The sequence below is a fragment of the Protopterus annectens genome, chromosome 13.part0 (genome assembly GCF_019279795.1).
Source record: "Protopterus annectens isolate FY-2018-M chromosome 13.part0, PAN1.0, whole genome shotgun sequence".
Lineage (NCBI taxonomy): Eukaryota > Metazoa > Chordata > Ceratodontiformes > Protopteridae > Protopterus > Protopterus annectens.
Genome location: NC_056747.1, coordinates 434,497,643 through 434,569,731, shown reverse-complemented (window position 1 = coordinate 434,569,731; position 72,089 = coordinate 434,497,643).

The window sequence follows — 72,089 nt, the reverse complement described above, 5'->3', positions numbered from 1 at the left end:
TACCTCAAAAGATCTCAAAATAAGACAGAGATATACTAAGTCAATCCTTTCCAAACAACAGATCTCCTAGATCCCACAGTGTCTTTGTCTTTTTCCTTAAACAATGCTATTATATTACTATATCCCATAAAATATATCATGTTTAATTATTTCCTAGCCAAGCAAATATTTCCAGATATGTGGAAACAGTAGTTGTCTTTCCCATACCCAAATGCACTAGACCAGCTAATTTCTCAGATTTTAGTCAAATTTCCATCTTTCCTCTCAAAGGTAAATTATTTGAAAAAGTGTATACAACCAACTTACTAGAATTCATATATATATATATATATATATATATATATATATATATATATATATATAATATTCTGTACATTTATCAACATATATTTGTAAAATAATGACACACACTAACAGCCTTATTCAGTTGTAGAGATGCATTGCTTACAAACACAAAGAGAAAGGTCCACATTGATGTTATATTTGCTGATATTATCAAAGTACTTGACTCAGTAAACCATCACCTAATTTTTCAGTTCCTGATAAAAACAAGAATACCATATTACTCCTATAGAAACCAATGTTATCCTCTCCAGTAAATTCATTAGTTTACACACATATCACATGCTGTCCATCCTTATTTTATGTGCCAATGACTCATTTTGCAACCACAGCACAATAATGTATAAACTCAAATTAATTCTCAACAAACTACACCCCAGGCTGATTTATAAGCAACTTACATTAAATGCCAAAACAACTTAAGTGACTTGGTTTGGTTTGGAACTCCCCACAAGATCCAAAATGTAATCCTTTCGTCATCACCCTTTCCATATAGTCTCAAACTTTAACTACCTAGGTGTCAACCCAGACCCCAGCATAAATGTATCAGTGCAGACCACAAATGTAAAAGCTAAAATCAACTCCACCACATATTTGAAAGTCACAAGATTTCCAGTATCCTTATACCAGAAAGGAAGACTGCAGGAGGCAAACACATTTTCCAGCCACAGACTGAAATATCATTGCCCTGCCTGCTTACTCCGCTTCTGTAAGTGTTAAACACTGGCAGATTCAGTTCAAGAAAATCTGCTGTTTCATCCTCTTCTTACTAAATAAAATGAAGTCTGTTCTATTAATCTCCAACAAATCAACTGTCTCATTGTGTAAGAGTGCAGTAATTTCCTCATAGTGAATCTTATTCATAAAACTTTACACAGCAAATTTATGCATCCACTTAACCACTGTTTGGTTGTCACGTACTTCAGACTAACTTTATTGCCTGGCCAACAGCACCAGTTTTCTGGTTATGTGCTGCATGTTAACAATGTCATCTCTAAGAAGGCTGTGTGAAAGCTGCTGATTACTTATCAGTTTTGAAATGGTAAAGTTCTTTTTTTCTTTTTTTGGTCTTATTCTTTTTTGTAACTCCTGGTCTGTGGCTGAAATGTGTATGCTTGAATCAGTGTAGAGCTCTGATTAACAACAATAAAAGTAACCAAACAAATTCTGTCTACTTCATTTGAATCTTTCCTAATATTCTAAAACTGCTACTTCAGTCTGCATGCAGCACCATGCCTATCACTTTAATCCCTTGTTTAGGACTTGAGAGAAATTGTGCAAACTTACTGAAATCAAAAGACATGTTTGTTTAGTATTTATTTGTACTCCTGCATTTATGAAAAACATCACAAGAACCATTTCCTTTACAGTCGTTTTGTGAAATAAAGTTAGCAATAACAGCAGAACACCATTACATAACTCATTAAAAAGGTCACCCAAACATCTCCTCCTCAGGAATGAGTACTTAGGAAAATAAAAGTTATTTATTATTTATTTATTTATTGCATTTGTTAACCAGGGAAGTCTACTGGGCCTAGAAAGAGCCCATTTTCAGTGGAGGCCTGGGGAGAAAAGCTCCACATTAAATTACATACAAAAGTAAAATGTTAACACATAGAACAAAGTATTACGAGCAATACATTAACATTTAAAGAAATATAATAGCAACAACAGTGATAAAGTTTACAGTGAGGTATAAATATAGCATCAAAGTCTGTATGCATTCAAATAACACACAAGTATAAATATATCTGCAGTATTTTTAGTAGAGGAGGGTTGACTTTTGGGTAAAAGCAGGAGACAGCAGGGCTATAGGAAGAAGAGGGAAGTCAATGTGACAGCAAGGAGTCAGTATGGTAGCGAGAACGAGAGGAGATGTTTGTAGTTGAATGGTTAAAGGTGACACTTCAGAGAGAGAGAAGTCATGTGTAGGGGTTATTTGTTGCTGTACAGGAGCATAGCCAGTGAGAGGAGAGATGAAATTTGAGGGATTTTTTAAAGGAGGCAGGATTGCTGATAGTCCTGAGTGGAGGAGGGAGATTATTCCATAACTTGGAGACAACATTTCTCCAGCTGAGAGCATGGGTTTCTTGACAGACTGTAACATTTTTTTTTCAGACCTGAGGTTGCAATTAGGATGGTACATGGTCACTATGGAGGAGAAAGAAGAGCAGGTTTCTGGTCGCTAGATTAACTTGTGGGCTGTGGTTAGTTGATGCATAGAGGAGCAGTGGTGGGTAGAAAATGTTGCATTTGTAACAAATTTAGGAACTTTGTTATAGCAAGAGTCTAGTTTAGTTTTTAAGGAGGATTGTAGATTTGTGAGGATGGGAGCACTGTATAGTAGAGTTGGAAGCAGGAAGGATGAGGCCAGGGTCTTTTTAACGGAGAGGCTAAGAAAATAGTTGCACCTATAAAGGGCACCCAGCTTTTGATATTTTGTTTTATGTTATTGTAGATGTGAAGGCCAAAAAGTTAATTTGTCATCAATGATGATACCTAGCAATTTGGTACTAGGGACAACTTTGATGATAGTGTTTTGGGGATGATCAGTGAATAGTGACATGTTGACAGGGCTAGATTTTGTGGGGGTAAATATTAAGTGTTTTGTTTTATTTTGGTTAAGGGCGAGATGGTTCTGAGACATCCAGGTTTCAGTTGAGGTAAAGGTTTCTTGAGTAAGATGCTGTAATACAGTGGCAGATTTAGAAGAGCAGATGATAGTCGAGTCATCTGCATACTGCATGACAGTACAGTGGGTAAGAGTGTTATGTAAGTTACTGACAAATATACTGATTAGGAGGGGACTCAGAATCGAACCTTAGGGACCACCTGTAATTGTACTGATGAAAGGGGAGGAAAAGTTCTGCCATATAGTAGATTGCTGCCTATTACTGAGATAGTTAGTAAACTATTGTAGGATAGGGGGGGATAGGCCAAGGTCAGAGAGTTTAGTAAACAGTAGAGACCGGGAAATAGTGTCAAATCTTCTTCTTCTTTCAACTTTTCCCAGTTAGGGGTTGCCACAGTGGATCACCTGTCTGCTCATGACTGGCAGTGGAGTTTTACAGTATCAAGTTGCCAGCCCAGCGCCCAACCTTCCACAGAAGACACGCACACACACGCACGCATGCACACACTCACGTCAAGGGCCAATTTATAGTGTCCAATCCACCTACAGCATGTCTTTGGGTGTGGGAGGAAACTGGAGCACCCAGAGAAAACCCATACGGCCACAGGGAGGATATGCAGACTCTGCACAGAAGGCACCCCAGCCGAGGATCGAACTGGAGAACCTTTTGCTGTGAGGCGGCAATGCTAACTGCAGCATCACCATGGCCGCTCAGGAAATAGTGTCAAATGCTTTTGATAAATCAAGAAAGAGTGCAGAGACTAAGGAGCCAGCATCTCAAGCTGTATTTACTGTGTCTAAAAAGGAAACCAGGGCAGTGTTGGTGCTATGTCCGGGCCTAAAGCCATGTTGAGTGGGGGAAAGGATTTGGTGTTTTACCAGATGACTTAGGAGCTGGGTATGAATGCACTTCTCTAGTATTTTAGAGATGGGGAAAGATTGGTGATAGGACAGACGTTTGAGATGTCAGAGTTGCTGCTGCCTTTATGAAGAGGGAGGACAGATGCTTTTTTCCAGATATCAGATATACATGATTCCTGAATGGACATGTTGAGGAGAATACCGATAGGATATGCAATGGAGGAGGCAGATAAGTTCTAAGTATTCTGCAGGTAAGTTATCTGGAGCATTGGTACATGGTTTTAGTTTATGAAGAAGTTTTTGGATGGTGAATGTTGGAATGGATGATAGTGAGAAAATAGGTAGAGGATTTGAAGGGGTATATTCTGATGGTGTTACTTATCAGTCTGGGTTGATGGGTGGGAAGGTAGTAATAAGTTTGGTGATGGTGTCGATGAAGTATGTATTAAAGAGTGAGGCTAGCTCTGAGGGAGTTTTTTTCTAGGTTTGGGTATGGAATATTGTTAGTTCCTGGGTGGAGTATGGAGTTGATTGCTCCTCAGAATTTCTTTGCCTGATTGCGAAGTTGTTTGTATTGCATGAGGTTGGAAGGTTTTTTGTTTTTTTGCCAGGCTTTCCAGGCTTTGTCCCAGGAGGACATAACTTGCTATGTTACTTGTGGCTATATGTTAGACGTAAGACCCCTACCACCTATGTGAGCAGTTGCAGTTCCACATACACTATTAACTAATATGACTGATGCAAATTCACCATAACTTGGATAATGAAACAATTCTGTGACATCTCAGGAGATCAGATTTGATTTGTGCAATAGTTCCAGCACAACTCAGCATATTGTCATCTAAAATGTCTGCCTTGCAAGGCAAGCTTTTTGAATAAATCAGTTGACATTGCTGTACCTTATTTCTTTCCCATGTTGCTATGTGACATTAACAGATACCAATTATGACCCAGGATCACTCCTGGACATTGACATTTAAATAATGTTTACTTTGGGTCTATATTAAATTAGCGACTGCTTAGAAAAGTGAACACTAATTCATCAACACCTTTTAAGCGAAAGCTTAAAATCTCAAACACAAGAAACAGCAAATTTTTTCTCTGGGAAAAAATTTGTTGTTCTGAGAAACACACACATAACACAAGCACACAAAAAAAACAGCAATCCACACACATGCACTTAAAATCCTACATCTGTCCTACACTAAACTGTAGATACACTACTATATATTCACTTACCTTAACCCAAACCCTAAGGTCCGTCACTATCGCACACTCACCTGACCCGCACCCTAACCCTAACTCACCTAACCCGCTCCCTAACTCTAACATCTGCACAATCGCACACTTACCTTAACCTGACCCGTAACTTTCCACCACAGTGCTGAAAATAGCGAAGCCACAGAAACGGCCAACCAAATTCTTTCCCTAGGAAAAAATTAGGTGTTCTGCAGCTTCGCTATTTACAGCGTTCCCTGTTTTAGGTTCGATATTAGAACATTCGAAGTTTTAAAACTTCGATGTTCCAATATAGACCCGTTTACTTTAGCACAGAAAAAGAAGTATTCATATACTCAAGATAGACATATTTCAATGTGCTTGAACAAGCCCATGAACAATAAGGTATATTTCTTTTTATTTTCTATTATTTTCAGCATGAAATACATTTGGTTTTATTTATTTTTTAAGTTTGCTTACTAGGGTTATCAACTGACTTTAAACGACCTATTTCAGCCATTGTGTGGGGCTTAACTTCCTTCATGCTAACAGGAACATGCAGTTTCGGTCTAAAACCTCACTTTGCTCACATTTGGTATCACACCTTTGAATGTAAGCAGTAACCTAGACAGTGACAATATTAAAATGAGTAACATATATACTAAGAAGATAATACTCTGATTTAAAATTCTTTATAATGTGCTATGGATGCTCTGGTATGCAGACATGATTTCAGAAAAATCTTTTATACATGTTTTTGCCTCTCTCCTTACTTTAATAGAGGATACCATTTTGTCATTTTCTGGTAATACTACTGCAATTTATTTTTTAACATTTTTATGTTAATAAAAATGATTGCTGCCTGGAAGATGATATTTGGTATAAAAAAAACCTATACAGAACAGTAAACAATTTGCCACCAAGAAACACTTACTGTTAATTTGTTTATTCTGTGTTATCCAAATATGACATACTCAATACAGTGGTGTTGTGTTCCACAGTTTATCTTCAGTTTTCAACAATATTTCACTTTATTACAATATTAAGTAGCTCATAAATTATGCCACACAACGAACAATTCTGACTGGTCCACAGCTCATAATAAACATTCTGCTCATAAACTGTGACACACTAAAAGCTCCAAATTATTGGTTTCATTAAGTCAACTGTAATGGAATGCAGCCTACAAAATAAAATAATGCAAAATTCTGTTATTTAAATCACTTTGCATTCAGATATACATAAATAAAAATAATTTAAGAGAAATAAAAATAATTTAAGAGACCCTATACTAGCTGTGAGAACAAGAACTTCAAAAATGCCATTTAACATAAAATTATTTTAAAGCTGCGTTATTTATTGATTATTACACTGCCTTTTTATAGGCATAATGCATCAATGTCAAAACATCACATTAGCAATTTTTATGTTGCCTTCCTTTGTTGGCATGTTTTAAAGACACAGAGAAAGAGAGAGAAATGCGTGTAGTAACATTCTTAAACTGCAGTGTACAGTTTGTTAAAATAAGTATTCATGACTAGCAGATACATTCACTTCTTCATTCACTATTTACATGCAACGGGTGTTATCTGTCTTTCATTGTTAATGGCTATTCGTTTTTAAAACCATACTCCTCAAATGTTGTTATGGAGTTCATCACCTATTTCACCTTTACTACAGGAAGAAAACAACATTCCATGTTGTCCAATGACATTGAGAAACAGAAATCAAATACATAGTAATTTATGATGTTCGGTAGTTTGCAAATGTTACCAGCATCACTGGCTTTGATTTCACTATGGTTTGCACTTGCAGTTTCACGTTTATTATGTCTCACGTTAAGTTACCAGACAGTCTGCCACACATTTTAGTAAAGAAAGGTTGAGAAGTGAACACAGAGCTGTTTGCTGCAATGTAGATATGTCAGAGAAATAGTGATTATCCTGATGTAAATGTCAGAATGTAGTACTTATTTAAAAACACATCCATATGTTGATGTAGTTAGAGAATCATGAGCAGGTTGTACGGTGTACCATGATTTTGTCAAGTAATGAAGTTTTTTTTGTGTTCTGCTAAGAAACTGATTATTTGGTTTGTTGGTAGTGATAAACCACACTTCAGATATAGTCTGATAAATGTTTGTCTGTGGAAACAGTGACTGTAAGTTGAACCCTCGACCCTGAGCAGGGGTGGTGCAGCTGGGGTGGGTAATGTTACTGTAACTCTGAAGCTTTTCAGAACCTTAGTTCTTAGCACTGCACTAAAAGGGTAAATCCTGTTAAGGGATGGTGTCATCCTTGTGAGTATTCATGCAATTACCTCTAGGAAGAAATTATCAGATACACCTGTCAGATGAATGATATTTAACAAGAGCAAATAAAGAACTGAAGATAAAAGCAGTACACCTTTATTTATTACGCTGAAACTGGCACCTCAACAGCACAGTCTCCTTAGGTGGAACCAAGTACAGGATGACATATGGTTAACTTGTTAGAGATGCTACTCATGCCCTCCATGAAAAAGAGGTATGGCACATCATTAAAATCAACCATACACCCTAGAGGCAGGAATAATGAGGTGACAAGCAATTCTTTATTGGGATATGTTTTAGGGGTTTTACTTCATTATGTCAATGTACCATATTATCAAAACTCATTTTGTTGACACCATAACATCGAAAGCTGACTTAGTCGAACTCCTGGAACAGCTTCCAGGAATGTAACCACTGGGAATTCACTTCTGAATTTTATTGTTTTCCTATGATTGTTCCATTAAGTTCAAACTGAAATTCCTTCCAAAGATATTCACCTAATTCATTGTTTTTCCATCAACTCTAGTCCTGTCTCCTCAATAATTGAATAGTTGCTTTGTTGGAGAATTTCTCCTTTTCGTTAAATTTTATATAATTCCAGACAAACTGATGATTTTTTTTTACATCTGCTAGTTAAGCAAATATTTACAATTACAGCAGTGACTAGTATCGAACACAGACAAAGTTGACGTGCTGCACAATATTTACATACATTATATATTAATGGTAAAATGCATACATGCACATATTTCTGCATTCCTGAAATGACTCCATTAATTAAACTAGCAATCAGCACTAAATAAGAATGTAAACACAATAAAAGTAATTCTGATTTTATGGATAGATGTCATGTATTATAGGCATACAACAACATTTATACAAGGCAATGTTATTTTGAAATCTCATGGTTTCCCTTGATAATTCATAAACTGCACTTATGAGATTTTCTGTTACCATGGAAACTTCCACATTATGTAATTTCTACATCAGCTCAGAATCTAATGAGCTTCATGGAAAAGGTTGTCTGTTGCCAGAGAAACCTATTTTTCAGTCTCTCTTAGTATAACTATTCATGCAGAACTATTTGTGTTATGCAAAAACTATGATACTATATCACTGTGACAGCAGATATGAACTTCTCAGCATTATTAAATTGTTATAAAATATGAAGAAAATGTCATTGTTTTGCCACATTTTCAACTTTTTTTCACCACTGTCATACTGTTTCTTACATATTATCAGGTTTTGTCATCAGTGAATTCAAATTCTTCATCTTCTAAGGAGACAACAGATTATAGCACTATCTAACCTTTATAATAAATAATGGTAAGGGGCAATGTTTGGGATGAGAGGGGAGGTATGGGCCTCATTTAAAGAGTTGAAACGAGAGATCCTGAAAACGAAATGACCTACCAGTTTAATCCCTCTTCCAGAAAACAATCCTGATATCACTTCTGAAGGAAATAGTTCTGACATATCTAAAAGTCAGTGCAGTATGCAATACAAGGAAATATTTACTTTTAGTCATTTATCCTTTCTTTACCAGATTAGTCCCACTAAGCTACTGGCCTTGTTTCACGGGAGATCCTCAGTAGAATTTATATTAGGAAAATTTGGCCAGGGTATCTAGGAAGTTCTACTCTTTGGATAGCTGCCATGAAATCTTTTATATCCACCTGAGCTACCACCAACTCAAGCAGACAGGACTGTGGTTTAAGAATTATGATGGGCACAAAACTAATACAGTTCTTTAACTGGGTAATCAGGGTATAGATCAAAAAATTGCTACAAACATGGCCTGTTTAACTGACTTAACTTAGCATGCACTGTGGAAAATAAAATGTTTATTTCTACTTGGAGATAACATAAAAAGACACAAAACTTGCCTTTTTGAGGTGCATGCCCCGCACCTCACATCTCCATAGATCAAGTGTTAAAGGCCCTATCCAAGACAAAGAACACAGCATCCAAGGGACCTGATAGTATCCCAGGCTCTATTCTGCAACATCTCCAGCAAGAACTAGCTTTGCCATTGAGCAACCTATTCAACCACAGCCTAAGTACAGGCTTCATTCCAGCAGAGTGGAGAACTTCCATTGTTATCCCTTTGCACAAAGGTGGTGCCACTACTGACCCTGAAAACTATTGCCCCGTTAGCTTGAGAAGTCTGATCTGTAAGGCCTTGGAGTATATTATTATGGACCTCATAAACAAGGACATAGGCAATCTCCAAGCATTTGACTCCACCCAGTTCTGATTCGTCAAGGGCAGATCTTGCCTGTTGAACCTAGTTGACTTTTTTGAGACTGTCACAAAGGCACTGGATGAAGGAAAGTCAGTACACATAGCTTACCTTGACTTGGCCAAGGCCTTTGACACAATCCCCCACTCAGGCATCATCGAAAAGCTAACATAACTTGGTTTAAATCCCTATCTCATCATGTGGGTGGCCAACTGGCTCACTGATAGGACCCATAAGGTCAAAATAGGTGCCACTACATCCGATAGCAGACCTGTCACTAGTGGTGTCCCCCTGGGATCTATCCTGGGACCCTTATTGTTTTGCATCGACTTCTCAGAGGTCCAGGCAAAGACAAAAGCCTGTGGCTGACCAAATATGTGGACAACTGTAAGTTAGGGGCTGTCAGTGACTTCCCAAATGATGTTAACATACTTCAAGAGGGTCTCACAGCAACAAATGATGGTGCCAAAGTCATGGCCTTAAGTTAAATGCAATAAAATGCATTATTACACCATTTGGCAAAAACATGGCCCCTACTGATTACCACATTAGCGGCAACCCCCTAAGCACACAACCTGTGGTGAGAGACCTGGGTACTCAGGTTGACAACAGTCTTACATTCAGCCATCATGTAGTGGCAGTGGTCAGAAAAGCCTTTTATTTGGTTCATCTGATAAGTAAAGGGATTGCATCCAGAAAAAAGGAGGTTATTACCTCTCTGTGCTCCTCCCTCAGGCCAATAATTGAGTACAATGCCCCATTTGGTATGTACCTCTCCAAACACCTGCACCAACTGGAAAGGCCACAGAAATACCTCACAAAAAGAATCTATTGCCTCCAGCACCTCTCCTATGTGGATAGGTTCAAATCGCTATCACTCTACTCGGTATTGTACAGATTGCTCAGAGGTGATCTGTGTCTTGCCTACAAGGCAATCTTGGACCCTGCCCTACTAGAGATACTCCATATCCATAAGTCTAACTTTTTGTGTATTACCCGTTTGAAGGCCTGAATCTAATATGTGAGAACAAAACCTGCCGGAGAGACAAATTTGTTCCCAGAGGCTGCCCCATCTCTGGAATAGACTTTCCATGCATGTCAAATAGAGTACCTTGCTGACCCTCTTCAAGAGCAACCTTGATGAGTGGATGGGAAACCGCAAATTTGTCCCAGGGCTTCCAACTGTGTACCTCACTGACAGGGGTGACAGGTGCTGATTGAGGTTTCTTTTTGGGGATAAACTCTTGGCTAGACTTGTAAGGGTTGCAGGGCCATTCTCCTTTTAACCTCCTATGATCCTATGAACTTCCAATAAATAATATGATCTAAAGCAGGTTTAATATTATATCATGTTTTACTTACCAGAGTTTTCTCAGTGACAATCAGAAAAATGATACAACTGTTACTTTTCTGTTCCCACTACTGTGCAGATCAAGATGTGTGAACATTTTGGCTTTTGCAAGAAACACAGCAGATATAGCATTAGTGAACAAATTAGAAAGATTATGAATGTATTCCAGTTAGTGGCATGGATTACTCTTTCAAAAGTCTAAGACACCATCCTGCAGGTCCTAACACTTTCAAACATAAAAACACAATTAAAAAACAGGAAATTCTGAACCTTACTAAAGCCTGCTTCCTTTCACCCTGCCATTCCTACTGCTTGTATATACTGGTATAAGTGTACATCAGTGTAGGGGAACACACTGAAAAATGGCAACTTGAAATTTGTATGTTTTGCACCATACTTGCACTTAAAGTTTCACTATTCTGAGGACCAGAGCTCCAATCCTAAGAATCTCAACAAGCACTCAGATAAAGCATAGGCTAGACAACAGACTATAAAGGCTAACGGTATATAAAATTAACTAAGATGCATGTTACCCTACTGGTGGACACAGACTGAATGCTCAAGCTTTAGTTGCCCAAAGTTCAGCTCGCCAACAATTGGAGTACGTACACTGGAAATCACTATTAGCAAGTTGTGCCAACAGTGATTCCCTTATGGGGGGAATTTCCTCCTTTTTTGAGTTAGTGTGATCATAGAGTTGGCATATATAAGTTTGTGGGTGTGGAGAACTTGCCCCCATAGCTGATGGGGGAGCAGCTGGGCTGGCCCCCTGCAACAAACATTTAAAGAAGTGTTTTTCAATAGAATTTTTTCAGTGAATGCAGTTCAGGGATTCTGATCCTTAGTACATTCACTTTTGTCTATTCATAGTGGAAACCTTTGGGCGATGGTGATTCACAGATTTTATGTTGAAAATCTGAGCTCAAAATGTTAAGTTTTATCAAAGTTATGAATATTTGCTAAAACAAATGTTGAAAGGATACAATTTTTCACATGGTACTGTAATTCTAGGGGAGACATCTAAACATAGAAAGTACTTCCCTGGGGATGAATAAGCACACAGATTTTAGGGGTCATACTCACCACCCTGCTAAATCATACAGTACAATACAAAAGAGCAGTGCAACAGGTGAACAAAATACCTGTAAAGAGTAATTTTTACAATTGCAGAAAACTAAATATGTTTATAGTTCATTTGGTAAAAGTTTTTACTTCTGGATTTTCTTCTTTATTTTTTCAGACATTTTCTGTGTTCTTTTTCACAAAGATATAAAAAAGTTAACTGCAGCATCTTCTTTCACTGTAGGCCAGTGTGAGTGGTAGCAGAAACATATGGCCACTGAGATTCTAAAGTGTATGGCAGAAAATATCTGTGACTGAATGTGAGATCTAGGTGGTTTGAACTAATTTTCGTCCATGCATGGTACTAATTTGCAGCACAGGCAATTAGCAATCTGTTTACTTTTCCTTGTCCATATAATATACTTTTTACATAAAGGCAGATCTACATACAGAAACACAGACGCGCGCACACACACACACACACACACACACACACACACACACACACACACACACACACACAAACACCTATTCACAGAGCTTTAACTTTATAAAAGACATTGCTCTTGCATCAGAAATACTCAAAAGAAAAGCACTAGATCATAAAGGATTAGGAAACACCTACCGGAAACAAAACCTACACTCATGTTTTTACAAGAAGCATAAGCTCTCAGTAGCGTCCAGAAGTTGGAATTCCCCCCACACCCCATAACTTAATTTTTTTTGTGGGGAAAGGAGAAACACCCTAAATATTGAGTATATTGCATGCAAGAACTGTGAGACCAGTAAGTACAGTGAAGGAAATATGGAAAGAGGGTCAAGCATGAGTCCTCTTGAAGTTGCATGTTCCTCACATGAAGGAAAGCACTTGAAATGGCGAGTGCCGACCAGCGAAAAAAAAAAAAGACCGAAAACACAGGACAAAAAAGAGTTTCGAAAATCACTGGTCTCCTTAAAACTTCTTTTTGCAGGGGGCATAACCTATACACTCCCCATACTTATATATGCCATCTCTTAGATCACCATACCTCAGAGAAAAGGGAATATTCCAAAAAACGGTGTCTTGGACTTAGTATATGGAAATCCGATCTTTTGTTCACTCAGTCTCTGTATTTTGGGGGATTGCTCCAGCAGGTCCTGAAATTTCAGATTGTTATCATCAAAGGCTTTGATTGGTCATTTTGAATTTGCTCAAGGATGTTTGATTAATATATGGTTTCACCGTGTCTTTTTCCTCACAGTGTAGCATTTGTAAGCTGCAAAGTATTGAAAAAACTTAAGATTGTATGATGTGTAGCAGGACATCCTGAAAGCACATGGTTGAACAGCATTATAGCATATATGGGGAGATAGATAATAATACCTGGCTCCAGTAACTCTTATAACATGGATAAAGCACAGATCCTTTAGATCTAGCAAGGTGGCTACATAATGATGAGTAATAGTATCCTTTTGTGACAAGGCACCTACTTTATTAAGTGAAGAACGTGGATGTGGTACAAAACAGGATACGTAATACAATTAATATAAAAGCACACGCCTGTGTCAATATGAGTAATGAGAAGGTTAAACCAAGTTGTTTACCAGGTACCTCATTACAGCTTGCAATTTTAGTCATCAACCAATGTTGCCTGAAAATAATCATTTTTATTTATAAAAGTGCTTGAAACATTATATGCTATGTAACATAGGCTATTGACTATACATATTGCTAACAGTGTTATGTTATTATTTAGCCTTCCCACTAGCTGCATTACCAAGTGTGCTGTAAGAGTGTGGTTATGTAGAGAACATGAGCATGCATTGATTATCCCTGTACGTTCTACTCTCTTGGTGTATATATGAATATTGTGGCTTCACTATGTACTGATTACAACTGTATTCCTAAGGCTATACCAAAACTGCCATCTAACTGTATTATAATTTGTGTGCAAACACCCCCTGTTTTTCATTCTCTTTAGCTACGCTCATATTGCCTACACTTCCCCCTCCACTGGTTGCCCCCTTTAATGCCTACCACTCCAATCCAAACTATTTCTAGATGTTCTTATTAAAACTTACCCCTTCACTTGTACAGTAACACCAACAGAATCCTAACAGCTGGAAATTTAAATCTTAGAATATCTTCCCATATTCTGCACATTTATTCACATTCTAATTAGGGAAGAAGAACTATTCCTGATGGCGCCCTGATCTTATGAGCTGGTGAGGATATACATATTTTGAGTGAAACAAAAAGAAAAGCACCCCCATTTCTCATACAGCACTCTTCTGCTCCCACAAGACAAAAAGCAGGTTTTAAAATGTTCATCTTCACTACTATGAAAAAAAATCAGAGGACTTCCATTTCAATTTACACAAGAAATGCAAAGCATATAGTTCCATGTGTGATGTTATTCAGTAGTGCTGGGTGCCTTGTACTGTGTGACCTTCCCGTTTCTGCTTGTGGCAGTTTGCAAAAGTGAAATATGATGAGATAAATAGAAGCAGCTTCAGAATTCACAGTCTCTCATTATTGGCTTAAAAGTCCTGGCTAGGCCCAGAGAAAGAGCAGAATCACAGCCAAAGCATGTGGATTTGGCAGAAAATATAGGATTAATGTCGGACAGCATCCAGTCTTCTAGTAATAAGCCATAAGTGGGGAAACCATGACTGTCCATCAGCTTAACTGACATTTAACCAGCCCAATTAAAACAAGAACTAGAAGGCAGAATAAGATAACAAAAGGGAGAAAGAGGAATGGCTGGATGACAGTAAATAAAATGGTTGCATCCCAATCCCACCCCAATGTATATGCACCATTTAAAGAGGGGGGATTACACTGGGGAAACCCGAGGTACAACATGAGAAGCAGCAGTCTTGATTAGGTTTGGGTATCAAATAACACTTATTTAGAGGATTCCAGTGATTTTGATAAATACTGTTGGACAGATGGTGGTCTAAGAAATGGATAAGAGCCTGTGGAAATGTCTGTGAAGAGACAGAGGTGAAGGGAAACAAGATGAAGTCATATCCAGTACCAGATGTCATCCAGCAAAATTGTTGTAAATATTCTAAAGAACTAAATTTTGAGAGAAGACTGGCATGGGATAAAAGGCTATTGTCATCAACCAGAACCTTAATGCTTCACAATCAGTGGAAGGTACTGGAAAAAAAATTGACACACAAGTGTTACATAACCTTGTAATTAGTCACATTGCAACAAGGATTCTGGAGGGCATTGCCCTGTCCGTGGTGAATGTGGTCACAGACTCCCACAGTTGGCTTGCATCAGCTATGATTATCTAAACTGACTCATGTTATGTGATGTTTCTGGGCAGAAGTGAATTACGAGTTTTAAAATGTTGAGAGATAACATCAGCATGGCAAGCTTAAAAGAATAAGATTACATGCCCTGCAAAGAGGTGCTATAACTGGAATAAAATCCAATTATTTCTGGAATGGGCAGGACTTTACTCTTGCCATTAAGACTGCTAAGGCTGATTAGATGCATGCATTTCTTTGTTGTCAAGTTCTAGTAAGGATCATAGGTACTAGGCTATCGGCCCTGAGGCCTACATAAGCCTAGCCAAAAAGATTTCCTGGCTTTTGTCACCCAAGGAAATTATTTTCCTGTGCCCCTGTTGTCAAGCAGTGCCACAGAAGTGATCCTCGGGATAAATTTTGTATTTCCCATCCAGTCGTCAAGATTTTTCTTAAAGAGGGCCAATGAGGAGCTTTGCTTGACATGAATGGGTAGTTTGTTCCAGAGTATGGGAAGTCTCTGGGACAGGAATCTATCCCTCCAGCATGTTCTGTTTATTGTGGTGACAAGGTTTAGATCACTGTAGCATGTGGTTTGGAGAGATTGGGATTTCTTTAAGTGTAACATGTCCAACAGCTCTGGGTTTGACATAGCTTTGTATGTTGGGCAGTGATCGCCTCTGAGTCGGCGATATGCGACAGAGTAGAGCTGGAGTTTTTTGAGATGGTCTGTGTATGGCATTTGTTTGAGGCCATTAATCCTCTTAGTGAGGTATTTCTTTGGTCTTTCCAATTGTTGTAGGTGTCTTGTGAGCTACATGCCAAATGGGGCATTGTACTCTATAATGGGTCTGATGAGGGATGAGTAGAGAGGAACAATGACCTCCTTTTTCCTAGAGGAGAACCCTTCATATATTATCAGTTTATTCAATCAAATCTGTTGATACTTAAAATGCTAGAACATTGTTGTAGTGTAAGTGATTTTACTAAAATGTTCCAATTTCTTTTTAGGCAAATATATATTTTATTATTTCTGATGAAAGAAAAGGGGGTAATTTTTCATGATGCTTCCATAGCAACAGAGAGGAAGCAGGTAAAGGTAATGAGAAAACATCTGTTAGGAAGATGTTTTTATATTGCATGTGTAACACTATACAAAAGGCGGAAGAGCAAAGATACTCCTTCCAGAAGAAAGGGGGCATAAGGCTACAGGGTGAGAAGGGGAAGTATAAGCACCAAGAATGTGTTGGCTTTTGGGAGAGGGGGCAAAATAAGTTCTGCCAAAGTCTTCTTGGAGCAAATGGATATATGTTTAGAAGAATGGGTCTGTGTTCTGGGCTTTAGTTCAAATGGTGGTAGTTCAGCTTGGGATGGGGGGAGCTGGAGTATAAGAGAAGAAAGGATCGAGCATGGGGAATGGGGAATGAGGAAGGAGAGGGTATAAAATAAAAGGGGATGGATAAAATATTGTGAGCACCGCAAGTAGATGAGGTTTGCCGGTATTGTAGAAGGCAGTATGGGAAAATGGGAAATTGTTGTGGTGCAGGAAACCAAGGCTGAATGTTAAAGCAAAACTAAATTGCAGATTGCAAACTTTCCATTTGAGTTGGTAGACCATAAACTAGGAAAAAGCAAAAGAGGTATTTATAGTTCTATTGAAGAAAGGAATCTAGAAATTAAACAGGAAACCAGAAGAGTGGGGTGATGTTGTGGCTTATTTCAGTTGGTAGGATAAGGGAGAGTTACAGTTAAAGTAAACCATTCACATGATTAAACAGAAATGACAGAAATTCAGTAAGACCACTGCTGAGTCCTAAGCGCAAGCAGAAGGAAGGGGGTCCTCAGATGGGACTTACAGGGGAGGATTTCAATGTAACTTTAGATCTCTGTAGGGATGTGTTTAGGGAGAATGAATAACACACTAAGAAGTAAAAGAATTTAGAGATGATGATGGCTACAGGGGCTAGTTAAGATGTATGCAATTCAAGAGCCTCTAATCAAACTCAGGTTTCCTGAATATAATTTCACTGTTATCCCTCTGTGCCACAAGCACGGCCATTGTATACTCACATTTGTGACTCAAAGATCAAAAGGCTGTGGGTTCTTATTCTATGCCAGTTATTGATGAAGTATTTGTTGCATGGTTGGGAGGGGGGTTGATGGTGCAAGCTATACATGAACATGAATATATACAAATTCATATTTGCCAATTTCTTTTTTCAGCTCAATCGATACTTTTCAATGTCAGAAGCATTAAAATCATAGCAATGGCCTCTAAAAACAGATTTCAGAGGGTCAGAAAGAGGATCAATTTATTTTTCACAATAAAAGGTCTTAATATATTATACAAATACAATACATAGTTAGTGATATGGAATCATTGTAGAAACCTAGTTTATTAAATATGATATGTTTCATAAACAGATTAGAGTGAAGAATTGCTGCTAAAAGAATGTAAATAAATAAAATGAAAATAAATATAATTTTGCAGCTCTGCTCATTTTTGTCATGGTCCTAATAAACCACAAACACCCAAAGACATTTGACAACCTTTATAGTAATTGAATTGAATAACAAACATCAAACTTTATTAACGCATACAGAATCCAACATTGCAATGAATAAAATAATAAACATAAGGGCAGCGTACCCGCTCACCCTGAATAAGCAGCGCCCCACTTATCCTAGTAATCATAAAGGCAGCAGTCACGCTCACTTTAATATCATCATCAATTCCATATTTCCATTCCAAGTCATAGTAATCCTGAAGGCAGCATCCCCATTCACCTTAGTATCATCATCAATTCCATATTTCCAAATCACCATCTCAATTACAACCCTACTGAGGGGAACAGAAGAGGGTCAAGCCTGAATTACAACTTACTTGTATCCCCTACTTATTTACATAGAACATATATGTGACCAACGCCGACAACAATTATCCACATAGGTCCCCATAAAGTGTGCTAAGGGCTGTTTAACTCACATTTGCCATATGCAGTAGAAGACAAATTTTTCATACTGTCATGCAATTTAACTCACCAATGCAGTCTGTATCCAGCCTGCATGCAATCAGAAAACTCGTCTCCAAATCCTCTGCAGAATCCTTCATCCAGTCCTATACCCAAAACTTAATGCCCCACTCCCATGCCCTGAAAAAAAAAATGACCCAACTTATATTTCCATAAATCCACCCTTTATAACCACCCCACCTCCCCTTGAACACCGTCAAGCTTATGTCACCCTACCTGGAAGTTAAAAGAAGTCACCTTTCAGCACCCTGCTACAAATCTGACATGTAAAATTAAATACTTACCAAACTAGGCTTAACAAGCAACACTGCTCAAGAGTGCTTACTAATCCACCAACTGATGGTCCTCAATGCCTCCCGTCTGCAAAATAAAAGACAAATGAAATGCTGTACACATTAAGCCCTTAACAATAAACAATGCTAGACACCACCTTGCTTATGAATTTCACATCTTTTATCCTACTGACTTCCCTAAATATATTAGGAAGGCTGCCAGTGTATGTTCAAGCATAATCTCATTTAAGAAACCTGGTTGATGAAAGCTTTCCACAACAAAGTCTTAAAGGGCTGGTCACTCCTCCATTCCAATGTTATAATCGGTTGGGTGATATGTAGAAAAACTCATTATTGAGTCTACCCATACCCCGGTCCTTACCTGAATCTACAGTGTCAGTCACTGTGTGCTGCATTAACCAGTCACCTTTCTTTATGCCTATCCAATCACATCTGCTTATTTTCGCTGTATATCAGTGTGTTATTCTCCTGTGCCCAAAAGGTCGATGCGGCCATGTTAATTTGCAGCCAAACCTTTATCTGCAAAACATGTAATCAGCTAACCCAAATCCAGGCCCTCTGATATAGCCTATAGAACACTTCAGATGAAAATTAAGTATGCCGTGAACCTACTGCCATTCCCAAACAATCACTCCATACCATACTATAGAAATAAGTAATTAGTCAGGTCACGTCATAAATTCCTACCGGGCATGAATACTGTCACTCAACTGTCTGTCATTAACATGGATAAATGATTAATAAAGGCCTGAATTGAACCTGAACCAAACTAAATCTTTACTGACCCTCCCTTTAAAACCATGTATTTAAGGTATTGTAGTAATGACACTGTGAAATAGACAGCCAGAAATACAATCACCCTAACATTCCCACAGCATCCAAACAAATCCTCCACCCTCAGAGATGAAAATATTTACATTGCATGCAAGTTTCATCATCATAGCATTCTATTTGTATTATTTACATTTGTTGCTGGAGAAGGATACTAATCAAAAGTGTTAATTTACCGGTGCAGTCCTTTATATTGTCATCCTACGTAACAATAATGTGTAGCAACCCACACCGCCTGCAAACCAACAAAGAGAATAATCAATGAGCATTCAAAGCATACTAAAAGAAGCTAATCAATATTTAACAATAATGTCATCTGTCAATGATTGGCAAAAGATGAAGCAGTCCTAAAACAAGATAAGTGTTTACTCGCTCTAAAGACCTTAACCTGATAGGTACATTAGCAGAACCTGCTGAAGGAAATAAGGTAGAACCTGGCTAGGCTTGTCATGACCTTAGGGCCATAATCTACTTAAGTAAATGCTTACTTTAAATGGAAGGTATTTTGAACAACGTTTAATATATTTTATTTTGTTAACTTGAGATTATCTATTCTGTCCACCTTTGCATCCGATACTTTGAGATACAATCCATTGTTTTGACACCTACAGAAACCCCAATCCTCCATTAAACCTTTGCCTGTTTTTTTTTTTTTTTTTTTTTAAACGCCATCTTAGCAGCTGAACTGCGCCTGCACCACCACCCTGACAAGGGAAACTGATTGCCGACTCCTAAACTGATGGACAACCAACACCAGTCACGTGCCCACACTACCTAATCACTGAAAAGAGTAACCAAGGCAGTGTGTGTAGGTCTGTGCAGTAACCTAATATCAAAATTAAACAACGTTGAGCAATGTTACCCGGACGTCAGCATCATAATTGTTTAAACCACTGTTCCCTGTGTAAGAGAAAACTATACCTCCCAACCTCGTGGTGCAAGACTTCTGGCAAATACTGATTAGCCCTGACAAAATGGGCCATGACTAATCTACTTTATTTATGGTAGAAATTTGGTGGCAACCATATATTTATAATATATATCTATATGTATATATATATATATATATATATCTATATGTATATATATATATATATATATATATATATATATATATATATATGTACCCTGTCACTCCTAGCTAATCCCAGCAGCACCTGGTGTAAAACTTTTGCCATCCTGAAGACACCGTAGATGCATTGGCCACCAACTGAAAACTTAGAACAATTAGGGACACTTTTTAAATACTGCTTTTACAAACTTAAAAAGCTGATAGACTAACAGGATTTGAATGATGGGTATGGAGTCTGAAACTGAAATGACTGATAGTAAACCCCTTTTTTATTTTATTCAAAAACGGCAATCCTGCAATGCCAGGGCTGCAACACATGCGTGACTAGCCCTGCAGCTAACAGAGAGCTCAGGAAACAACGTTGTCTCCCTTCAGTCATCACATACCACTAGCTCACCAGAGATACAGGTGACCATGCCCCGAACCAGATGCACCGAGTCTACCAGCACCCCACAACACACGTCTGAGGAGGAATGCACACCACCTCAGCAAGAAACACAATCCACCCCCATGGACTGGCCCCAGCACACGGCATACACCCGACCACATGGGCAAGCACTCATTTCCAAACCAAACATTACACATAGAGCATACTAAATGAAAGCGCCCCTTCTTCTCTGCAGGAAGTCAACATTCACCCAAAATGAACCACCACCTTAAGTCTAAATGTAACCAAGGCACACTCTTTCCTACCCGTAAAAAAAAAAAAAAAAAAAAAAAAAAAAAACAACACACTTTGGAATTCTATATTTCCATACATACTCCAACACAGACAAGATCCAAAAAATGACCAGCAAGTCCTCTAACATTCCGTTCTCCTCGCAAACACAGTGAAAAGAGAAACAGAAGAGGCCCCCAACAGTCTGAAGACTGCTCCACTTGGAAAGGAGCTCAAGGAAACCGGCAGGGGAAACAGTCAACAGGCAGAGAACAAGCTGGAACCACATCAAAAAGCGACACTGGCAGAAAGAATCTCAAGTGACCTGCCACTGCAAACCAAAGCAGCCAAATCCTTTTGCACTTGCCCACTTCCCCATTTAGCAGAACAAACCATTTCACCCCTTAAACCAAAAGCATTCCTCTAGTTTATTAAGTGGTGTCACCCCAAGCACCACAGAGCAAATTACAAAGACAGTTTCAAGCAACTGAAGCCAGTGTACACCATCCGATGTCAAACAAAACTAAAGTTCTGCAATATCTGTAAGAAACTCAAGAAAATCTGTCACTATCACAGAGGCACAAAACATACACACATTTCCCTACACACATTCCCTGGTTAAATCAACAAACCAACATACTTCTAGGAAACAGAACAGTCTTCCTTTCCAAAATCATCAAGTCCCTTAATCCAAACAACAAAAAACATTCGCCACACCATCCACATTCCAACGGCATATAACCAACATCCTTAACTGCCCCACTCAAAGTTTTCTCCAGTACGAATACCAACCGACCAAGTATACACGGCCATCCCATTGCACAGCAGCAACAAAGCAAAGATCAGTGCCACCTTCTATTTTGCCGGCGGTAGACATGAAGCCCATCCAAACTGGGAGTGCGATCCTGCTCGGCAGACTAGCTCGGATCCCACCCCTGCCTCCAGCGGCGGCACAGGGAATGTCTAGGGCAGCCTCAGGCGGGCTGGCACTCCACTCAAAGAGACAGCAGGCCACAACACCAGTCACCTGCCACCTTTCAATGAATCATGCTTTCCGCAAAACACAAAGGCTGCAACATACCCTCACATGAAGATCAGTGCTGACCACTGTGATCGACAGGTTGGCAACTAGTCAACTACCTCATTTGGGTATCAACGTCTGCAAGGCAATCACCCCATCCACCATGCCAATCTCCCACCCCACAGGTGAGAAGCTGATCTGTGAAGCTCAACCCATGACCAAGCACAAGCACCAGTGCATACTGCAATACCAATGCCTGCAACATAGGGAAGTATAGCATAAGCTGCCCACCATAGCAAACCAACCTCTGAGCACCGACACCCCGCCGGCGAGAAACAAGGCCACACACCCCCACTGACCCTGCAGCACCAAACCCCACACCCCAAGCACACCCATCCATCTCATGCAGCACCCAGCCCCCACCAACAAATCCCCACACCTCACAACAAACAAACACAGGAAGAAAAAAAAAAAAAAAACAAATAAACCTGTAAAAACTCAACCCATAGCCCCAAAGAAACTGAACTCACCTCACTGTCTTATAATCCTTCCAAGGTCTACCCTAACCACACCTCAGGTCATCAGGGATGTGAACCTGCTTCAACAGGACCACATCAAAATGTGCTTACTCATACCAACGTCCCCTACAAAACCCCTTAAGACAAACCCTTATCCTTACTTCACATCCTCTCTCAGCTCCCACCTTAATTAACTCGTCTCAACCCACTCCTGACCCACACAGATCTAACCCACTTATCATCCTAATACAACCCCCCACTTTACATAACCAAGGTTGTCCCATGACAAATTTGTCTGTTCCAAACTTCATTTACTGTTTTTCAAAAGAATCCTGTATTAAATGTTATATTGCTCGCACTGTAGTACAGTTTCAAAGCTGTACTATTTCCACTGTTGCTGCATACTTAATTACATTGTGTTTGTTAATTTTACAGAACAGTAGTATCTATATTGCTTGGTTTATCTGCACTATAAAACCAGCATGTTTACATTAAGATAGTTTTCTGACTGCACTATTGTAGCAAAGTGTGCTGTAGCAAAGCTGAGTTGGTAGCTGCTGGTTGAAAGCTTATTGTGTATTTCCCTGACTGGTCTATAGGCCTTGCTGTTGTAAAACTTGTTTTTCTGATTCTATATAAGCCTGATGCTGCACAAGGCTGTTCTGTATGCAGCAGCAGTTATAAGCCCAGTGTTTGTGTGGGTCTGTGCTCAGTTCCTCAAGAGCTGCTCTTAGTTAGCTACTTTGCCTGAGAGTTACAGAGAATCTGCTCTATCTAAAGAGATTCACTGCTAAAAGAACAAAAATAAATATAATGTTATACTTCTGTGTATTATTTTTACTGTGTTTCATAAGAATCTTGTATTAACTGTTACATGTCTAACACTTCTGTAGAGTTTCAAAGCTGAATTGTTTCCACTGCTGCTATAATACTTAATTATATTGTGTCTGCTAGTTTTACAGGACAGTAATATCTATATTGTGTAGGTTTCCTGCACTTGAGCTAAACCAGCATTTTAACATTAAGAGGGTTTTCTGAATGCACTCTTGTGGCAGAAGTGTGCTGTAACAAACCAAACTGAGCTGGGGGCTGCTGGTTGAAAGCTTGTCTTTCCCTGATTGGCCTGTAGGACTTGCTGTTGTAAACTTGTTTTTCTGATTCCAGTGCTTTCACTAGGCTGCTCTCTGTGCAACAGCAGTTAGCAGTGCCCTGTACATAGACATAAACACTACCAAGTTAAAATTTCCCTTATAATAATTAACTCAGCAACCTTCCCCAGTTGCTCTAAGAGCATCTGAGTTGCACAAAGAGCAGTATCACCTTGTTAGTTACCTGCAGTTCATACTGAGCATAGCACCCATTCTTCTTCCATGTGCTATCACCCACGTCCAGTCAAATCTCCACACTCTTATCATCCCTGCTCATAGTAAAAAAATCTGAAACCAAGGATAGGCAGTTTCTTGTTATCTCTGTGGCCAGCCTTGTGGACATGGGTGTTCTGAGGAAATGTAGCAATTGTCTCCTGTACATAAAAAACACTTAACCCTGAAACAAACACAGACAGTATGTGAGAGATGTAGTCACACTATAAAAATTGAGAAACAACTCCCACATACCGACAAATCAATTGATAAACAGGTTGCAAGCTCAAGTACATCATTTTCCGCACTAAATAAAGTCTTGACACATAAACCCTTATATGTGGAGGTACTCTCAAATAACTTACCAGTACGTTAGAGGCCTCGTGTATGCTGCCCATAGATGCCACATATAAACAATATCATGTCAGTACAAATGACTACACATAAAAATACACACCACAGGGTCTCCACAAGCAACCCCCTAAGGCAAAACACTGCACATTCAAACATCTTGGTCATAGGAGATTCCATTGTGAGACACATTGGCACTCCCCTTACCAGGTTGAATAAAGAGAGGGTTATATTTAGTTGCCAATCAGGTGGCAGGATTTACCAGATCACACAGGCACTCAAGTCTCTCAACCGCAAGTACCAGTATGACTCAGTCATAGTCCATGAGGGTGTGCATGACCAGAGGCATACCTCCTTGGACTATATGGAGAGACATGATGGACCTCTCTGAATATGTATAATCAGCTGGTATGTGCCTTGCATTGAGCAGCATTCAATCCTCACCAAAAATTATACCACAATACAACCAGAAAATGATTGACTTCAATAATTGGCTTAACTACTGATGCCATTCTAAGGGGATCTAGTATTTATCAGCCTGGGATGACATGATCGACAGACTACACTGCTTTGCAGATATGGTTTTCACCTGTTGATGCTAAGCTTTTGAATACTGGTCAAGGCATTAGCCACCCCTTAGAGTTGTTTTTAGGCAGTGCCAAACTAACAGACCTACCAATATAACAAAGTCTTTTAATACCTAGCTGAAGTTACCACTGCTCATTGCTAGTTATCTTAACAAGAAACTGCACTCCCTGTAAGCTGTTTTCACCCTGGAGGATGCTGACATCTATGCAGTTGCTGAGATGTGATTCAAGACTGCAAAAAGCACCCCAGCAATAAAAGGCTACAATTCCTATTACACATTCAGACCATCCTCTGAAAAGGAAAACATGAAAGGAGGAGATGTTTCAATTTACATAGAAAACAATCACACCTCTAGATCAGTCAGCAGGATGACTTGCTTGAGCTACTCCATGTCCAGCTGATCATAGGCAAAATCCCCCACCATATCGTCACTAGCTACAGGTCCCCAACCATGAGCCATGAGAACCACAAAACGCACTTGAAGTTACTAGAATCACTTACCATGCATTCCAGCAAACTGCTCATGGATGATTTTGACTACACCTCCATAAAATGGCAAACATACACGACACGACCATTCAGGTTCAGAGACTCCTGGACTCTGTCAATGCAAATGCTCTGGAACAGCTGGTCTGAACTTCCACTAGGAATTCAAATATTCTTAATATGGTAGTACTCACAAACATGGTGAATCGTTGACCCCCACCCCCACCCACTGTAATGTCCTCACTGATAAGATTGGATCATAAATCAGCCTCCTTTGAAATAAATGTAATGGTAGAACCCCCATCCATCCCTAAAACCCTAAATAATTTTTCCAAGGCAAATTACATTCTATTAAGTGATAGCATAGGTCATTTTAAAGCATTACTAACCTGGAGAACATGGAGGCCTATGCAGAAGTATACACTAATGCTCTGTACAGTCACTTAAACAACTGCATAGAAACAGCAGTACCTGACTGAACTAATCTCATGTCTAGCCAGAAAAACAAGCCACCCTGGTGGACCTCTGGCATAAATAGACTATACAAAAGGAAGAAATTCCTATCTAAAAGTAAGTGGGACGGTACAAAACAGATAAAAAAATTCCCCCAGTAGTCTCAACAGGCAAATCAGGGAACCAGTCAAATCTACAAAAGCTAAATAAGAGACTAAAACAGCCTTTCAAGCAAAGGATAACCCCAAAGTATTTTTACTTATGTCTGAAATCTTAAGGGAAACACTCAGTAATGTGGTAAGTTGGCTGTAGATGGCACTACCTATGGTCACGCAGAAGAAATAGCAAATCTGCTGCATGATCAATTCAGATCAAATTTCACCCCCTCATCACCTCTGGTCACTCCCTCTGAAATAGCCCCTACCGTTCCTTTGCTTGTCATCACAAAAAACAGGTTGCAATATGTTATCTAAAGCTAGAAACACGGCATGAATGGGCCCTGATGGAATCCCAGGGTGCCTGTTAAATACACTGAAGCATGACTTAGCAGACCAACTTGAAATGTGACCTTAGCAGATACACTCAGATCTCTATTTAACCACCGTCTCCAGAAAGTCTTTTTCCCAATAGAGTGGTGGACAGCAACAGTCTTCCCTCTGCACAAGGGGCTGACCATCAACTGACCCAGAAAACTTCCAACCCATAAGTCTGAATAACTTCATATGCAAGGCTATGGAAAGAATAATCATGGACCTGATTAACGATGATGTAGGAAATCTCTAGACTCTAGATCCAACCCAGTTCGGCTTCATCAAGGGTAGGTCCTGGCTGCTCAGTCTTGTGGACTTCTTTGAGAAGGTCACCAAGGCCATGGATGAAGGTAAGACAATATATATCACCTACCTTGACTTGGCCAAGGCATTTGATACAATACCCCACTTAGATATTATAGATAAACTCAAAATATTTGGCATAAACCTCTACATCACCAGATGGGTAGCCAGAAGGGGGAATCCATATCCAGTAAGAGGCCAGGCACCAGTGGAATACCATAGGGGTCAGTGCTGGGCCCCCTCCTGTTTGTTATATACTTCGCAGATATCAAGCAAATGTAGATGACCTTGGGTTAACAAAGTTTGCTGATGACAGCAAGTTGGAGGCAATCATTTACTCCCCAAATTATGTTGATATCCTACAGAAAGGTCTGATGAAGACTAATGATTTGTGTCAGAGCCATAGCCTCATACTAAATGCAAAGGAGTGCATAATAATACCCTTTGAGAAATCAAATACTCCTGAAAATTACAACATAGATGGCACTCCCCCCAAAAGTGGCCCCAGTGGTGAGAGATTTGGGTACTCAGATATAGTATGGTAATCTGAACTTCTGTTTGGCTTAGCTCATAAGTAGGGGCATGGCATCCAGATCTAAGAATATCATAGTACCTCTGTACTCGGCCCTCATCAGACCAATAATCGAGTACAACATATCCTTTGGTATGCACCTTACCAGGCACCTGCAACAGTTGAATCATCCTCAGAGGTTTCTCACCAAAAAATTACAGGTCATATGTGGACTGATTATTAGTGGTGCTGCGGTAGCATTGTCGCCTCACAGCAAGACATTGTCCCGTTCGATTCTCAGCTAGAGCATCTTCTGTGTGGAGGCATGCGTGCATGGGCGTGACTTCGGTGAAGGTTGTGCATCAGGGCTGGTAACTCGTCATGTAAAAATCCACTACCAAACATTAGCGGACCGGAGTTCCGCTGTGGCGACCCCTAACTGGGAAAAGCCAAAAGACACAACATGTGGAATGATTAAAAGCTCAATCACTGTATTAAGTTTCATACCGATTACTGAGGGATGAGCTCTGCCTGACCTACAAGGCAGTCTCTGACCCAGCCCTGATGGAAATGTTGCACATTCAAAAAAGTAACAGCATGAGGGTTACCTACTTCAAAGATCTTAACTTGATCTCTAACATGAATAGATCCTGCTGGAGAGAGGTATGTGCCACAGAGATTACCACTCTTCTGGAATAGGCTTTCTATTCACGTGAATCAGAGCCCTTACCTGACCATCGTCAACTGCAATCTGGACCAATGGATAGGAAATCAAAAATTCACTCCTGGATTGACACCCATGTCCCTTATGGACAGAAGCAGTCTTTAAAAATTGCCAAAACCCTTGTTAGCTTTCCTCTAGGAGAAAAAAAATTGGGTAACATCTGGTTAAAACTGGCAAGGTTTATAAGGGCTCTTGAGCCATTAGCCTAGTAATCTCCTATGAACCTATGAACATTATAACTCTAGAAAGAGCAAAACTAAGTCCAAGGACCACATTTATAGCAGTTGTGAGGTTATGATTCAACCCAGTGTGGGTTATAAGTACTATATAGGCTAGCTGTTCGGGTTCAAACCTCTTCCAATGCCAAGCTTCATGTCCAACTACCCACTCATAGATAAGTTGTTGGTATGCTTATTGTTAAAGCTACCACACCAGATCATTGACTGTTTCTGCAACACATACTTCTGTTAAAGCAATAATACATAAAAATATGCACATTTTCTCCACCAAGTATGGATAAATAGCAAGATTCATATTCCAGTACTGAAATCCCAGTACAATACTGAGGGAGGGATCCTGTATTCTTGAGATGTTAACTTTAATTTATGTTAAACTAAGTTCCTATCTGCCTGAGCTAGTGGCATCTTAAATGGAGGCAAAACATCCCATAGCATGTATCATTAAAAAAAGTCCAGTGGAATTTCTCCTGTATGTTTAAAATGCTATGTTACTCTCCAAAGGAAATATGCAACAAGCGTAATGAGACTAACATGGGCAATTAAAGTGAATAAATACAAATAAATATGATGAAACAACAACATTACTTTGGTAGGTATTCCAGCTCTTATTGCATGTAATTTATTCTTTGTGCTAAGGCTGTTTCTGAAAAGGGTCCCTGGCACAGCCCACTAAGTGAGTTAACAACTAGTAAGTTAATTAATAAACTGTCTGACTGGAAGCAGAGTATGGAAGTTTTGTGTGTGTGTGTGTGTGTGTGTGTGTGTGTGTGTGTGTGTGTGTGTGTGGTGGGGTGAAGTTAGTCAAACTGCCACAAGAGTTAATGTTAGGACTAACACTGTTTAACATATTTATGGAAGAAATCAGTCGATTATTGGACAGTAAGATCAATCTGGTCTATGATAGCAAATTCCGTGTAATACTCCAAGGTGAATAATTATATCACTGGTGAGGCTGGTAAAACATATAGAGTGAAAGGATAAGAGGTGATAGCAATTTAATAACAAAAAAGTGCACAATTTACATACGTTGGGGGAATCTAGAGAAACATTCATTCCTATTCTGAAATATTTTATTACTTTCACTAGGGTGATATCATGTGACCATACCATAATCAACTGCTGTTAATACCAGTTCATTCAGAAAGAACACGCGACTGTCTAATCACAATCCAAAACACCAAACACAAACTTGGAACAAACGGCTCACTGAAAGCTGAAAATACAGGCACCAATATTATACTTAAAGGAAAATTCAGTTAATAACTTTTGTTAAAATCACTGCTTCTAGATTTAAAATTTAATCCTTTTATTTATACGTAAAATGATGAACACTTTTGTCTTTTTATGTGAAGGACTTCATCAGACAAGCAAATTACACTTATGCTTAAAAAGTATTTTAGATCAATATAAATCACTTAATAAAATCATGTGATTTTCAAGCCTCCTAACAAGCTTCACCCAGTTCATCAAACACTTTTACTTCATAGCAGTTTACAAAACTTAGATGACACACTCTTGTGAGGTTAGCTTAGCAGTCAAGGTATTCATGCCACAAAAAAAAGGTGCAAGGTTCAACTCTTATCTAGATGCATACCTCTCAAGTGTATCTCATTATGAGGAATTCATCTCATTTGGGGTCTTAAAAAGGTCATATTCCTCAAAGTTCCACAAAAAAGGCTCTGGCACACATTCACTGTTAGGAAATTTTTAACTGATATCCATGGTAAACAGAAAAAAAATCATAATAATTCATTAAAAGATCTTTTTCAAAAGTAAAACCAGCATATTTTAACCATCCTATGACCTTCCTAGTTGAAGTTGTTAGTGAGCTGTTAGTATATGTTCCACATTTTGTCTATTTGTTCTACATTATGAAAGCTAGTGTTCCTCCTTTCGGAGATGGAAGGTTGAGGACTATGTCCAGAAGCCACACCATAAAAGTTAGCCTTTATAAAGTACAGTTGTGTACACTTACCATAAATGTAGATGTTCGAGTGTATTCACTGTTGCAGTCATTACATTTGGGTAATCTGCTGGCAGGTTGCCCTCAGTCAGCCTGATTAACAAAGTCTTGGGTCCTGCATCGGTTGCTGTCCCTTCTTCCGTGACGTCAGGTCGTCAGGGGTATAAAACATGCAGCCGACACCATTACATCAGTTTGTCTTGCCCCAGATCAGGTGCCCCCTTAATGGGAAGCAATTAAATCTATAAATATACAAGGTTATACCTCCAACAAAAAAGCAAATACACCAAAATGTTTTTGAAGATAGTAAAGGAAAGCAGAGGCATTTCCAAAAAAAGAAAAAGAAGGGGGCTGGAGGGAGGGTAACCAGGCCTGCAACAGTGAATACACTCGAACATCTACATTTATGTTAAGTGTACACAACTGTACTATGTTCTTCATGTTTCACTGTTGCAGTCATCACATTTGGGTAGATTCCCAAAGCTAAGGATGGGAGGAGGAATTTAAATAGAATTAGGACCAACTAAAAGGTCCTGCAAGACTGCAGTGGCAAAGCCAGCTCTGGATTTAGAGAAAACTGGCAGATGGTAATGCTTGGTGAAAGTATGTACAGAACTCCAGGTAGCAACTTCTAGGATGTCCCTGGTAGAGATTTCTCTGAGAAAGGCTGTAGAGGTAGATGCAGCCCTGGTAGAGTGGGATCTGATCCCCTGTGAGATAGATTTTCCATGGTGTTTGTAGCAAAAATGAATGCAATGGCCTATCCATTTGGAAATGGCTTGCTTTGAAATAGCCTTTTCCTCTGCCCCTGCAGCAAATGCCATCAGCAGTTGATCAGATTTCCTTTGAGGTTTAGTTCTGTCCAAGTAGAATCTAAGTTGTCTGTGCATGTCTAAGGAGTGCAGAATCCGTTCCCCTTTGTTCTGTGGATTAGGAAAGAAGGTTGGTAAATGTATGGTCTAATTAAGGGCCACACTGGATACCACCTTGGGCATGAAGGAGGTATTGGTCCTGAGGGACACCCTGTCTGCATGAAAGATGATGAAAGGCTTCACTGCCATGAGGGCCTGTAATTCAGATACCCTTCTTGCTGACATGATTGCTAAAAGGAAAGCTGTTTTCCAAGAAAGGAGTTTTAAGTCCGCAGTGGCAGCTGGCTTGAAAGGAAGAAGGGTGAGCTTTTCCAATACAAAGTTGAGGTCCCAGGCTGGGGTTGGAACTCTCCTGGGTGGTAGTAGATTTTTGGCCCCTCTGAGGAACTGCTTAAGCAGTGGATGAGAGAAGAGGGGTGGTTCTGTGTTATAATGAGCTGAGATGGCTGAGGCATGAATTTTGATGGAGGAGAAAGACAGGCTTTTATGAAGCATCTCTGTTAAGTATTGTAAAAACTGATGAAAATTGGGCACTGTTGTGCTCATCCCTTGAGATTGATTCCAGGCACAGAATCTTTTCCATTTTTCGCTGTAAGACTTTCTGGTACTAGACCTCCTTGCCTCCAAAATGATATCCATCACTGGTTTACTGAGGGATGGTAAAGGAGAAATTATGTAATTAGCCAGGCTGCTAGATTCAGTGTTTGAAGTTGAGGATGCAGAATTTGGTTCTCCTGCTGAGACAATAGATTAGGAGTCTGAGGCAGGTGCCATGGGGCCCACAGTGACACACTGTGCAAGAGGGGGTACCACAGTTGGCGTGGCCAGTCTGGTGTAATCAAAATTGTCCTTGGTTTGTCTTGTTTGATATTTAGTAGTACTTTGGAGAGCAGAGACAGAGGAGGAAAGGCATAAACTGATAGGTTTTTCCAGCTGAAGGACAGAGCACCCACTTTCCAAGCTTGTTTGTGGGGAGTCCTTGTGCAGAATTTGTCCAACTGATAGTTTTGGGGGGAGGCAAACAGCTCCCCCATTTGCTTGTCAACATGTTGAAAATCCTTGGTTCCATTTTCCACTCATGTGGGTTCATGAGGTTTCTGCTTAGTTTGCCTGCCAGTGTATTTAGTTTTCCTGGCAGGAATTGAGCTTGTAAATGTACTTGATAGCTCAGGGCTGTGTTCCACAATGCCATGGCTAGTCTGCAGAGGGGGTAAGAATGTGTACCCCCCTGTTTGTTTATGTACCACATAACAGTGGTGTTGTCCGTCTTTATCATTAATTGTCCTGAAAGAATGTGGTCCTTGAAGGCTGTCAGAGCATTCTGTACAGCTAACATTTCTTTTTGTTTGATATGCAGGTGCATTTGACTTGGGTTCCATTTGCCCTGAATGCACTTCCCTGCCAGGTGGGCCCCCCATGCATAGTCTGATGCATCTGTTGTTAAGGTTTGAGCGGTAGGGGGTAGTGCGAATGGTAGTCCCCTGTTTTGGTGGCAGGCCTCTGCCCACCAAAGGAACTCTAGGTGTAGGCAAGTATGATAGAAATCATTGCTTCTAGATCCTGTGAATGTTGACACCATAGACGTTTGAGATACCATTGCAGTTTCCTCATATGCAGCCTTGCATATGGAATTAGAAGAATGCAGGAGGCCATGAAGCCCAAGGCTTGCAGTATTTGCCTTGCAGATAACTGGGTTTTTGTGGCCACTTGTTTGAAGTATGTTGTTAAATGAATCTGTTTCTTTGGTGTGAGGAAAGCCAACTGGGAACTTGTATTCAAGCTTGCTCCCAGGAATATAATTTGTTGACAGAGTACCAGTTGTGATTTCATTTCATTTATGGTGCACACCAGACAAGTCAGTACCCTTTGAACAAAGGCCAGATGATTCAAAAGTATGTCCTGGCTTTCTGCCTGAATTAGACAATCGTCCAGATATGGGTATATTTGAATATTTCTTTGCCTGTAGAATGCAATGGCTGGAACTAGGCACTTTGTGAATACCCTGGGCGCAGTAGATAAGCCAAAGGGCAGTGCAGAGAACTGATAGTGCATGTAGTCTGCTTTGAAGCGTAGGTATTTTCTGCAAGACTCCCTGATAGGGATGTGCAGGTATGCTTCTTTTAAGTCTAGTGTTGTCAACCATGCATCTTTGCCTAGGGTCTATATTAGAACACCGAACATTCAAAATGTCGAGTGTTCTAATATCGAACCCTAGCAATCAAAAATACAAAACATCGAACATTTGGAACAGCAAATTTTTTCATAGGGAAAACATTTGCTGTTCCAAAACACATACACACAACACAAGCACACCAAACAAACAGCAATCCACACACATACACCTAAACTCATACACCTAACCCTACACTAAACTATACATACACCACTAACTATCCACTTACCTTAACCCAAACCCTAACCCTAAGGTCCGTCACTATTGCAGAGTCACCTCACCTGTGCCCTAACCCTAACTCACATACCCCACCCTAACCCTCACGTCCACACAATCGCACACTTACCTGAACCCGACCCATAACTTTCCACCAGAGTGCTGAAAATATTGAAGCAACAGAAACGGACAATCGAATTCTTTCCCTAGGAAAGAATTTGGTTTTCTGTTCCTTCGATATTTTCAGCGTTCGCTTAAAATGGGTCGATATTAGAACACTCGACATTTCAAATGTTCTGTGTTCTAATATACACCCTTTGCCTAGCATAGGAAGCAGCTGGTGAAGAGCCAGTATCTTGAGTTTTGGAATCACCAGAAAGGTATTTAGAGTAGAAAGTTCCAGGATAGGATGCCAAGTATTGCCTTTTCTGGATAACAGGAAAAGTCTTGAATAGAACCCTTGTCCCTTTTCCTCTTCTGGTACCAATTGAATAGACCCCATGCTTAAGAGAGCGCGCACTTGATTTTGGGCCTCTGCCACTGATTTGGGGGTAGATTTGGCCACCCGCTTGGTGTGGGTAAGGTGTGGAAGTGAAATCTGTATCCTTGGGACACTATATTTAAAACCCATTTGTCCTGGGTAATGAGTTCCAAGTTTTTGGCCTGCAGACCAATCTTTCCATCTAAAGGAGCATTCAGTTGGGAAGTGCTTGGAAGTTTTAGAAGCAAGTCATTGAGACTGTTTTCCATAGGGGGGAGTCTTACTACTCCCTGATTTGGATGTGGAACCCCCCCCCCCCAATCAGGGAGTCTTACTACTCCCTGATTTGGATGCGGAACCCCCCCCCCCCACTGCTTAGTCTTGTGTGTCCCCTGGGACTGAAACCTGGGGTTTCTGCCATGTCTGGGTTTGGCTTGAGAAGACCTTGAAGAGGCTGGAAAGGACCAATTCTTAGAGGGCCAGTGCCTACTAAATCTAGGAGGCTGAACTTGTAAGAAATCTTTAACAGTCTGCATAGATTTAGCTTTATCTTCCATCTTTTTAAGAACTTCCTCAGCCTTGTTGCCAAACAGGTGGCCCTGATTTAAGGGAGCATCCAACAATTTAGCTTTAACCTGATCAGGTAAAGATTGTTCCTTAAGCCAAGCATGCCTTTTGAACACAGAACCAGTAACAGCAGCTCTGCAAGAGGCCACTAAAGAATCAAACCTGCATTACAAAGTATGTTTTCCAACTTGTTCAGCAAAATGCATTAAATCCTGTAATTCTTTATTTTCCAAACAGCAATCAACATCATTTTCTGTTTAAGTAATCTGATAACATGTTGTTGATACTTTAACATATGAAACTGGCAGTTTAAAGCCCTAATGGCCAAGGTTGCAGAAGTGTAAACCTTCTTACCCCATCTATCCAGTGCCCTGGAGTCTCTATCAGAAGGGGTAGGATTTCTAGCAGTAGAGGTCTTAATGCCTTTGGGTCACTATGAAATAGTCTCTGGATCCGCAATAGGATTTTTAAAAAGGAACTTGTGTGAATCAGGAACCCTGTAATATCAGTCAGGTTTTCTGGGAGCAGGAGGCAAGGAATCAGGGGCCAAACTAGATTCCGAAAAAGCATCATCAACAATGTCTAGTACAGGACCAATAGCTAAAGGCTTATGCTGAGGCAGGAGTAAGAAATCCCTAAGCCTCTTTTTTGAATCAGAAAAATCCTGGCTTTCCCAGTGGAAATGTTCCCTTAGAGTATGTAAGGTTTCACCAAAAGAAAAATCCTCTGGAGGGGAAGCAAAGGGAATAGAGTCCTCTGCATCAGAATACTCATAAGTAGATAAGGGCAAAACCAGATCATCAGAAGAATCAGAAAAATCAGAATCCTGGTCAGAAGATTTATAAACAACTTCAGTCGTAGGTCTCTTAGAAGGGGGAGGCTGGCTTCCCCTGATTAGAGTTATAAGATCTTCAGCCATTCTTATTTGATTTTTAGACATAGAGGCCTGAGCATGCGGCCAGGGCATCGTTTTTTTAGGCATGGTTTGAGATTTAGGCCTAGAAGAAAAAGGAGGCGTTTGTTTAATATGCAAGTCCGTAGGCCTGAAGCCTCAGCAGAGTGGCTCCAGATCCATCCAAGGTAGAGACATCCGCAGGTTCCATAGCTGAATCATCTTGCAGCATACCGGACTCCGAACAGGTCTCAGTAGAGGCCTGTGAATCAGAAGTAGCGGGTATCAGGGGTTGCGAAAGTGCCTCACTGAGTACCAGCAAACTGGCGACGGGCTTAGGAGAAGCATCGTCGGCAGTTTTGGACCTCGGCGGCCTGTCTCTGTCTTTATCCTTGCATTTTTTTTGGAATCCCAGTAGTCAGATGGCTAATTGATGACATTTCTGGATAATTAAACCGAGAACCAAAATATTTTGAAGCGAAAATATACCAACGACAAATAGTGTGCTGATTAAGTAAAGCACAAAACCGACAGCACGGTACATCGTGATCAGGGCCTAGGCAAGGAATACAGTACAAATGAAAATCTTTATGAGGTGTTTGCTTTCCACAAGTAATGCAATTATTAACTTTTACTGACATCAGTAAGGAGCAAGCAAAAGTTTCCCCAACAGGGTACTTAGCTTTAGTTGAAGACTTCGGTTCTGAAACTCGAAAACAAAAATTTCAGGAGTCGGCCGACCAGCACTTGCAAACTGCTTCTGCTTCGGACACCGCACAGCAAGAAAGCCTGATGTAATGGTGTCAGCTGCATGTTTTATACCTCTGACGACCTGACGTCATGGAAGAAGGGATAGCAACTGATGCAGGACCCAAGACTTTGTTAATCAGGCCAACTGAGGGCTACTGCAAGCAGATAACCCAAAAGTGATGACTGCAACAGTGAAACATGAAGAACATATATATAAGTTCAAACTTAAAATTGAATGCTGTAACTCAATAAAACCAACTTAACTACATTTGCTATCTCCGTTGAGCCCTTAGTTTTAATAAACAAGCTATTTGATACATTTTCATTTAAACCTGGCTGAAGATCAGCATTTTGGTGTGGCATCTGGAGCCTAGTGACTTATTCCAGATGAGAGTTGAAACTTGCACCATTTGCTTGTGGGGTGGATACCTTGATTGCTAGGCTAACCTCACAAGAGTGTGTCATTTAAGTTTTGTAAACTGCTATGAAGTAAAAGGGTTTGAACTGGGTGGAGCTTGTTGGGAGGCTTGAAAATCACATGGTTTTATTAAGTGATTTTTATTGGTTTAAAATACCTTTTATGCATCCGTATAATTCAATTGTTTGTCTGATGAAGTCTTTTACATAAAAAGATGAAAGCACTCATCATTTTATGTGTAAATAAAAGGACTGAATTTTAAATCTACAAGCAGTGATTTTCAACAAAAGTTTTTAATGAAATTTTCCTTTAAGTACAATTATGGTGCCTGTATTTCCAGCTTTCAGCAAGCTGTTTGTTCCATGTTTCATTCAGAAAGATGAGTAATGCCTTTGCAGCCTGTTAGCTTCTATTACATTGTGAGGGAACACATTATGACTTATTCCTTTTCAGTTTTGCCTCATCTGGGGCAGTCATCTCAGTGGAATACTCTCCAATATGTTCCATACTCTTGCAAAAAAGGCTTTTTCTCTCCTGTTGTCCAGGTTCACACATGGTTATTTTCTCCAGTTTCTACAGGAAAACCTTTTCTCCAGTTGCCCTATTTTCTCCAGCCTCCACAAGGAATACTAGTGAGCATGAACATGGAACCTTATAAAAGTCTGTTGCAAAAGATAAACAGGTTAGTGGTCCCTTATTCATTTCCCCCTGCCAGTCCTGTATCAGCCACTTAGAAATTAAACTATGGTTACTGACATCACAGATTGATTCTATCCCCACAATGTAACCATGCTGTAAAAAATACATACGTACATTCCTGGGGATAAAACCAGGGGATGAATGAGCATGAGGAGTTAGGGGGTAAATCATCTGCGAAATCATACAATATAATACAAAATAGCCACGCAATAAGTGAATACAATATTTGGAGAGAGTAAACATTAGACACATTGAAGCTATCACCCCTGTACAAGGCTTTATTAAGAATGATATTCCCATGTCTGGCAGACTTGCAAACAAAGACACTAGGCTTTTCAAAACTGTAAAACAGAAATCATATGAAACACATGCTATCAATGGAAAAACATACAATTTATTGTAAAGTGTTAAAAACTCTCCTCTCTCCATGTGTGAAAACATTCTCAAAAAATGTATGCAACAGAGACTTCCTAAAATACACAGGGAAAATAGAAGCACTGGGGGTATGAAAAAATACAGACAGCATGATTTGTAGACTAGAAAACTGAAGAGAAAAGACACAAATTGGCACAGTTACATTGCAGTCTTAATAGGAAGTAATACGGCTGTAGCTGAACAATAAATTATGGGAAACATGCATGGCAGAAAGAAAACAATAATTTAGGGGTAACGTAAAGAAATCTTGTTTTACAGACATGGTGTGGGATCCCGAGACAGACTGTAACAATCATACCATGTGGGTAAACAGACGATTTCAAATATGTCTGGGACAAGTGGAATCAGAGATGGTGAAGATTATGGCACAGTATAGTTTAGCTATAACATTACTGACTATAACATCTTCTGTCAGCATCATTATATGCCTGTTCACCAACTATGAAAGCAGAAAATCTAAGCTGTTATCTGACAAAGTGATAATGGCTAGCACAGAATTTTCCAGAAATAAAGATCAATATACTTTTAGAAATGGAGTCCATGATTCATTGCATTGTGGGTACTAAGCACAGTGGAAGAAAGACAGATGTTGAATAACAAGCTTTTATTTATGAAAAAAGCGAAGACATTAATAATTTAGGGCAGAGCTTGAGTCAGCCAGCTGTAAGACAGGATTTGCAGATGATTCACCAGAACAGATTCAATTTTGTATGTGTTACAACAAATTAATCTGATTTTAAAGCAAATGTAGTACTTAAAAGAGGTGCTAAAGGATTCAGATGATTTGTGGAAGCTAACCTGAATGCAGTAGAAGCACTAGCCACAAACACAAAAGGGAAAAGAGGAGACCATCAGGATACATTAATGCCCTATCCAAACCCACAAGGGCCATTTACTTGTGTTCATTAAGGTAAATACAAAACAAATTATTATTTATTAAGGGTGCTTCCATAATAGGAACAGCATGAACTATAAGTTACATGGATAAAATTAACAGAATGTTAACTTGTCTACCTGAAAAGAGAATAATGCATTCTAAAGGCACGCTACCAGCTTTGACTGATCAATAAAACAAACTGAATAAAGTGGCAATATACTTGGTGGATTAATGACCTGTGAAAATCACATAAAAGGGACATTGCACAAGAACAGGCAGAGTTATCAAAAGAATTGAAACTACCTAAACTTGAGCTGTTTATTTTCAGTTTATTAGTTCAATACAGCTGTCACACTAAAAAAGAATTAAACAATTTAACACATTTATGGTAGATACTCCAGCATAAATAAAATAAATTCTGTACTCTATTACACAGACAAGAGAAACAATTTTCACATAGAAGAGCAGTTATAAAACATGGATTGGGTCTAAAATAACAAGGCAGGGCAATGCAGCATTGGAAATGATGGTCTGAAAAGCACTTTCAATTTAAAAAATACTAAACAAGGATACAGAGAAGAAAACAACATTTCTATATACAACTTCAAGGAGACTAAGACATAAAAATATAGTGTGTGACTATATACACACACACATTATATATATATATATATATATATACACATACACATATATATATATATCTGTGTGTGTGTGTGTGTGTGTGAGTAGTCTAATTCTAAGTTTCAAAACTTCGAATTTCTTATGGTCAAGACCATAAGATTGACATTTTGAAACTTCGAAATGTAAATACAAAAATAAAGTAAAAAACAAAAAAAAAAAATCTTCCCTGCTTTTGCAATGAAGAGTGGGCAAATATGGTCAAATCAAGATGTGCCATTCTGATAGACTCCTACCCAAGAAGACTGAATGCTGTAATTAAATCAAAAGTTTTTTCAACAAAGTATCAGTTTAAGAGTGTGCACACACAACAAAGTATTAGTTTAAAGGTGTGCAAACTTATACAACCAGCGTATTGTATGTTTTTTATTTTTTATATTTTCCCCTAACAGATTTGTTTGTTTTTCAATTGAATTGTACAGGTTATAGGTCACATTAAAGGTGGGAAAAGTTTTGAAATGATTTATTGTGGTCTCATGTTTTTATATCACAAAAACCTGGCATTATAACAGGAGTGTGTAAACTTTTTATATCCACTGTATATATATATATATATATATATATATATACACACACACACACACACATATATATATGTGTATATATATATATATATATATATATATATATATATATATATATATCCTGTTCGATTCTGCATGGAGACATGCATGAATGGGCGTACCTTCATTGAAGGTTGTGCATCAGAGTTGGCAACTCGGACCGGAGTTCCACTGTGGCGACCCCTAACCGGGAAAAGCCAAAAGACACAACAACAACATATATATATATATATATATATATATATATATATATACTTGGTTGATTAGCATTTATGTCAATGCGTATGTCGACAGAAATTGATCAACATTATGCACTTTAACACTCTAGTTGCACACGCTGAGCATTAATCTCCATGCATTCAAAAACTTAAGGAAAAAACATAAAGAAACATTAATTTCTTTGCTGAGTCAAGCCCAGCTGCACCTTTGCTAATTCTAAATTCTAAATCTGAGATCACACAATCCCCTGGGAAAGCAAATATTCCCCTATCTGGGGACTGATGATTTTGCACACCTGTCAACCATATGTTTAGTTGACCAAATTTTGTCATTTAAAGAAATGTCAACTATAGCACTGCTCAACCAATGTAGCAGTACCCATACATATTTTATACATTTAGATTATATATATATATATATATATATATATATATATATATATATATATATATTTTTTATTTATTTTATTTATTTATTTTATTTAACATTTGTTGACCGGGAAAGTCCGACTAGGTTCCACAGAGCCTGTTTTCAGCGGAGGCCCGGGGAGAAATGCTCCAGATGCATGTCTTTGGAATGTGGGAGGAAACCGGAGTACCCGGAGGAAACCCACGCGAACACAGGGAGAACATGCAAACTCCACACAGAAGGCACCCCAGCCGAGAATCGAACCGGAGAACCTCTTGCTGTGAGGCGACAACGTTAACCGCTGCACCACTGTGCCGCCCAATATATATATACAGACACATACATGCAAACATGCAGATAAACACATATGCATACACATGCACACACATATGCACATACACATACGCAAAGTAGACTGCAGGTATGACAGACTGATTTAAAAGAGTGACATAATTATAGAAACATGAACAATAAATAAAACTAACACCATGGGAACATGGCTGTTCTATTTTAGTGTAACAAAACATGCTCACATTGCCATAAACTTTAAAACATCAGAATGCACAAAATTCTAATAACTTTAACTGATTGATGTTCGACAGAAACAATTCCAGTAAAGATGGCCCTATAATATCTGGTTTTGCACTTATAGGTGCATATTGTAAGTCATCTGATGCCTCTTAAAATGGTGTAATTTGTTTCATATAGGTAGAGGAAATAACTATTCTATCTGAAGACCTTCTGATCCTTGAAGATATATTCATGTCACATATGGACTGAAAAATGACAACAAAATGACTATAATACAACTTAATGTCAATTGCAGTTTATAGAACACTTTAATTTAATCAAAAAGTTAAATGGCCAACAAGATAAAACAATCTATTCAACATAATATCCTCTAATATGCAGAAATTACTGTGCAGTGGAAAATACCTTTATCAAAAATTACTCTAAAGTATAACATAAGTTTATTACCTTTGAAGGGAAACCTACAGTATTACAAAATGAAGTCTACTATTTAATCATCATATGTATATTAAATAATAGGTGTCCGCCATATGTTAAAATGGAAAATATATTTCAGGATATCTTAATATGCATATAGAAAATCTCAGTAAAAACATGTATATTGTATAAAAAAACTCACCTGATGCCTGCTCAATATGCATAAACTGTCAGAAATGGAAACATGAAATTTAGGCCACGTCCTTTTTAGTTAACAGGCTATTTAAGTGTATCAAGATCCTGTATAAACAAATAATAAACAAGATATAAAGGGAATATGACATAAAAATTAAAAATGTGCAGAAACTATGTAAAGGGATTGCAGATTCTGAAGTAGAACAAATTAGAAATAATAAATAACACGAATGAAGAAGTAAGGGGGAATGGAGAAGAAGGGAGGAAGAAAAGTTGTATAGTAGAATAATCCAGGAAAAAGGAGGGAAGAAAGGGAGATGAGAAAGATAAACTGAAAATGTACTGGGGAGAAGGAAAACAGACAGAGGGGAAGCACAGAACCCAAACGCAAATTGGTGCACTGTCAAGGTAATGACAGAGGAAAGAGTCACAGAGCTAGTCATAAAAGGAAGACTTGTAACTATGTATATAATTAGTAAAGTTAAAGGGAGTCCGGGGAGTTTGGTGGAGTCCTAGCTTAGCAAGGTCTGAGGAGGGAAAACTGAATAGGGATGGAAAGAAAATATGTAAAGGAGGATTAAGTCAGGTCCCCCAAAGGGAAAGCATTATAAGGTAGTAATAAGACAGGTAAGTGAAACAATGGGAGAAACTTCACAGAAACTGTAACTGTGGAATGTAAACAGATTAGGCTGCAGGCAAATAGAGAAAGGGTGTTAGGGCACATGAGAAGGATGAAAGCAGAGATACTGGCATTAGAAGAAACACATCAAACACAGGAGGATCCCAAAGATTAAGGAGGTGGGAGGATATAATTTGGTTGCTACAGCATGGTGAGCTAGGAGGCAAAGCAAGCCAGCATTGCTAATGAAAAAGACACCGCTGTTCAAAACAGAGGGAAGGTTGGAAGATAGGAAAGGAAGTTATGCATTATGAGAATAATGACAACATGGTGAATTTTAGCAGGAAGGGCTAGGAGTAGAGAAACAGAGATTACGAGATTTTTCAATAATGACTGTGTTATTCTTATATCATCAACTAAATATACAACTGGGCAAACATTAATCTTGAGTACATTGCTAATTCGGTGAATTTAGAAAACACACACACACACACACACACACACACACACACACACACACACACACACACACACACACACACACACACACACAAAAACACAATGCAACTCCTTCTGACCTTGTCTGTACTTCTCCATCAACACTCTCAGAGCAAACATCGTATCTGTAGTGCCCTTTCCCAGCATGAAGCCATACTGCTGATCACTAATCATCACTTTCCATCTTAACCTAGCTTCCACTACTCTTTCCCATAACTTTATGCTGTGACTGATCACTTTAATCCTGTTGTAGTTACTACAGCTCTGCACATCACCCTTATTCTTAAAAATCGGTACCAAAACACTTTTTCTCCATTCCTCAGGCATCCCCTCACTTTCCAAAATGTCATTACATTTCCGAACAAAAGTCCTAAATCTTTTGGACTATGTTGCATACATGGGAGTCATGGAGATGCCTTCCCACTCTTCCTTTCTAACTTGGTTCCTGGTCTCTCTTCCCAATCTTTTTGTAACTTCCTCTGATTTTTTCATATAGTTATCATGTAATATTTTATATGTTGTGCAAATTATCTAATTTTAACACAAGCTTTTGTTCTAAACTAAAAATAAAATCTACAATATATGTTTTTATAATTTGCACACCGTATCTCTTTTTCTTTGTCTGTTTACTATGATCAGTCTCTGACAGGGAAGATAGTTTCTAACCTGCAGTTCATTCAAATTTCTGTTTGGGAACATCCCACTCTATTACCTTTCCCTCTCCAGTTATCTGTTCCCAGTACCATGGTTCCTTTGCAATTTTTCTCCAGTAAAATCTAACCACTTGTTGCCTGTCAGTGCAGGATACTTCTGATCAGGTGGCCAATAAAGAACATGTGATCTTGCAAATAAATATTACATTGCCTTTAACTGGTTGAATATCTTCAAGAGGTTTCAGTCACATTTCATGAGTACAGTGTCAATGTTTCTGAAGGCCCTAAAGTTAGCAAGTAACTTATCAAAATGCTGGATAGATGAAAGACTTGGTAGGCAGTTGTACTATAGAGATGGATGTATTTCTTATTTACACTATGTTCATTTAGTAGTACTTTATAAATATATTTATACTAAGTGTGCTATATTTTAAAATATATGTTTGCACAAAGAAATAGCCATGAGACCGTGGAAACCATAATTTCATTTTCACAGGTGCTTCAGCAGGTATTGATGTAGATAGATGTTGCTGTTAATGACTTGTGGTCATTTTATAGCTAGATGTGGCTTTTGAGGTTTTGTGGTCATTTTATTTTTATCTTTCTATAATTATTAATTTTGTTGTTGTCATTTGTTTTTGTCTTCCTCCTGGAAAACATATAATAAATTGCATCACTAAACATTCAAACATTGATATAAAATTGCAGATAAGTCTTTTTGCTACCAAACTGAATTATACCCATTTTCTGTAAAAGGAGATTCCTAAATTATAATCAGACCATTCCTTTTTATACCACATGTATTATTAAGAATAGAGTTATACTGATTCTGAAACCCAGAAACTCTTCAAAACACTCATGTTACAGATTCAATGATTAGCTGTTATCCTGGTTTCTATTGTATTTCTTCAAGTGCTGTCATAAATAAATACAGCATATTAGTTTGTTGTTGGCATAATTTAGCCAGGGTTTCAGCACCCTCACTGCAGCATTCTTTCTGCAGCACACTTCTTATACAGCAGTATAGATGAACATCTTTTAAAAGTCGTGGGTATCGCTGATCACTGCAGCCTCTTTCCACAGGTTATTCAGCTGTTCGTCAAAGTTCATTCCTATGGGTCACAGATTACTTTTACAACAGGTCTGTAATAGTAAAATTAGGTAAGTGACTTTCAAAAGCCAGGTACACTCCACGGATCTGTTCTCTGTTTGATCCCAAAGCACTAAATCCCTTTGTTTTGCTGCTGATCTTCTTTGATCAAGAATAAATTCTAGATAATTACTTCTGGAAGTTATCACAGATGACTAAGACAATGACCTCATTATGAACTCCTTTCTGTGGTACAGAATTTGAATGTCTTGGCCTTCATTTGCCTACTATGTCAGCTTGAGCAAGTCACTTAACCAGACAGTACTTTGGGATAACAGGGAATTTAGACAAGGTTTCTTAATGGGCTCCAGGACTGCATGCTTATTAACTTGTCTTTGAACCTATTCCAGGCTCAGTCATCAACATTTGTTATGGTCACTATCTGTCTTTCTCTTTCTCTCTCGCTCTCTCTCTCTCTATATATATATATATATATGCATATATACATATATACATATATATATATATATATATATATATATATATATATATAGGCCAAGGTCAGGGCAAATAGTTTTTTTCATTCTGAATCACTCGTGGGAATTAATGCACTGGACCACTAGAAATACCTTTTTTTGTCCTATTCAAAAAGACTGTGGGAGTTCCAGTGAACCTTCAGATTTAACGTTCTGCTTGTGCATGAAAGAACTGATTCACCTGAAATGTTTTCTACCTCAGAATCCAGGTGTAAGGGACACAGCTATAGGTTATGCAATATTGTTTGATTGTGTACTGAGCATATTACTTAAACCCATTTGTAGCCTTTTTGAATAACGATATAATCAGCAGAGCAGAAAGATTTTCATTAGGCTAAGAATGTCATGCAACCTTAGTTTGCACATAAATGTTATACAACACCTATTTTGCTTTGCATTTTTTGTTTACTAGTATATCCATAGCATGTTATTTTACTGCGGATATCTGCTATATTTGCATTTTATACTTAGTGTCTTATTGTTACTTCCTATTTATGAAGCAGAGATACTCCAAGCCTTCTATGAAACAGTGTCACTAATGCTCTAATCAACAACTGTAGAGTAAAACCACTTTAACAGTTTGGGTGTTGCCTGTGCTATAGCCAGTGCTTTATCCCTACTATACTATGGAACTGGCTAAATAGCCACAAGTCTTACAGGGTTGGGGGTTGGTATAATGGTTAGGGTGTTTATCTCACAGACACAAGGAAGAGTGTTTTATTCTCACCTCTGAAAGGGAAATTGGCTAGGTTTCAAAAGCCCACAAGGGCAGCTACCTTAGTACTTACCCATGAATCTATGAAGGTGACACCTTTAGCAGGAGTTCCTTGGTACCATAAAATGAACATTGCACACCTTTCACCTACTAATTAAATGAGTGCAGTGTGAGCATCAGATCATTTCACATTAGTTGCAATCTATTACATCTGATCTGACCTCCAGCAGATTACTAACTCTCACAGTCTTAGCTCTTGTGATTACTAGCTCTCACAGTCTGAGCTCTTGTTCATTTAACAGAAGCAAATTAAGTAGCAGTCAGTCCTCTTCATGTCTAACATTTTATGGAATCTACAAGGATCAACTCTGTTCTGTTTAACACATTTTAAACTAATTTTAGCTTACCATATCAAAGCTATTGTAATAAACATGCTGATGAGCCAAAGTGTGATGGCATTACAATGAATGATAAAACATTAGGCAAACTATGAAATATCAGGAAAACTGCCTTCAGATACTTTATGAATAAGGCTCCATATTTAATGCTGCAGTATCTTCCATACCTACTAACGAAAAAGTACACAGATTAATGGCAAACATCAAACCAGAGTAATTGTACAGATAATAAGAGATTAAGCTACAATGATAATCAGCAAATTTCAGATGTTTGGCACTTTGTCACATTGCACAGAATTGAGGAAGGGACACACATGAAGTGTATAAATTAACTTTTAATATCGGCACAATGGTTACTATTTGGTGTGCATATAAATTAGTTGTAATCCTATCACATCATTCACCTATTTTACAAAGCGTGGTTCATCCTATTCAGAGTTGAAAGGTTGTGACAGAGTCCCTCATGGAATTGTGGGAGTAATACAGGAAAAGTAATCTTGATAATCATCTCATAATTCAGATATATAACTTCCCTTACAACTTGAACATAAAAAAGATTACGAGATTTTTCAATAATGACTGTGTTATTCTTATATCATCAACTAAATATATGACTGGGCAAACATTAATCCTGAGTACATTGCTAATTCGGTGAATTTAGAAAACACATATACAGACACACACACACACACACACACACAATATATCTACAGTTAAATAAATACCATACTTATTCATTAGGCAGAAATGGACCTTGATATTCTTATTGGTTGTTATCTGATGGTTGAGTACAAGCCTGAATACATTTACACCACCATCAACAAAATAATGGTCTTGAAATTCACTGCATATTAGAAACAAAATATACTGGTATACCACATATTGGAGCACTTCCTATAATTAAAGGTGCTTTATATTTTTATATGAAAATGAAGGCAGTTAGTGCAGAGGATTAAGGATATGTGGTGTTATGAGTTACTTCCTGTGGTCCATGGCTTGACTGCCAAACTCTTTACTTGCTTAGTGTGTGACTCTTGGCAGGTCAATTAACCAGACAGAGCTCTGTAGCAATTGATAAATTGGGATAGGCTCTGCAATGGTCTCCTGGACAGCAAATCTAGTAATCACTTCTGAGCCTAAATTGAAATAAATAAATAAACATAGTGAAATATACAGCCTGAAATTCTAGGAAATATAATTACAGTCCTTTGAATGGCAGAATCCCTTTTTAATTTCTCAAAGTCGTTTTGGTTTCTAATACCTCAACGGGAATGGACCCCATTCCAAAGTCAAATTATGATTGAAGTTCACAAAATTATTATTGTTTCAATCTTTTATGTTAGCCAGAAGTACTCTTCGGAACACCCACAATGTGCCCTGAACGGACTACTTCTGCAATTCATACAGTATTACATGTATTGGTAACATATCTAAGTAAGACTGTAATTTTTTTTTTTTTATAAGACCTGTTGTTCATACTATTACTGGAATTATCTGGGTATCCTTCTTCCACATTGCCCTCATTTTTGCCTCCAAATCTTGGTATTTTATGACTTCGCATCTCTCTGTACATAAGACACTCTAGTCACTGGGCATAGCAATTTCAATGATCAATGCTACTTTTGTCTTCTTTTCATGGACTAGAATATCTGTTTTTTTTCGCATCTATTTGTTTAACTGTTTTACAAAACCTACATTTGTCTGTTTCTCCACATTTTTAATGGACTTTGTAAACCAAAGTGTACATAGTCCACTGTCTTGGGTCACCAATATTAACCTTTCATCTTTTGGTTTAAATTCACCTCCCTTTAAGGGTTCCTATTAAATGATCGAAGATGCATTCTTTCAAATGCATCTTGATCGAACTTGAAAGCACGAAAAATTAAAATAGCAAACTGGCATATAAGCAAATTCTTTCTCTGGGAAAGAAATCACTTGGCCGCTTCCGTTATTTTGCCATTTTCATGAAAGTAGTGTGATCTCAGAGTTGATATATTTAAGTAGGGGGGTGGGGGGTGAAGCCCCCCCACTTTATGTAATCTTTTAAACATTTCTTTTTCGTGGTACAACGATTTTTTAAGCGTTTGAGATTGTACGCTTTCACTTACATGGGTTCAATAAATCATTGTTCTCTTTTTTAAGTGTTCGATGATTTAACATAGACCCCCTCATTAAGCATTCCTGCATACGATCCTGTTCAACATGAGGTTATTCCAAGACTTTTCCACATTTCTTGCCTCCTCATTTGATGCTTTCTTTACCTTTTATTTTTTCTTTTGTTTTTTGGCCTATTCAGATTCTGCCTGATTTTTATCTGCTTCTGGTTTGATTTCCATTCCCACTTGACACCAATATGCTTCTGCTAAACTTAGCAGGGAATCATCTTAGACTTACTCTCCTCATGTTTTAACACTTTTATTATGTCTGAGACTTTTAAAGTCAGTAGATATGTATACAGTCCTATGATTGCAGATCTATACATGCAATCAATTTCAAGGAGGCCCTTACCTCCTTCAGAATGGGAAATATATAGTCTTGGTATACACTAATTTTTATAAATCATTTAATAAACAAGACTCACTTTTCTTCTTTTCCTGCCAAATGATCGAATACCTTTTGGGGACAGGCAATCACTCCAGAACTATATGTTAGGACAGGAAGTGCATATTGGTTTATGGCTTGCACTTTGTTCTTAGATGACAGAGCTGTTTTCAGTATTAATTTTAGTCTTCTAAAATATTCCTTATTAAACTTTATTATTATTTGTTCATGTTTTATTGTTGATCCTTCATCAGTTCCAAAATATTTATATACTCCCTCTTGTTCAAGTTCTTTTGTATCACATTCCTGTCCCAAGCTGATGTTTTCTTGGTGCTGCAGCTTTCCTGGCTTAAAGGTTGTTTTGCACATTTATTAAGACCAAATGACATTTTTGGATTCATATTAGAACAACGAAAACGCATTTTGTCGAATGTGTTTTCGTCGACACATGTAGGGTGAACAGGCAAAACAGCAAAGTGGCTGTTCAATTAATTCTTTCCCTGGGAAAGAAGTCACTTGACCACTTCGTTGCTTTGCCTGTTCTGGAGTGTAGTGTGGTCCCTTGCCCGGTATAGCTCCTGAGCGTGATTGTGCAACAGTTACTGACCTTAGGGTTAGGGTGTGGGTTAAGGTAAGTGCATATGTATGAAAGTGTTTAATGTTTTTTATTTTGTGTTAGATGTATGGTTGAGTTATGTGTGTGTATGTTTTTAGCAGTTTACTTTTGTTTTTGGGGGGTAGGATTAGGGTTAAGGTAAGTGTGTTTGTGTTTGGAACTGTTTATGTAAATGTGTGAGAGTTACTGACTTTAGGGTTAGGGTGCGAGTTAAGGTAAGTGCATATGTTTTAAAATGTTTACTGTTTTTTTTTTTTTTTGTCAGACGTATGGTTGGGTTACGTGCATATGTGTATTTAGTTGTTTACTGGCTTTTGGGGGGTATAATTAGGGTTAGGGTATGTGCGTATGTGTTTGGAAGTGTTTAATGTTTGTTTTTTGAGGGGTGTTGGAGCAGTGATTTTTTTCCCCTAGGAAATAAATCGCTGTTCTGTGGTTTTACATTTTCAGCGTTTGCTGAATATGTGTCAATGTAACACCATTCGCTGTTTTCAGCGTTCGGTGTCATAATATGAACTCACATTTTTATATCATCAGAAGAGATTTTAACCACTAGCACTTGTGCTTTCAGTACCCCATCTGATGAACTACACAGTTTGAAATTATCCACAAAAAGAAGATGAGAAGTCTTTAAAGAAATGTTATTTTATGGGAGCCAAATTGTAGCTATGACCAAATCTGTTATGTAGACAGCTTAATGGGTTAAGGCAAGATAAAAGAGCAGCAGTGAGAAAAAGTCACCTTGGAATATCCATTCCCCTTTGAATTATTATCCCTGGAGTAATAATTTGTCCTTTATCCTGGCTTAATTGCAAAGTGGTTTACCAGTGTTTCATGGTCGCTGTAATATAGTCAATCAGTGTAAGGTATATCTTATACATTTTTATGCAATCTTTTATCCATGAATGTGGGGTATTGTCAAATGCTTTTTTGTACTCTCTCCATGCCAGACTTAGATTCTTCCCATTTTTACAGCTCTCCATTATGACTTTAACAGCAAATGATCCTTTGTTCCATATGACTTTCCTTTGTTACCATTTTGTTCTATTTCCATGACTAGGTTTTCTTCTAAATGACTATAAACTCTATCGGCATCAATTCCAGTATATAGTTTATATGTCATTGGAAGGAAAGTTATTGGTGTATAGTTTTTAGCATAGCTTCCAGGTTCACTCTTAAGGAGGAGTATTTTTTTTTCCTGTTGTTAACCAGGTTGGCATCTGCTCGGGGTGTGCATCTAAATAGTTATTACTCATGGCTAAATTTTCATGTAAAGATGTTAATACTTTTACCCATGAGTTAGGTAGTGCAACTGGGCTTGTGGTTTTCCAGCTGGAGGCTTTTCTTAACTTTATTTCAATATCTCTGGCTGTTACTTCATCCCATTTCATATCTTGTACATTTGCACTTCTTATTCTTTCTTTTACTTTTTCTATCCATTTAGCTTCTTTTTATGTTCCACAGGATCTTCATAGACATTTCTCCAAAATGTATCTATTTCTTCTTTTTTGGTGGTGATTCAATTAATTTTGCCTTGTTTCTCAATTCTCTATAAAACTTTTTTGGGGCATCTATAAATTGCTTATTTTGTACTTTTCCTTTATATTTATCTGCATATCTTCTATGTTTTTCTGCCTGTGCTGATATTTTTAGTTTATTATTTGCGATAGTGCATGACAAATCCTGATCTTTTCTAATACTGCGCATTGCTTTTTTCATGTCTATCTTTCAGAGTATTTTTATCTGTTACCTCTTCTGTACTCTTCTAACAGTGGCACTTATTGTCATAATTGATTTATAGTTTTCTCTATCTGATGCTTCCATAATGACATTTGATTTTTCCCTTCCTTTCTCTTACTGCCATATGTTTTTGTGGTAATTTTTATCTGTCATTAATTTAGTTGGACAGTTATAAATCCTTTTTAATTCTGTTATAGAACATGAATTTCTATGAACAGTCCTAATTACTGTGTTCATTTGTTTTATCAAACTTCTAACTTTTTGGTGTTGTTGGCTTTCTGTAGTCTTTTTCTTTCATTATGTCTGTCCATCTCTATTAAATCAAGCAACTCTTCTCTTAGATCATTTTCTTCTAAACTGAAGGCATATTATTTGTTCTCCATTTCCTGTAGGCATTCGACAGAAAGTTCAAGAGCATCTTCCTCTGCCACATTACCTTCAGTTTCTCCCGTGTCATCCATTGCTTTTTCATATAGGAACTCACTGGCCTTTAACTCCACAACATTGAATGCATCAGAGTTGCCACAGTTTCCTGTTCTTTCCCTTGCTGTGCAACTCCAGCTCAACCTTTGTTCTGGTTTCTCATGGAAGACTCCAAAGTATCTTCATATGGCAACTGATCAGATGTTTACCATTCCACTGGTTTCTCCTTAATTTGGGGATCCATTGCGTTATCCTGCTGTGGTGTTATCAAAGTTTGATTTTCTACACTAAATCCTTTGCTTTACTTTGCAGGTAATCCACAGCCTCAGTTTCTGTTTCATTAACTTCTCCATTACTAATACTCTATTCTAATTTTACTTTTTGTTTTCTTATTTTAATAGTGTAAAATATTTCATATATGGATGCCTTTGCCTGTATTTCTCTTCAAATATCTTTAATGCAGTGCTTTTTTGTACTGATTAGTTTTGCTTTTTCCTTTGTATAAATATTGAACCATATTAAATCTCTTTTTCTTTCCCATGTCCATATTTCTTCTTCAGATGTTTCCTGTTCCTCCTGTTTCTCCTTTACTGGGGAGACTCGTTCCATCATGCTATGATATAACCTGTGTTAGGCTACAATAAATCCTTCATTTTGCAGGAATTCCATAACTTCAACTTCTATTTTTTAACTTCTACTTTACTAATCTTCTGTTCTACATTCCCTGTTTGTGATCTTATTTTTTGTACTGTGAAATTTTCCATACTTGGATGTTTTTGCCTGTATTTCTTTTCAAATATCCTTGGGGCTGCTATTTTTCTATTGACTAATTTAGCTTTCTCCTTTGCATAAATATTACACCATATCAGATATCACTTTCTTTCCCATGTCCATATTTCTTTGTTTATACCTTTCAAAAATCTCTAGATTTTGCTTTTTATACTTTTGCACTTCCTCTGTTTCTTCTTTTTACAAATGGCCCAAGGTTTATTGGTCTATATAATGTTTTTCATAAGTCTGCTGCAATAATGAACACAAATTTGCATTTAAAGCTTTTGACAGATTTTTTTTGTGCAAGTATTTTTCTTTCCTCTAATTTCTCTCTTAATCTTTTTGTATATCTTCTGTCCAGAAATTCTGTACTTCTTTCATAATAGTAAAAATAGAGAATTTCTTTCTTATCGTCAGTAGTGCATTATAACATCTTTATGGCTCTTTTTTGGCCTGTCGGTTTTTATGATTTTTGTGGATTACTACTGCCTTCTACTACAACAGGGGGGCCATCCTCCCCCTGAGTCTGGCCTAGCCCCATTGTAGGAATGTTCCCATGTTTTGAGGATTCTGCACTGTCATTTTTTCCAGTCCCGGCACCAGTGCACCTACCAGGATTGGGCAACTTTTTTATCTGGTGACTTGTGCACCCAGATCTTTTTTTTTTTTAACCTTCTTCTCTCCATGATATATGCTATAAGGTACATAAAATACAAAATACAGTCTATATATTAGTGTTGTCTTGGTGAAATTTTATGAAAAACAGGGCACAAGTACTCACCAAGACTTAAGGAAGAATTCAGTTACAGCAATACTACTCTCCTTTGCTTGCTGATTTTATCATCTCTACATTTGGATCCCATGTATGCCTGAGTAGATATGCACTGCCTTGAAGTGTACCAATCTCTAAGTTAGCATAATGAGTAGCAGGGATGTGGGTGCATGGCATCAGGAGGGTGCAGTGCTGAAGCACTCTTACATAAATACTTGAAAGGCTTTATCACCAGCTATTAAAATTCATTGTGCTTCTGTTTAGATTGCAGATTTTTTTTTTAATGTAAGAGTTGCACAATGTGATCCTGTACTGCTAATAGCAAGTCTAGTGGCATCTGATGCTAGAACTGACTCTAAATACTTTGTCTTCCTGGTAGGTGTATTTTAGTGAAGGCTTGTGATATGTTTGGAAGTTGCAGCTTCTCTTCAATTCTTTCCATAGGCTTTTCCCTGGGTTTGTCTGTGTGACCTTTTAACACTTTGTTTGGATGTTATTTAGGATATTTTGCAGGCACCCTAATGTTTATAGACATAAGCCTTAATGTTAAGCTCTGTATTTCTAAATTATACCAAAGCAATTCACTTATGCTGCACTGAGATGGTAAAGAATGTCTGAAACACGCATATTAATGGCTAGTGGATTTGTCCATGTTTGCTTGAATGTACTCATAAAGACTTAAAAACTAGACAGTCATGGATAGTCAGAAGTCAAGTAGCTGAAACATTGGTATGTTCTTATGGGATCATTTGCAAACATCCCATGGGCTTCCACTATGAATGTTTAATATATTACATAGTGAAGACTTTAGCTTGGATGTTTTTTTCTTGCAGTTTTTTCTTATTGCTTTGTCTGTATGACTTTTTTAACATTTGGTTTGGATACTTTGTGCCTTTAAGACAGCATAGCAAGGAAATGCAATGGATACATTACCTTCATCTTGATTGGTTGATTTCCAGAATAACTCACCAAAGGCATTAGCAAAAGGAATTGACATATTAACTACCCTTTTCCTTCAAAATAGATTTTCCCCTACATAGAAGGTTTTAAAAAATGGAACAAAACCTGTTAGCTTTAACTAAGAGGTGAAGCATGTAGGGATGTGCAAACCAACCCCCTCTCAGTATCATAGAGAACAGTTCATCCTTTTCAGAAGTTCAGCAAAAACATAATAAGACAGAAGAAAGCAAACTATTTTTACAACAAACTATTATTTCTCCTGAAAATGTAATCAGTGTCGTAGATAAGAAGTAAACTCCATTCAACAAGGAAACTTGAACTATATTAGTAAAGTAGTGTTGTGTAAACTCTTATCATAATGGTAGATGTCCTTGACTTCACTGCTGCAGTATTCGTAACCTTTGGGATTCCCTGCACTGGAAGCCTGTCATCTGGCCAGCATACCAAAAAACTTCCTGTTTTATTTACAAGGGACACATGAACATCACTCAAACACTCCTTTCATACTGTAGGGCATAAAGGTGACATTCAGGCTTACCATAAAAAGAACTGATTTCCCTAGTAAGAACACAGTCCAAGGAACCCAAGAGGTAACCTGTACATCCAGGAAGGAAAGGACTTGGGGGAAGGATGGAGGGCGTGAGTGCTGCAACAGTGAAGGCAAGGACATCCATTATGATACATAACTGTACTATGTCCTTAACCTCTCAACCTCTCAGTGCAAGAAATCTGGACAAAGACTGCCAAAATGGGGGGGACAAAGGCCCAAAATAGGGACATATTTTAAATATTACTCTTATAAGCTTAGAGAGTTGCTAGAGTGACAGGATTTGTTTTAACATACATTTTCTGAAGGATTTGAAGTCTGAAACTCAAATGTATGTCATTATTTAATGACTTCAGTCTCAGATCATCCCAGTAATTTGTCAGTAAAACACAAGTTTTATGATGAACAGACCAAAAATGTGAGCCAAAAATCTGGAGATTCTGTGAAATTCTGTACAGTTGAGAGGTATGGTCCTTACATTCACTGCTGCAGTATTTGTAACCTTCAGGTGAGTGCCAAAGCTCAAGAGACAACTTGGGAGGAGAAAGAAGAAGAGTCCCCTAAGAAGCCATGGAGAATGGCACTAGCAAAACCGTCCCTAGCTCTAGAGATACCATCCAACATCTAGTGTTTAGTAAAGGTATGCACAGAAGACCAGGTAGCTGTAGAATAGAATTAGTACCTAAACCCTTGAAAAAAAGCACCAGAAGAAGCAACCACTTTAGTAGAATGAGCCTTGACTGAAGAAGAAAGGCTCTTCCCATGAAACGTATAACAAAAGGAAATAGCCTTAGAAATCCAAGAAGAAATAGTTTGATTGGATACAGCTACACCCAAAAATCTAAGACGAAAAGAAACAACTGATCAGATTTATGAATAGCATTAGTCTGATCCAAATAAATTCTGAGTTGCCTATGGACATCCAAAGTATGTAGTTCCTCTCACTGTGAGACTGTCGAGAGGGGAAAAAAGTAGCTGGATTAATAGACTGATTAAGGGAAAGCTCATTAACCACCTTAGGTATAAAGGAGGGATTAGTGTGTAAGGACACCCTGTACTCATAAAAAATTTAAAAAGGAGGATACGCTAGAAGGGCCTGCAACTTAGACACCCATCTGGCAGAAGGAATAGCTAACAACAGAACAGTCTTCCAAGAACAATGTTTCAAGGAAGTTGAAACAGCAGGTTCAAAAGGAGCCATAGTTAACTTCTCCAAAACAAAAGTAAGATCCCAGGCAGGTGGAACAGGCTTCCTGGGAAGTCTAATATTAAGGTTGCTTTTGAGAAATTGTTTAACTACAAATCTAGAAGCTAAAGGAGGAGATAAAGGCAGACAAGCAGAGATAGCTGCTAAATGGGCCTTAGAAGAATAAGCCAAACCAGCATCGACCAACTCACATAAATAAGAGAGAACCAAAGGAACATCCACAGAATATGGGTTCAGATTACAAGACAGACACCAAATAGAAAACCTCTTCTATTTGGATAAGTAGGATTTCTGAATAGTTTCCTGGCCTCCTGCAGGACTTGCAACACATCCTCAGAAAAAAAATGTGTCTATGAGGGACAAAAACCTATCACCCACAATGACAATTGAAGAGCGGACATGTGGGGATGGATGAGAGATCCCGTGTCTTGTGCGATGAGATCCACCCTGTGGGGAACTTGTGATGATTGCCCCTGGCTAGATGCAGAAGCAGAGGGAACCGGTGCTGTTGTAGCCAAAAGGGAGTCACCGACAAGATTTTGGGAGCATCCTTTTGAATCTAGAACAAGACTTTCGGAATGAGAGGAAATGCCTAAGAAACAACCCCTTCTAAGAGAATGACAGGGCATCTATCTTTCATACCAGAGGACCTGGGACTCTAGCATAAACCAGAGGAAGCTGTCTGTTCAGAGGGGAGGCAAAAAGATCCACTTGAGGAGTATTCCACTGGTGAATAATATCCAGAAACACATCCCTGTGAAGCATCCATTCATGGGATTAAGCTAAGGACCTGCTCAGATTGTCTGGCATAGTCTTCTGACTGGAAGGGATATAAACCACCTGAATTGCCACTTGATATTTGACAGCAATCTCCCATACTGGAAGTCCAACTGGCAAAGAAGATAGGATCTTGGTACTCCCTGTTTGTTGATATACCACATCACTGTGGTATTGTCTGTGAAGACTTTGAGAGGCCCTGAAGAGAAAAGAGGATGAAAGGCCTGAAGAGCCAGCAGAAGAACTCTCACCTCTTTGACGTTAATGTGCTCTGTCTGCTGGTGATGTGACCACATACCCCTCCACTTTTAGGGAGCAAAAAGTTGCCACAGCCCATGTCTGAAGAGTCTATGAACAATTCCTGAGAGGGAAAAAAGAGATGAAATGGGATCTTTCGGTTCAGAGACAACTGCCAAATCCACCAGTGAAGCTCCTGTCTGAGACAAGGAAGAAGAGGAACTACAATGTCTAGAGGATATGCATGTTGAAGCCACACTGACTTCAGAAACCACTGAAACTTTCTCATGTGAAGTTTGGTCAGAGAGAGCATTGGAATGGTGGATGCCATGAAACCCAGAGCTCTCAGAAATTCTCTGGCAGTAATGGAAGCCAGAGGAAGAAGAGTTTGAAAGAAATAAATTAGAGTTAAGGCCTTCAGAGGAGGCTGGAATGCTATCATAGGCACTGACTTAACCGTACAACCCAGAAAAAAGCATGATCCTGAGAAGAAGTCAGAGAAGACTTTGTGAAATTTATTGTGAACCGCAGGCTCTGAAGAAGGGAAATGGCAAAATGAAGATTTTGCAAGAGAGTGTCTGGAAAGGATGCCTGAATCAACAGGTCATCTAAGGAAGAAAAAATTTGGATCCCTTGAAGTCTTCAAAAAGCAATCACAGAAGCAAGACATTTAGTGAACACCCTTGGGGTAGTAGAAAGGCCACATGGCAAAGCAGAGAACTGAAAATGCCAAGAAGAAACAGAGAAATGTAAAAACCTCCTGAATAGAAGATAGACTGGAATATGGAGATAAGCATCCTTTAGATCCAGAGACACCACATAGGCCTGAGGCAGCAGTAGAGGAATCAGAAACTGAAGAGACAACATTTGAAAGGAAGGCACTTTTAAAAAAAGTCTTTAGATGAGAGCGGTCTAGAATAGGTCTCCACGTGCCCTCTTTTCTTGGCACTAGAAACAGCCTGGACTAGACTCCTCACTCCCTTTGGGACACAGGCACCTCTTGAGTATCACCCTGAGCCAAGAGAGTTTGAAAAACCTCTGGGAAAAGGAAAGCTGTTCTTGAGGAGGTTGAGGAGTGCCCATAAAAGAAGGATGGCATTTCCACACCATGAAGTATCCCTGATGAATGATCGACAGAACATAAGAATCTTGAGTGATCTGAAGCCAAGCAGGAAGAGAAAAAGAAATGCAAAGAGAAAGGGGACCGAGGCTGGAAGGAGACAGATAGTCATATAGCACCTGGTTTGTCTGGAAAGAAAGGTTTCGGAAACCTTGAAAACTGAGTAACCTTTTGAGAAGGAGCCCGCTTGCCACTCTTTTTGCCTTTAGTAGAAGGGCGGAAATGTCTACAAAAAAAGGCAGGCTTAGCGGGATAGTTCCTTTGAAATTTAGGCACAGAAGAAACAAAAACATGTTTAAGCTCCTGTAAAGCCTTACCTTTATCCTGAAGGGACTTAAACAAACCAGCATCAGCTTCCCCAAACAAAAGTTTAGAATCCAGGGGAGCATCCATCAACTTAGCTTTAATATCATCTGGTAGATGCTGGAACCTAAACCAAGGATATCTCCTTATAACTGAACCAAAAACAGTTGCCCTAGAAAAGGCATCCACCGCATCATAACTACATTTAATAGAATAATGAATAACTTGAGAGGAAGTCCATAGTAAGGAAAGAACAGAAGCTTTACCCTCAGAGTCTGGAAAATCAGAAATAAGTTGACAGGCTTGAGAAAGAAGAGTCAACATATACCTAGACATATGGGTCTGATAATTAATAGCCCTAAAACCTAGGGTAGCAGAAGTGTAAACCTTCTTATCCTTTGGCTCCATAGCTCTGCTATCTTTGTCAGAAGGCAATAACTTGGGTGAAAGAAGCAATCAGAGGCTACAGAGACCACAGAGTGGTCAGCATCAGGACACTTATACAAAAAGAAACAATCCTCAGGCACCCTATAAATCCTATCGGGTTTCTTGGGAACTGGGAGTAAAGAATCAGAAGCATGAGAGGCATTGGAAAAACATCCTGCAAAGCACCCAAAACAGGAGGAATAGCCGCAGGTTTAGGGGACTCCAACTGTAGCAATTTATAGTAAATCATATGGATATCAGGGACCTGAGCACAATCCCACTTAAAAAAATCCATCTTCCTAGAGAGTGTATCCCCAAAGAAAATTTCCACAAAAGGAGTATCAGGACTAATAGATTCCTCCTCCTCTGACCCACAGTCCAAAGGAGAAGAAATCTGAGTAGAATAAGTCAGGGATTCATCATCAGAATCCGTCTCAATCTCAGAAAGATCCTGTTCTCTAGGCTTTTTAAGGGTAATAAAGGACCAAGGAGGAGCTGGAACTGAACCCCTTAAGGAGGCTTAAAGTCATTAAAGCAGAAAACAGTCCCTGAGTGAGTCTGCCATTCATTTTGAGAATCCCTAGGAGCAGAAGAAACATGTTTAAGCTTTTGTTTCTTTTTTTATGGGGACATCCCCTCCAAAAAACTGACTCAGACCCAGGATGGCAGTCAAGAACAGTAGTAGGAACTTCTTCCCCAAATAAATCTGAGGAACTCCCGTAAGCTCCTCGGAAAAAATCATGCATGGTTCCCCTTGAATGGCCGAGATGAGCCTCATCGAATGTGCTATCAGTTGGAAACTCACCGGCCTCCAACACGGTCTCAGTAGAGGAATCTGACAACACAGTCTGGTGAGCCTCTGGGTTTGTAACAACCTCAGGAGAAGCACCTGGCAGAGGCTGGACAGCAGAAGATTCTGGTAGCACCTTTTTCACCTTCTTCTCCCCTAACAGCTAACCCTTAGGGTGGGAGATTCCATCCATTGTATCTTTAGCAAAAAGCTTAAGATGCTGGTTCTTAAGATACAAGGAAAGGGAAGAAGGTCTACTGTGAAGAGGTTTTGGAATGAATGCCTGGAAAATAGAACAAGACATATGCTCCTAGACAAAAAAGCAACACTTATTGTGGTGGTCTTTATGGGGAATCTGTCTCCCACACTTGCATTTACCCTTCCTGGATGACATTATCCCAAGGAGCACAAAAAAAAACAAGAAAAAAAAAAAACAACAACAACAAAAGAGCACTTATATGCACAGCAAAAAGATGTAGGTAATCACTGGAGATTGAAAATACATTCGGCTGGCAAAATGGATGTAGGTAAACAGACAGACGGTGAAAAAAACGCATTCAAACTGGCGGCAAAGAAGTTCTGCTTATGGTAAGCCTGAATGTTTATGCCCTACAGTATACGCAAGGAGTGGTTGAGTGATATTCAGACATACTTTTTAAATGCAACAGTCAGGTGTACTGGCTGGACAACAGGCTTCCACATCAGGGAATCCTGAAAGTTACGAATACTGCAGCAGTGGATGTAAGGACATCAGTGGTTATTCCCTTCAAGCTTCAAACAGGGCCTCACTAGTAATAGACTTCCAAACCAAATACAGCAAACTATCACCAAAACTAACTCCTTACCAACCAATTGTAACACATCAACAGAAACAACCCCTTCGCTTCCTACTCTGTTTAACTTTAAAAATAATGCACCGAGAGAGACATATTTACTATGAGAAAACTCTCCAACACAGCCCAACAGGACCACATGTCAGAATACATGTATAAGCATAAAAACACCATTCTGTATTTCTACAACTTGTTCATTTCATGACCTGTTATCTTTGCATACTAAAATTATTACCGATCTGTCCCCCCCACCCCACCAAAAAAAAGCTCCAACTAAGCTATACAGGAGACTAGAGCCCAATTTCTTTCTTGCCAGTTCTTGGGAAAGATTAAACAAAAATGCCTGGATTACCCAACATAAGCCTGTCCTCACTGTAACTGAAACTTGGCTTAAACCCAGCATAAATGATGAAAATTACACCTCCTGGCTATAATTTCACCCATAATGACTGTGTAATGAGAAAAGGTGGTGGTATTGCTTTAATATTTCCCAGTAACTTCCACATGTCCCCTTACAGCAAGCCAAAAATAAAATTCAGTTCAGCAGAGCGTCTTATTGCTTTCCCCAAATTAAACAATTATAGACAAATATGTGTTACTGTCCTTAACATCCCCACTGTGACAATACAGCTATACTGGAAGATATCCTACATTGGATATCCATAACATTTCCATCAGAAAAAATATTACTAGGTGATGTGAATGTAAGTTGATTGGACATAAACTCTAACTCCCCTACATCTAGAATGAATGTATATGGCTTCAAACAACTACTTAACACCCCCACACAATATAGCAAGACATCAAATTCTCTATTAGACTGGATCCTAGTATCAGACCCTAGCAAATACTCCACAATGTCAGACTCTCTCAGTGATCATCTCCCAGTCTATACAACTTGACATCTGACACATCCAGTTAAACAGTATATTTATAAAACAACATGTAACCTGTCTTTTTAATTCAGAAATGTTCATTACTAGACTATCATCTATTAACTGAAACTTCGTTAAAATCATTCCTTTAGATGATGCTGTAATTGAATTCAATACAACTTTTCTAAATATCCTAAAAAGCCTTATGCATCCTACATGGAAAAGACTGAAATAAATAAGGCAATTTGACTATCCATAAAAAGTAGAATGTTAATGTAGAATAGAGAAAAAGCATGGAAAGAATGGGAAAAATGTAGAACACCTCAATATCTTGAAAACTTCAGAATGCTTCGCAATCATAATAAAAAACAAATAAACAGAGACAAAAAACTTTACTATAATAACTTTAAGTATAATACTAAACACATCCCTAAACAAATTTGGACATGCATTAAAAAAATCTTACATCCTAGCCAAAAACTCAAACCAAATTCATCTCCTAAGTCACCACACAAAACTGCAATACAGTTCAACTCTTATTTTATAGATAGTATAGCATCTCAAACCAAGGATTCCTTAACATATAATCCCAACCCTGTCCAACAGCCACATTCACTTTCACCCTCAAACCTGTGCCCACATCTTATATAAAACTACTCTTAAACAAACTAAAACCATGCTCTTCTTCAGCTGATGACCTTCTATGCCAGTACCTAAAAGGAACAGCCAATAGCATTGCCTATCCTGTCTCAATCCTTATAAACAGGTCAGTCCAGGAATCCCCCATTCCCTCTCTCTGGAAAAAGTTGCACATTATCCCTTTGCACAAAGAAGGAATTTCAACAAACATTAATAACTTTAGACCTATAGAATTCTTATCTTCCCTTGCCAAAATAGTTAAAAATGTATTCAAAAACAATTGTTAGACTATCTCCTATCCCATACACAACATGGATTCCATCCTTCCAGTAGTAATAGCACTGCCCTTATAACCTATATAGATGATGTTAATAAAGCCAGAGATAATGGCAAAGTAGTCTCTTCCTTATTTCTAGTCTTGTCTAAAGCCTTCGACACAGTTTGTCACAACAAACATCTACTTCAAATGTCCTCACTAGGTCTCTGTCAGCCCACCTTTCAGTGGTTCAAAACCTATCTGTCAGTAAAATGGCACTCCATGCTCTTTCCTTACCTCACAGTTAAGTTATCACTGGTATATCACAAGGATCTATCCTTGGTCCCCTCCTCTTTAACATTTTCACCATCACCCACTCTACTTCCACACACCACGCCAACCTGATCCAATACGCGGATGATTCCACTCTCATTTCCCATCCGACAACATGGTACACATCCAAAAATTACTCAGGAAGCTTTAACCACCACTGAAACTTGGCTTTGTAACTCACAACTCATTCTCAACCCAAAAAATGACCAAACTACTACTTTTTCCCCAATCCTTCTCCCATGAAAAAGCAAAATGTAAAGTTTTCTCTCTTGATAATACAACCATTGAAGTCACTTCTCATAGCAAATTATTAGAGGTGATAGTGGATAACAATCTTACATTCGACGTGCATTCACAAAATTGTATAAGAAAAACTCATCAAAAACTAGGAATGCATTACAGAGCCAAAAACGTTTCTCACCGCTTCAACTGCAACTACACTTGCAACGAATCTCTTCTCCGCTCTTCTTTATGGTGCTCCCATCCTTACTAACCTCCAGGCTTCTCAAAAATTAAAACTTGAACAATGGCATAACAAATTTGCTAAATTTGCAGCACATACTCCTTTCAGAACCAATCACTGTATAGCATTGAAAAGCCTACATTGGTTAGATCTACCCCAGCAGCTAACATAAACACAACTTCTTACCACCTATAAAATTATCCAGCATGCATCTGCCTCTAGCACTAAAAAACATTCTACACAGCTATGTGCCCAGTCGATCATTGCGATCCAGTGATCAAAAACTCCTTTGTACAAACCTAACAAATCTGCTGGGCATTGTCTGTATTCGTACAAGTTTGGTAAAGCCTGCAACTCCTTATCTGTATCCATCAGGTCTATACCCTCCCTCCCATTTTTCAAGATCACTCTGAAAGGCTTCCTAGCTAAAATCTGTCTCTGTTCTTTCTCAAAACCAGAATAAACGATATCCCTAAACATGTACAAGTAACTTTTCATTCCTCATAGCTCCTTACTGTCCCTTCTTCACTTACTTTCCTACTGTTAATTTTCTTCTCTGTAAATATACTATAAGTCTGTTTTTCTCCCACTTCATGTGGCAGTTTTTATTTGTATTAGATTAACTTAACTTTAATTTCTCTACAAAGTGTCCAAAATTTCTCTAAATATTAAACAATTCTCATGTACCTTGTATCAATTCTTAACCAATATTTTTATATTATGTCTAATTTGTTATAATTATTTAAACAGCAGACAATTTTGTTTTATTTTTAAGGATTGTAAAATTATTACTGTTCTTAAAATTTTTGTAAAATTATGAGTTTTTCTCCCTGGGCCTCAGCTGAAAATGGGTTTCTACCCATATGGACTTTCTCGGTAATCAAATGTCAATAAATAAATAAGTCCCTATCCGGAAATATGTTGTACCTACATTCTACTCACCAGCATGGGTTCTCGGGTGACAGAAAAACAATAACACAAGGTCACTGAGAAATGATATATTCCAGACTGTAGACAAAGGGTGCCTAATAGAAGCCATCTTGTTTCTTTTGATTTAAACTTTTGATTTTGCTATTAACTGCTTATAATGGTGCTAAAGAATTATCTCTTTAGCCCACATTTTGTTATTTGTTTATAAACTCTCAGGAAAACAGATCTATCTCTATTACAACAGTAAGCTTGATCTTGGCCATATCCACACTTTGCAGGACATTCCTCTGGGATCTGATTTTTTTAGCGGCACTGCCTCTCTGTTCATTAATCATTTCATCTTCTCATTCTCAAAACTCAGTGTTCTTCTATGTGCACTTGACAATGAGATATATAAATTCTCACCATCCCACACAACAATTAAATCATAGCTATAACAATATTGCTGTATGACTCAAAAAAATTAATAATAATAAAGCCCTTCAAAAACAAGCAGTGATGTTTGGAATAAAAAAATGATTTAAAGAAATCTCTCAAATGTGGTCGACCAATGACCCCATACAAAACACCTCAGAAAAAATACCCATTTCAAATACATAAGCATCTAGCTAGACCAGTAACTATGTTGTGATCACCACATTTTTATGTCTGAAGGTGGAACTGTAATAGGGAATGGAATTACCACCTCTGGAGGCATCACTACCAGTTCACACACACACACACACACACACACACACACACACACACACACACACACAAGCACAGAATCATCCAAATCAATAAAGTACTCTTAACAAGGCCAACTGGCTACTAGTTAAGGAACAAGTGGACCTACTACTAGTTTCATTAATTTTTAAACTTCTATAACTAAATATAAATCTAGAGTATGCTGGCAAGTTTATACCTTCTCTTTGTAATTACACATTCTAAGGTGTCCACAAAACGTATGCCAGTCTAAAAGCCACGTACTCCACATTCTAGGTCCAAAACTTGGGGCACTCTCCATCCAACGCAGATCCATAAATGACATTAAACAATTATATGCCTGATTAGTGTAGTACCAAACAGACCATAGGTTCATGGGTTCATAGGTAGGTACTAGGCTATCGGCCCAAGGGCCTATGTAAGCCTAGCCAACAAGATTCCCTGGCTTATGCCATCCAAGAAAGTTATTTTCCTGTGCCACTGTCGAGCAGAGACAGAGAAGTGATCCCTGGGGTGTATTTCCTATTTCCCATCCACTCATCGAGATTTTTCTTGAAGAGTGCTAATGAAGAACTTTGCTTGACATAGATGGGTAGCCTGTTCCAGAGTATGGGAAGTCTCTGGGACAGGAATCTATGCCTACAATATGTCCTGTTTATTGTGGTGATAAGGTTTAGGTCCCTAGAGCATGTAGCTCAGAGGGATTGGGATTTCTTTAGATGTAGCATGTCCAACAGCTCTGGGTTTGACATAGCTTTATATGTTAGGCAGAGATCACCTCGGAGTAGGCGATATGCTATGGAGTAAAGCTGGAGTTTTGTGAGACGGTCAGTGTACGGCATTTGTTTGAGGCCAGTAATCCTCTTTGTGAGGTACTTCTGTGGCCTTTCCCACTGCTGCAGATGTCTTGTGAGGTACATTCCAAAAGGGGAGTTGTACTCTATAATGGGTCTAATGAGTGTTGAGTATAGAGGAACAATGACCTCTTTTTTCCTGGATAAGAACCCTTTTATGATGAGGTGTGGCACGTAAAAGGACTTCCTGACTACTGTGGCAATGTGACTATCAAAGGAGAGACTACTGTCCACCTGGGTCCCAAGGTCTCTTATCACACATTCGGTGTCATGTAGGTTGCTGCCTATGTGGTAGTTCATGGATACAGAGTTTTTACCAAAGGGGATGACTGAGCTTGAGGCCATGGCTCTGACACCAGGCATCTGTCTCAGCGAGGCCCTTCTGTAGGATGTCCACATCATTTGGGGACGTGACTGTGGCTCCTAGTTTACAGTCATCTGCGAACTTCATTAGCCAGAGGCCTTCTGTGTTAGCCTGTTCTTCAAAGAAGTAGATACCAATCAGGAGAGGTCCCAGGACAGAACTCTGTGGTACTCCACTCGTCACTGCTTTGAGGTCAGATTTGGAGTCTGCAACTTTTACAGTGTGGGTTCTGTCAGTGAGCCAGTTGGCAACCCATCTTGTGATATAGAGATTCATATCTAGTTTATTGAGTTTAGCTATAATTCCAGAGTGGGGACAATTGTTGCTTCTGTGTACAGGAAACACCTACCTAACAACCCATTTTCTATACCCATAAATTCCACTCAATGAGCCATTCACTGTAAATCCAATAACATTTGCACAAATGAAGGAATGTCATTCTCTGCTAATTATTTATTTTTTCTTCAGCAAGCAATTAGTCTCCTCATACAAAGTATCTATTGTCAGGCCTATACCCTCTCTAAATCTGCTGGTCCATCTTTGGTACACATCTCAGTATCATCTTTTAACAAAGTATATACAGTAATTCCAAAGAAAATCAGTTGTTACCCTTTCTAGAAAATAAGACATATATCCATTCTATTATATCTAAGCACTATACTCATTCTATTATTGTTTTACAATCATTTGGCATAAGTAATAAATATATATACAGACAAAGTCTGTATATAAACAGGTTGCAGGTCTGAATGCAATTAATACAGTATATACCATGCCTGCTGCAACAATGTATCTCAGCTTGTGCGATGTATCTGGGCTTTCTTTGAAAGAGGTCCATCACAGATTAGTATATTACCCTGGTCTGCAAACTATAAACAAATCAATTAAACATAGATCGAAAATTGCCATAAAGTCTGCATTCAAAATGTTACATGCATACAGCTTGCGTTTAAAGCCATAAAAGGCCGAGTCGTATATGTACTCCTACTTGTTTGCAAAACCAGCAGCTCTACAAATATATCATACTGGGGACACAAGTCTATACCAACAAATAAACAGAACTCACTAGAGGGATAGGCTCCTAATTTAATGAATTCCAAGCTTAAGGAATAAGTTACTACTTTGGCTCCATTAATGGCTAATCATGTTGACTGGATGGATAGACCCAAATTGCCATGTACACTTCTACACAATTTGGGAGGTGAAAACTATTAACTCCTTGAAAAGGGAGGTTAGAACTTTTAAGTGAGTCCTCTTAAAGGTACATATAGCTACAACTGTTATGGCCCCATTGATTGCTTCACTACTACTGTTGCTACTTTCAACCAAAGAGTAATATGACATTACCCAAGGAGGAATGACTTAAAGAGTAGATGGCAATATGAACTAGTGAAAAACAAAATCTTAAAGACCTTTCACAGTGGTGAGTACATCAGATAGCTGCACTAGCTTGTCGATATTCTTGCAGGAATTTTTATCTTTTTGGATAGAGTGGCAAGCAGTGTATGCAGAATGCAAGCCAAGTGATAGTATATAAAAACACCCCTTGCAAAAGAAGATCCAGCTCAGAAAGAAGAATTCAGTTTAAAATGTTTAGCATTGTAAAGCTGCTACATCTGCACAGATGTCATCAGTAGAAACATTGCGAAGAAACCTATTCTGGTTCTGAATTCCTTAGCAGACTGTCTATTCAGATCAGCTGACAAGTTCTTGCCATTGTTTGCAGCAGAAACTGATAGGATTAACTAGCCATTTATGCAGGCACTGTTCGATACCTTTTGCTTTTCCTAGTTACCAGAAATTAAATAATAAGCTGATGGTGTTTTCTGAATGGTCTAGTCAGAGGTAGGCCTTTGCATAAAAGTTCATCTCTTCAATTAGATCTTGATGGCAAAACATTAAAACTCTGGCTGGATTACTTAGGATTTGTCTTCAATTTTATTTTTTTTTGCAAATATTTTTCACAACAAATATTGGCCAATATTCATAGTCTAGGACTTTGCAAATGTGTTAAGGTTATGTGAGAATAACGGCACTACATGGATATGCAAATAATGTCAGCAAAAGGCATTTGTGAAGAATAAGGAAGAGTAAGTTGGATCAAGTTCAGAATTATGAAACTGCAAAATACTTTGCAAAATTGTAAGTTATTGTTACTATTTTTTTCGCATATTGTGGGCAAGCATGGATGAGTGCAGTCACACTCAAGTGGTTTTAAGAAAGCTGCAGGGTGTGCAGAAGCCAAGATTGATTTTTAAAAAAAAAGGAGTTTGTATTTTTTTATACAGGGGTAGTCTTTTTGTGGCTGCCCTGATGATCTCATTAAAGAATGGAAAGGGGGTGATAAAAGTGACTGAAAAAGGGAAGACAAAACAAATTGGTGAACACACAAGGGAAATGTCAAGAGGGTTTGTGCTGGAAGAGGTGGAAAAAGATGGGCTCTACATTTTTGTTGTGGGTAGAGCCCCCTATTTTTTCATTTTTTTTAGGAGGGTAGTGTGGGTGGGAAATAGAAAAGAGGGTGTAGGAGAAAGAGTAAGCGAAGAAGGGCTGAGGAAGTGCCAACTGGAATCCCAGTCCACAGAGCCTCAAGCATGTCCACTGGTAGATTGTGCTGCAGTGGTGAACTATAATGTTGTGGGGGTAGGTGTCTGTGCTGGTTGGCATGAACTGGGAGACAATGTCTTCTACATGCTGAAGAGAGGCTTCGACTGGCAAAATTCTCCTGTCCACTACTTCTACCAGTACATCCTCAACCAACCTTTGAAGCCTACTTTCTGTGAGGCTTGCCAGACTGCCACATGCCTGCAGGACCATCTCCTCCACTCTGACCTGATGAGGATATCTCATGATGGGCAGAGGGTGATCTGTCCCTAGCCTGGGAGGCAAGTGCCTGGTCTGCTCCGGAGGGATATGAACCTGTAAAGAAAAGAAAAGAAATGGAAGAGAAGCAAAGGCAAAATAAGAAAAAAATATATAAAAGGGTGGGAGAGATAAAACACAAAAAGCACAATAAATCCACACAATACTGTTGAAATGCAATTTAAAACAATATTGAAATACTACAGTAAAATCATTGTTGGAGTAAAACTTAGGTGTGGGAAGTGCTTATGCTTAAAGTTGGTGTAGTGATTTGGGATCTGCAGATGTGCTTGGGACAAATGTTATAGTAGTGCTTATGCATATTTGTGATGAACTGAAATGGAAAGGCTTTTGATTTTCTAAAGGGTTGTGTGTACATTCAATAGAGGGAATACAGTACCCCCCCCCCAAAAAAAAAACTCCGTAATTACTGCAGTTATTCAGGTTAAAAATCAGATTATAAATCATTTCTCTGTTAAATTTTAAGATGCATTTCTTTCATCTTTGATGCTATAACAGTATTTTCTTTAGGGGTATTACAGAAATCAATTCTAAAAACATTTGTTTATCACTTTTCCTGTTACTATTAATGTTGTATAATGATTTCTTGTACATAGTATCTTCTTCTTCCAGCTTTTCCCAGTTAGGGGTCACCACAACAGATCACCTGTCCACTCATGATTGGCAGTGGAGTTTTATGGTGTCAAGTTGCCAGCCTGGCAGCCAACCTTCCACAGAAGGCACACACAACCACGCACTCATGCTTAGGACCAATCCACCTACAGCATGTCTTTGGGATGTGGGAGGAAACCCACATGACCACAGGGAAGACATGCAGATTCCGCACAGATGGCATCCCAGCCGGGGATCAAACCGGAGAACCTCTTGCTGTGAGGCAGCAATGCTAAGCACTGCACCACCGCAGCTGCACAGTATAAACTATTAAAAAAGAAAGATCTCTTGTGCACCTGTTACACCCACCAGAAGACTCAACACACTGCTCTAATCTTTTCCTTTGCTACTGGCTGTTCTATCTAATTTCTTCCTCAACTATGACTTAAAGAGACTGATCTTGTATACGAATTTCTTCTACAGCACATATAAATATAAATGTCATATATCCTGCCTAAATATCAGTTCCTTTTTTTCTTTTTCATTTTCACTTGTATAGTTTTATGAATTGCTACTATACTGTGCTAATATTTCCTTTCATTTAGGAGGATAGTATTAAAATGTGAAATTAGTCTTGAATGTTGTTTTCATAACACTTTTGTTTTAGTATAGCTGAAGTGCAGATGCTGACATGTATCAATTTATAGGATGTGCATTTCCTTTTCTGCAGAACTGTTCTTGATTTAATAAGTAATACTGAAGTAAAACAGTATGTTCTCAGAAAACATTTGTGCTGGTTGTTCAATTAGCAAAGTAACCCGCACTCACTCCCCCAACCTGCAGTCTAAGTAGGGTATACTGTGTGAGAGTTCAGTCATGTTATATGTGCAGCTAGAAATACTTCTGAACAAACAGCTACGTTAAGCAAATGTTTTACTTATATTTGTGTGGCCCATACAAAACTGGTTTTGTGTAATATTATCTTTTGCAATTATTTCCCTGCAATGGTAAAGAATTATAAATCTGTAACTACAATTCTTATTTCATAACTTTAAATATCCACACACCATTACTGATACCTGTACAGCAGTACAGGATTTACACAGTTAAGTATACAGATTATTACTTACAGTTTTAACTGGCATTTCCATTTAACATTGTAGTCTAACATTGTAGTAATATTCCTCTTTGTTCAAAAGATTCCTGTCTGATTACAAATATGCTACTCATTTCCTATGAATTTCATAATAGCAGTATAACTAATATTTTCAGGTACAGATATCTGTCCTTGCAAATACATGCATTTATGTAATTTTTAACCATCTAACAAGTGCAAATGACCCAGAATTTCCTCAAATGGGTTGAAGGTCACTATTTTAATTCACAAATAGTCGAGCTAGGTGGTAAATGTATTAAGACACTGCATACATATCAAAGTAAGGAAACCTGCAAAAATTAATTAACATTTTGTAAGAGACTCTTTAGCAATTATTTTAATATTGATTTAAAGATCACTTGCAATGATTTTTGATGTATACTCTTGCATGTACTGATTGTGACAATCGGAGGTACTGCCAGCACAACTAGCTGGAGTTTTGCAAATAATTATATGTAATTTGTGAATATAAAACTGATTTATGCAAGATGTTTGTATTACAAATGAATTAGAACTGTATGTCATGTGAATATTAAACTGATTTGCACAGATGTTTGTGTTGAAAAGGTATCTGTAAAGTGCTTGTATTTGAAATGTACCCGCATTGTGCCCTACTGGAGAGAACAGAAATGTGCATGCACTGTTATAACTCTTTAAATGTATATGTGTTAAAGGAGGAAACTGGAAGGTTAACCTCATTCCAGCAAACTTTAAAATATATTTGAAATTGAAACACTTTATGGGCTAAAGATGCTATCTCACAATGTTTCGATGCAGCTAAAGATACAAAGTCTGTACTAGGAAGTTTTCTGCATTGTCTTTGGGGTGAACTAATTACTACTCTGGAAGCATGGAGGTATGAAATTGTTTTATGACTTCCAGTACCTGCCACAGATCTGAGCAAAAGCCCTTGTGTGTGTATTTTTACAGGCAGGTGCTAAATCCTGCCAGCTTCCAACAATGAGGGTTTGCATGGGAACTAGAAGTCAGATGACCAGATGTAATGTCATTCTGCAAGTTATCTTAGAAGTAATACTTTAGATATTATTTTGAGAAGACTGAGCATTCTGTATTCTGTCTTGTGCCTGACAAAAAGAAGGACCATTCACCACATCATCTGCCTTGCTCTATTAAATAAGTAGTGGAATAGTAATTCTCTAAGATTCAGTTAGGAATATAATGAAATTTAATTTAGATATTGTTCATCTTTATTTGTCTGAGTCTTGTCCTTCAATGTTATTTTAAATATTTCCTATGATTTGAACTCTGATGTCACAGTGAACATATACTTAGTATTTACTTGTTCATTTATTATTTATTATTACATATATTTAAACCTTTTATTGTGGCTGATCTTTGAAGAGATATTTAAGTTTTGAGAGTATTTGCAAATTTATTTGATGACACTGTGTTGGCCACTCCTAAAAACCTTGCTCTTGGTCAAACTACCATTTGTATTAATATTAATTTCACTCAGTAAATTGGGTACCATTGCAAAGGCCTTAAGGTAGCTGACAAGAGTGTCTGGTGGTGGTGGTAACTACCTTATAGTCTGGGAAAAGGTGTCATAGCTAGTAAACCTGTGCCAGCCTTTCCCAGTTGTGTGTTTGTCAGCTACTTGGGCAGGGACATGAAGCACTGATTGGACAGACAGAGTGTTGGAGGACTTTGCTTGAATCCTTGGCTAAGGACTCAATTATATAGCTGTGCCAGTGGGGAGTCTTATTGGGGATCTGGAGAAAGAGGGGGATCCAGCCCCAGACTGACTGTGTTCCCCATGTGCTCTAAAGGGAAATTGTGCTTGATGCAGAGAGCTGCATCTGGAGATACTAGATTTGCACCTGTGATCCTCCCAATGAACATCCCTCACTGGTGCAA